General features: G+C 41.4%; 1 protein-coding gene across 3 annotated transcripts; it reads right to left on the bottom strand.

Annotated features, from left to right (window-relative positions):
- Positions 1 to 2924: 2924 nt before the first annotated feature.
- Positions 2925 to 43674, bottom strand: LOC136829876 (uncharacterized). Of its 3 annotated transcripts, XM_067088939.1 has the most exons (11): positions 42954 to 43674; positions 37128 to 37234; positions 29438 to 29612; positions 28775 to 28925; positions 27522 to 27616; positions 26582 to 26783; positions 23506 to 23625; positions 22462 to 22750; positions 19492 to 22293; positions 15762 to 15821; positions 4915 to 6827 (listed from the first exon to the last, which is right to left on the bottom strand). In XM_067088939.1, the coding sequence occupies exons 1-11, from the start codon at positions 43328 to 43330 to the stop codon at positions 6769 to 6771; spliced, it is 4437 nt and encodes a 1478-aa protein (XP_066945040.1). In that variant the 5' UTR covers positions 43331 to 43674; the 3' UTR covers positions 4915 to 6768. The 3 variants fall into 3 exon arrangements, with proteins under 3 accessions (XP_066945041.1, XP_066945040.1, XP_066945042.1); XM_067088940.1 differs by lacking the exon at positions 15762 to 15821 and having other exon boundaries at positions 2925 to 6827; XM_067088941.1 differs by lacking the exon at positions 23506 to 23625 and having other exon boundaries at positions 42954 to 43664.
- Between the last annotated feature and the right edge of the window lie 17274 nt (positions 43675 to 60948).

Raw genomic sequence — 60948 nt, 5'->3', positions numbered from 1 at the left:
GTCTTTTTCCTGCTTGGGTTAGGTTAGGGTATTGGATTGCCCACCTTACAAAAAAAAAAGATATGTTTTGTGTACCAATGATAAATTTTTCATCTTGTACTGTACTGCTGTGCAGCTGGTAGCTTTTGTGCAAGTACCCACAATTAAACAGCATCATTATGTGCCTTCTAATTTACCCAACAATCTCAAACTACTGTACACACTTCCAGCTATCAGTATAAATGAATACACATGGGTAAATACTTTGACGAAGCACTCTAAGAATGATAAATGATAATGCCCTACAACTAACAACAGAGGGGGAGCAAAATAAAGATGATACTACCTCAGACTGAACATAATGAAAAAGCATTTAACTGAACCCTGCAAACAATGAAGCAAAATATGTCATACAGTTGTAAGTCTGAGACAAAAACACTGCAATATGCACCACTCTGTAAGCCCATTAATCATATATGACCTGTTTATGTAAAAATCTTTCTCACCTGAACCAGTTTGGTAGACAAGAGAAAGTGTTTTCTTGCAGCTTTAAAGAAAATTGTGTAACTGCTCTTGCCATTTCAAAGTAATGGTTACCTTTGGCCAGCCATTTTGTTCTCAGCTATACGCTGATACAACCTGAACTCTAAATTTCTAACAGACACCTATGGTGCTTCCACTTGAATCTTAAGAGAAGACCAAATATTAATCATTCTTCACAATTAAACATTCTTATTTTTGCCAAGTTTTCTCTTCATGGGGCTAAGGTCATGATGAGTACCCTTCATTCCTTGTGTTTTGTAACTACGAAGTCTACCTCATTTTCCAGCTGGTCCAACTCCTCTTCTACACACTTCCTCCAAAAACCTCAGGGCCATCTCACCGGTCAAGTGTCAAGCCACTTCCTTGTCTTCCAATTCACTACATGACTGCCCCTCTCCTTTTCTCACCAAATGCACAGACCATATACTAATAGTGATTCTAAAGAAAACCACTGAAGGGAAAGGGGGCAGTAGAGGAAAAAGAAATCTGTCATCTTTGTAAAATAAGAGACAAGAGCAGAAAGAATTGTTTCACCTAATCTCAGGTCTGATGACAATTTGTCTTAATAATTACATTATCTTAACAATCTGTGTTTTTACAGTGAATTTAACCCTGCATTTAACAGAAAAATATTTACAAAATGGATTTGCATTTCTATAAAACTAATTTACCAGAAAATACATGCACCATTAATTACAGCTCTATTTGTCTACAATTGTATGTACATAAATGTTTTGTTTTGGCAAGTTGATATCTAAGCTGAAATGAGGATAAAAGCTTGCTCTATAAGCCCTGATTTAAGTTTTTATCTTAAACAGCATGAACAGTTCTTATGCCCTGATTTAAGTTTTTATTTTAAACATCATGAACAGTTCTTATGCCCTGATTTAAGTTATCTCAACTGCATGAACAGGTAGGTCTGTGCACTGCATGTGTATTATATAGCAAAACATTTACGAATGCCCCAGTTCCAACCTGCAAATAACAAGTCTGGGAGATAAATCTTGAAGAAACTTTGTACAACTTTTGACCACTTTGATTATTCAGTTTCTTAGAGGCTGTAATGCTATTAAATATTTCTTCCTCTTCTCTCTCTCTCTCTTTCAGGAACAAATCCTCTGCACAGGACATATTACACATTGAAAATGTTCAATAATTTCTCAGTTTAGTAAACAATAACAAACTTGTGGCTGTTTGGCTTAGAAATCTGTTTTTGTAGAACTACAATTCTGGTTAAACTTTTGTATTTCATAGGGGGATTACTGCCTACAGTATACATTAATATGCAGTAATGTGACAAAGTATCTGGTTAGTGCAGAAGTACTGGGCATTCTACATTCATTTCTCAACTTTGTGACTGGATAAAAGATGCCTTTAAAAGTAAGATTTGTTTCAAGACAGGACCAAAGTTAAAAGATTTTAATGAGGCCACAATGTATTTCTGATCATGAATAATCAAATGCTTCTTTATTCAGTTATATACACAGCCAAGTACAGGTTTTCAGAAAGAATATTAAGGCAATCACTCTGGCATGGATGACAGGGGCTGCCAAAAGTTTTGGTAGTGCAAGATATGTTGTTTTCAGTACAATCAGAATGACTGTTTATTGACAAGATCACCAAGATGTAGGGTGTGGATTTTACATAGATTTTTAAAAATGTCACCCGTGACTTTCAATGAGCGTTTAAATTTTGGAAGAGATATTAGGGTACCTCTTGGAATGGAGGGACATTCTGTTGTGCAAACTGGTCACCCAAGTTTCAATTGTTCCAACCTTAAGAACCCAAAGCACTAAGGAACATTATTTCTGTTACAGAATTCAATCATTTTCCTTTAAACAGAAAGTCTGACTGAAGGTTGGGTTTACTCTTAACCCATAGTATTTTGTTCGGATCCTGACAACTAATAATTTCTGATGAATAAAAACATGTGCTCAAAGTAGTTTGACACTGGTAGAGCTCTGTATGGTTACAAAGACAGGGTAAGTGATAGCCTGAAGAGAATCTTTGCATACGAGCATACTGTTCTACAGACGCTTTTCAAGTTAATAGCCTTCTTGGCTTGATCATTACAAATATTTGCACTTGCAATAATAATAATAATAATAATAATAATAATAATAATAATAACCTGTTTAAAATTAAAGGCTTGTGGGAACATTAGAACATATACCCATCTTCCTACAATAAACTGACACATTCCATTCAGCGTTGCTGTTAACAGTGTGATTTATACTATAAATAGTAGGCTTTACAATAAAAATATCTAAAATAACTAAGGGAAGATATTATGTACACTCACTACACAGTATGACCCTTCTCTACAACAGGCAACAGTTCAATGTATAAGAGGATCTTCAACAGGAAGAAATCTGACAAAGGGGAAAAAACATTTACTAATCCAAGAGCAATCCTTTTTATTTACAGAAAAGAGTCCCCCAGGACACGCAAATTGAAACACTAGGAAGCTGAAGAATAAAGGTAGGTCACATTGCTCCGCCTTACTTTTCTGTCACATTCAAACACTTTGTCAAACAAAGAGAATCTCCCCCACAAAGACACACCACCACAGAAAGACCCCTCAAAATGGTGAGGTATGAAGAAAGGATGTTTTACTTGCCTTTCTTTTCTGCAGTTTTTCACTTTCGCAAATACCTACGAAAAGGCACACTTACTTTGAGTTTAACAGTGCAAGGCCTGAAACGTAGGTGCAGAGTACACATCTAAGAGATTAAATAGTGAGTTTGTATTAAATTTAATGTTAGAGCAGTACATGTAAAGAGTTCAATTATAATCACCCTATTGAGTACTGTATTAACACCTGTTGCTGTGAGAGAATAAGTATTCAAGCAATTCCTGGGATATTAAATATAGTAACTGTTTCTATGATGTTCTAAAGTATACATAAACCTTAAATCTATAAAAAATATGCCTTCACTGATAATACAAGTTTATTATTCGTATGTAGATGACTAATTCACAGAACGTTAATTCTCTCTCAAAGCAAGAGAAATATAAATAAGTAAAAACTATTATTCCCTTCAGAGAGCGGAAGCATACAGATCCTACGTAAATTATCGTGACGGTTCTTTCAACAGTATCATGGTCAGTTTCATACTAATTAAACAAAAAACTTACAAGAGCAGCAATGAACAAAAATATCATAAATATATGTCCGGAACTTATTGTATCATGGTGACTCGATGAATTATGTAATGCCTGCAAATGTTCATTACATATTGTTCATTATAGCATTGTAGAGACCTCCTACCAAACCAAGTATGGAGTACTTGGAAGAAATATTCTGTCAAATTAAGTGGCCATTAACTTCTGGAAACATGAAAATTATTATAAACCCACTGGCAAACCATTGCAAAATTCTAACATATCTAGGTCTGGACAAAATTTTTTTTTAGCAAAATTAAAAGAGAAACTTTTGACAACACCAAGAGAGGGCTCCAAAAACATGCAGGTTTTTCATTGTATATGAACGTACGTGGGTGGTAATGTATAATGACAAGGCAAGTGGTAAATTTTAAAACTGCAATCTAATCATATATGGACTTAGTACACAGTAGTTTTGAGCATGCTGTGATGCGCTACCAATGTTGGTGGCATAGTTCAAGCTGCTGGGAAAAGCAAGCTGCCCATTTGTCTGTGGACCTGATAAAACTATTGCTTTACAGAACTTATCTATTTCTTATGAGGCACACAAGATTCATTTAATTCTAAGTTACTAAGATGGCAACAGTGATCAGTATTATGAAAGGACACATACTGTATAGGGATGCATAAATGACAGTGGAAAAAATTGGACAACAGCAAACACAGGAAGACTGCTCTACAACAGCAAGTGAGGAGGTAAGATGGGTGTGTTTATCTCGACCACAACACTGAACATCCTTTTAAAACTTGCATGACAGCCATCCCTTGCAATGATACAACTGTTACAGAACTAAGTTCTGGATCTAGACAGCAAAAATGAATATGGCTTAATTCATCAACATCACTGCTTCCAATGCCCTGCAATGCAAAGGCTCCGTGAAATTCTGGTACTCATGTCTGTCCTTAATTTACTTTCATATTCCCTTTTCAAAATCATTCTAGAGAGCAGTCTCATAATACAGTAACACAAAGTAACTTGAAGGGGATGGAAGATCAAAGAATGACAAAAATCAGGTAAGAGCAAACATTTAAGAGATTTAGCTAATGGCAAATTTTCCTCCTTTCCCAGGAAAACAAAAAAGCATACTGTACAGCAAAGCCTTAGTCGACCTGAAGCCTTGGTTGAAGCAAGATTACCATGCATCAGACCGTGGCAGGCCACACCAACTGAGAAGCCCACATTTCATAGCTTACAGAAAATCAAACTGTTAATCATTTCTTTTATAATTTTGGGTTTTGCAACTGAAATTGACATACTGTATACTGTGTTTATAATTTACTAAAACTGATGTATATAGTGTGTCAAACTCCTAGTATAAATTTTAAAGCCATATCTCAATAAATAATGATACACTACTTCTCTAAACTGGCTGGGCCCCTTATCCAGAACGAGTGGTTCAAAATATTTGGGGTTATAACTAGAACCAAGTGTAGTTAGTTGGTAAGAGAGCAACTGAGATGAACAACTTTCAACACTAGTTACAGGCCCACTGCAGGCAGTAGACCCATAAGGGTTAAAATAACTTCAGAAACTTGTTTTGGATGTTATAACTTTCAAAACTGGTAGGGGATGCCACATATATCGGTATCCTACCGGCTAAACTGTACGTAAGACTGTAGTTCTTTACATGACAGCTTTGGTCCCCAGTCACAGGATTCACAAAGTTGTGTTTTTGTGTATAGTACTGCACTTTGGCAAGGATATTACTTCAATAATGCCCAAAATCAAAACCCACAACCTAACTGCTGAGAAGATATCATATTTAGATAATGAAAGCCAGTAATATAATAGTACAGTACCATCAAGTGTACAGTTACACCTTTCTAAAAATGCCAACCTTATGTTTATATTGACATCTAGCACTCAAACTGAAGAACCCAGGGTTTAGAAAAAGCCCACCCCCCTCCATAAAAAAATTATTTTATGCTGACAAGATCAGTCAGCCATACTGCCAGACTTTCACAACTTGCTTGAAGGATTTGTTCTGAAATGATAACTGAAAATGAACCAGTAAATTTTAAGGAATTTCAGAGCTAAGTGACACAAATCCAAAAGGAGAGGGAGATAAGTATAAGGCAGAAACCACTGCAGCTGGGCTGATGGGACACATCAAAGAACCTTTAGTTCCACCTACTGAATGCCACATTGTTACCAAAAGGAAGACATACTATTAGCTGATTTAGCAAAATTCTCAAGACCACCATCTTAGGACAAAATGAACTACACTGAAGACACCTTACAAACAAAACTAAAAAGGTCACTTTATAATCAGACAACATCCATGAGATTTTCCCTTTGAGCCTGGACTACACAGAAGTACAGGGTTGACTTTTGGCCTCTACGCTGATAAATAACAACATGGATATTACTCGTCTCTAAATCATGAATGTGTCACCCATCTAACTTCAAAGAAACGAAAACACACTGAGGTAGAAGTACCGTATTCACAAATGTATACATTTCCTAGTATCAAAGCAAAATTGGCTTATATATCTCAAATTCTTGAAAAGGACTTCAGAGGTCCCAAATCCAAATCTTGAATCCTTTCGTGCAAAGAGAATAACTTGACAAGAAAGTGATCTATAAAGAGAATACTTTCAAACATTTTATGTCTACATGGGGTGGAAAATATGATATGACCCCATTTCATGTTTCCATTCTCTAGTGTAAAAATATAAAAAATTTTTAAAGAATTACTATCCAGTTTTTCAAAGAGAAACACTACAAATATGACTCCTTTACATTACTGAAGAATGTTGATATCACACAACCTACTCTTCCTTTGAACAATCAGTAAATACAGTACCCTTCTCTGACAGGAATCAAAAACTAAAACTTGCTGAACACTTAAAACGATAAAATCCTCTTCAGAGAACCAGCATACTCATCAGTGCAGTGATGACACCAAATCTTGAAAGGTGGTCATTACAACACAAAGATGTCACAGTCCGGACAAGGAGAGGAACTTGAATGGATGATGACCAGAACTTGAATGGATGATGACCACCTCCAGCAAAATGTTGTAAATCCAGCCACCAAGGCTCTTGCCAGTGTGAGGGTGTCTGCTGACACTCACTCTTTTACCGATGACGTCTTGACGGACGGTTTCGAGGTCGCCGCGATCCTGCACCAGGGTTTCCTGAAACATCATGTTCATCATAAGACTGATGGGAAGTTCCTTGATACTAAAGAAAAGTAAAGGCTATAAAATTTATTATTACAATGTGAGGTGTAAAGACATTTATTTCAGTGAACACTGAAAACACAGCAAATAACTACTGTAACTATTCTTTATGGCAAAACTTCAACCTATCTAATGTATTAATTCTTCACACATGAACTCTGTATCAGCATTTCAGACAATAATTCACAAACTAAAGACAATAAAACTTTACAGAAAGCAATAAAAAAGCAACTACATAAATTAGTAAAATGGAGGGCGAGTGTTCTAAGTAAAGTAGAGTGCATTACTAGTCTTGTTCATCATGTATGTACATACTATATTCTTGAGTCGCACACAAATAAAGCAGAATTTTCCATACACAACCAGAGTTTTTAACTTGAAACATCATTGGTATCTCCAACAATATCAACTGCCTGGTAATCAAAATCTGCCTTCTACCTTTGAACAAAAGGCAAATATGATTGATAAAAATGAGAGCCACTTCATACAGGAAAAAAAATGGCAAAGTAGGATGTCAGGTGTTTTATTTCACCTTTTCTCCTGTAAAATAAATCTGAAACTACAGTTCTCTTATTACTCAGGAAATGGTCATACGCAATCACCCTGTCCAAGCTGGATGAAAGTTATCGCAATTCCTGTCTACTCTCGACTTTTTCAGTATTTTCTTTTTATTCTTAATCACCGGTTATACCTACAGCTGTTACTTGGGTCTCACTCATGGTAGGTTAACCCTTTAACGCCGAAGCCCTATTTACAAAAACGTCTCCCGTATGCCGGCGGCGTTCGGTGAGTTAGCGCCGAAGCGGAAAAAAAGTTTTTTTAAAAAAATCACAGCACGCTTAGTTTTTAAGATTAAGAGTTCATTTTTGGCTCATTTTTTTTGTCATTTCCTGAAGTTTAGTATGCAATCATCAGAAATGAAAAAAAAATATCATTATCATATATAAATATTGGAATATATGACAGCGAAAAAAAAAACTCGTATATAATTGTATACAAATCGCGCTGTAAGCAAAACGGTTAAAGCTAATGACTTAATTTTTTTTAGTTGTATTGTACACTAAATTGCAATGATTTTGGTATATAACAAATTTTAAAACGATCAAAGCAACACAGAGAAAATATCACAAAATGATGCATGAATTCGTAATGCGCGGACGTAAAAATCTTTTTTTTTTTTTTCAAAAATTCACCATAAATCGAAATATTGTGCTAGAGACTTCCCGTTTGTTGAAAAATGAAGCTAATTGATTGAATATTACTAGACTGTAAGTGTTTTAGCTTACAATTGCAGTTTTCGACCATTTCGGTCGAGTTAAAGTTGACCGAAAGTCGAATTTTTTCTATTTATCATGATTTATATGAAAATATTTCAAAACTGATAAAAGCTACAACCATGAGTTATTTTTTGTTGTATTGTAAATGAAATTGCGCACATTTTCATATATAAAACTTTATGTAACGACTAATATAAAACGGTGCAAATATTACGACAACGAGACGAAAGAATTTCTGAGATGTTCGGCCGAGTTACCGCGCAGATGTAAGGAAAATGTTTTTTTAAAAATTCACCATAAATCGAAATATTGTGCTAGAGACTTCCAATTTATTGCAAAATGAAGGTAAACGATTGAATATTACTAGAATGTAAGAGTTTTAGCTTACAATTGCGTTTTTTACCATTTCGGTCGAGTCAAAGTTGACCGAAGGTTGAAATTTTGGCAGTTATCGTGATTTATATGAAAATATTTCAAAACTGATAAAAGCTACAACCATGAGTTATTTTCTGTTGCATTGTACATGAAATTGCGCACATTTTCATATATAAAACTTTATGTAACGGCTAATATAGAACAGTGCAAAAATTACGACAAAATGACGAAAGAATTTCTGAAATTTTCGGCCGAGTTACACAAGGCTGGCGTAAGAAAAAGTTTTTTCAAAAATTCACCATAAATTGAAATATTGTGCTAGAGACTTTCAATTTGTTGCAAAATGAAGGTACATGATTGAATATTACTAGAATGTAAGCGTTTTAGCTTACAATTGCGTTTTTCGACCATTTCGGTCGAGTCAAAGTTGACCGAAGGTTGAAATTTTTTGTAGTCGACGTTTGCTACGTCCACTCGGCATTCAACAGACAATTTAAGTCGACGTTTGCTACGTCCAACAGGCGTTTAAGGGTTAAAAAGTACTGCACATGACTGACTTCCTTTTAGCATCTCTGTCTCTCAAACAGAAATGTGCATAAGTGGCTGAATGTGAGACCAGCAGCCCATCCTACTGTCAAAACATAAAGTTTAAGTTGCCATCAACAACGATCTCATCCGAAAAGCCACTGTTATGTCATCCATGACATCCTTACTCTAGTTTTTTCCACCTTTCCTGTAACCATCAAGTCTTGGTTAGGTGATATGTCTGTTTTGACTTTTGACATAATTTTGTTCTCGACTGTCACTCATGATCTCATCTTCAGTCACATGAATACCTGTCATGACTATACAAGCATAACTTGTTTTCCCTGAGAATCCCTGTGCCCAATCTGAAACTACTCTGGTTATGAGCCTTCCTTCTGTAAGTAGTCCCTGATGATCTGCTCATGTCTTCATGGTTGCTCTGATGCTGCCTATGATTTAGGAGTCTCAGTTGAAATTAATGATACCTGACTTTTAGACCACATGAACCTAGGTGGTTATGATCCTTAATCAGTCATTTCATGGTCCATCACTGACAAAACAAACAACACTGGAATCTACAGGCAGTCCCCACTTAACGGCTGCATCTGTTAATGCCGCTTGGCTAGCAACTTCATTAACCGGATTTTCAGCGCCGATCTCTGGTTAATGGCATCATTAAGTGGGGACTTTGGCGCCGATCTCCGGTTGACAGCACCGTTAAGTGGGGATTTTGGTGCTAATATCCAGTTAATGGCGCTGTTAAGCAGGGTTTCTGGCATTATTATTGCCAATTTTCGGTTAGCAGCGCTCAGCCAGGGACAGAACCCCCGCCGTTAACCTGGACTGCCTATATGGTTTTGATGATCTTCAGTTAGTCATTTCTCTTGCTGTCAGACAAGACCAAGTCGTTATCATCTACATTTGTTTACTCTTTAAGACCCTGGAGCATAAAAGGAGCTAAAGAGCATCACACAAAGAAATTGCAGCCGTCCCCTAAGAGAAAAAAAAGAGCAACAGTCTCAGACAAAACACCTGATGCCTTCCAATCAAACCAAACACTTCAAGGCAATGAAACAAACTCTGGATAAGTGTTTTCCATGGAGTAATTCCTCCTTGCAGGTCTGTTACAAGCGAGCCAATAAATATAATGTATGCTCCCCGTTAAATATCTGGAGAAGCATGAACCATACTCCTATGTTACTTTAAGTCATCCATTTCTGCTGAAACCCACAAGAGCTATAAACCAAAGTATATCCAAAAATGTTATGAATCTGGAAGCAAAGCGTCAAAAACCCAGTCAAGTTTACACAGTAATACTGCACTTTTTCACTTCAGCTGGAACGTATCATCAAACAGTGAGGGCAAAACCTCAGGAGTAAAAACATACAGATATAACAGTGACTATATCAAATTCAGGCCATTCCAAAGCCAATATAAGAGAGCAAAGACGAACAATGGGTTAATAGCCCTGGGTTTTAAAACTGTTTGATAAACAAGAATAGATACTTTCAACAAACCTTACAAATCAGAAGTAAGGTACTGAGGAGTATCATAAGAGGGTTTAGGCATACACAGTGAGTGCTTATTTTTTCCCAATATAACAGGTTGGTTCAACTGAGATTTCTTTCACTTAAAAGAGGCACCTTACGATTGATTGGTCTGCACAAAAAAAAAAAGTTTTTCTATACGTAAAATTTTTTTTTGTCGAGTTATCTTTGTTAATCTAGTTTCCATTTCCCAGTTTCCCTGTGCATAATGTTTTTAATTTTGTGGTAGCTTCATAATGGTTAAATAGGTTTCATGCATGCATATGACTGATTACACATTCTGAATAATAATAATGAAGATGATCAACACAGTCTCCAGTGACCTGAGGATCTTGTGTGCACTGTGATTGTGCAAAGGAATGAGGACAAAGTTTAACTTAAATATTCATCTTATCCAAACAAAAGCAATGACAGTACAGTAAATCTTATGGTCAAAACAACAAGCCATAAATAAAATTTACATTGTCGTTAAACTTTTAAATCCCCAAAAATAGTTTAACCTTATTGCAAAAACGAATAAGGATAGCATAGACAATCCAAGCTCAACTCACTACCTCAACAAATAAAACTTACCAGAAAAATATGGTTTTTGCATAACTAAAGAAAAACAGATTTTAGTTGTTGGATAGGTAATGACAAATACATCACTTTAATTGAAAGTCGATACTCCCTAAAACAACATCATTATGACACTATAGGAATTTTTACTAATTTTACAAGCTCCCTGGTTAAGAATTAACCCCCCATGACAGGGAGTACTGGGTAAAAGTTACGATTTAGTAAGCACAGGCATTAGCATTGTAAAAATAAAAAAGAAAGCAAAATCAGCTAAGGTATTCAGTGGTGACCTTAACTGAAGGCTGTTAAGTGGGGTGCCTAGAAGTGTTACTCCCTCAGCACAAGAGAGAAAGAAACATACAATTTACTTCACGTTGCTTGAGGATATTCATCCTCAAATATTATTTTTTTACATAATAATTAAAAAAATTATATAATAAATACAAGTTAACATGCTAAGCTCCATCATGCACAATATTCAGTCAAAATTTTTCAATGGGAAATGAAACTATCAATTATACTCAAATACTACCCAACCCTTAATTTTGCAAACATTTTCAGTCCAGAGATAAATAAAATACTGTATACACTGTCAATGAAATATACACAATTCACCACTTGCCATAAAAATTCTTTAGGAATGGAATGGAATATAAAATTTAGGCCAAAGGCCGAGCGCTGGGACCTATGAGGTTATTTAGCGCTGAAAATAATGTTGAAACAATTATTATGAGAGGGTGGAAAGTACGATGGAAGAAAGTGAATGTGAACAGATGTACAGCAAAAGGAATGAAAGGGGTTATAGCTAGGGGGTGAAGGGACTCTGCAAAGACCCTTAAGTAATGAATACTGTGCACCTCTTGTAAACTGACGGCACTACTCACCTACAGAGTACAAATTCTTAAGTGTTGACAGTGATTTCAAAAATGCATCACTACTGTCCAAATAGATTCTTTATACAAATTTCAAACTAAATGACTATGAATATTCTCAATATACATCTTGAGCAGTTTCTCTAAACTACTGAGCTGCATTTCTCAACCCTTATGAGGGTGGCCCAAACAAGAAACTGTTCTTGAAAGCTGAGCAAAAACTGGTGCAAGACAAATGAGGTTGGACAGCCATGGGGAAGAGGCAAAAGGCACAATTGCAGCTTGGAAACAAAGGAAAACTGTGAAGTACTTAAACATCTCACCATGCACTGTGTACAGCCCACTGACCTAAAATAAAAGGGCTATGAAGTCAAACAAGTACAGGCAGTCCCCAGGTTCCCTGATTTTACGGCACCATACCCAGTTTCACACCACTGTAACCGGGTTTTATGGCACTTAAGGCATCATAAGCCCCATCTATTCCCATTACAGGCAGTCCTCGGTTATCGGCAGGGGTTCCGTTCTGGGAGTGTGATAACCAAAAATTGCCACTAACTGAAAACCGGCGATATCTGGCGCTTTTTCGGCAATTTTCGGGCTTATTGGCGCCAAAAAGTGCCGATTTTCGGTTATCGGCGCCTCTGTTAAGTATGTTGTTGTGGTTCCCCAGACTCTGTTATGCCAGGAAGCCTGCACCGCGCAAGAAGGACACCACGCTTACTGGATCTGACCATAACTGTGTGGTAGTGTGGATGTTGTGTTGTTGTCTAAGGGCTGCCAAGTTAGGGCAATCTACTAAGAGACGTGTAATTGTGTGGGGACTAACTTGGCAGAGTGGACATATGTCTGTTTGGGTGTTGTCTATGCGGTGTCTGTAGGTGTTTAGTGATTGGTGATGACCACAGCGAAGTCTGTTAAGTATATATTGGTGCCAATACCCAATTATTGGTGCCGATAAGCGGAAATCGGCGATTTTCGGCGTTAGACAAGCGCCATAAAACCAGATTGCCATTAACCGGGGACTGCTTGTATTATTATGATGCTTCAGTGTACGGCAATTTTCGGGTTACAGTGTGCTGCTGGGAACGGAATCCTCACTGTAAACCAAGGACTGCCTGTATAAGTACCAGAGATGAATCAGTTTTCATAAAGCACAATGTGAAAGATCATCAGTGAAGTCAGAGTGATGACAAGACCTCACTGGCATAAAAGCTCTATTGGGGGATAGGCAGGAGGCTAGCAACATCCCAAAAATACCTTCCTTGGACCTTAGAAGTGTGGAAAGAAGGAAAATGGGTTACAAATTAAGTCCTAGAAGCTGAATTACTGAAGGAACAGGCAGTCCCTGGTTATCGGCTATCCGGTTTTACAGCGCTTGTCTAGCGATGACGATAACTGGATTTTCAGTCCCGATATGAGCCAATCTCCAGTTATCGGTGCTGATTCCCGGTTATCGGCGGTGCTGATAACTGGGGATCAGCGCCATTGTCACCGATTTTCGGGTATCGTCACGCTGTCGGGAACGGACCCCCACCAGTAACCTGGGACTGCTTGTACGTGGAATGGAATGCAATAGAAATTTAAGCCAAAGGCCCAGTGCTGGGACCTATGAAGTCATTTAATGCGGAAAGGGAAATTGAGAGTAAAAAGCTTTTCAAGATGTAACAGGAGGAAAACCTCGAAACTGCAATATGAAACAATTGTTAGGCGCGGGTAGAAATAAGTGGGAAGAAAAATATGAATGGATGCACAGTAAAAGGAATGAAACGGTTGCTGCTAGAGGCCAAAGTGATGCTTCAAAGAACCTCAAGTAATGCCTGATGGCACTATCCCCCGCAAAAGAAATCTGAAACCATACCTACATTAGCACTTATTCTACAATGCTAGCATATTCCTTCTGTTACAAAATTACTTGTATAAGCATTTTGGTTACAGAGAAAAACCCAATGTCTTTAAATACTACAAAGAGAACAAACATAGAACAGCAGCAAGTCTCAAGATTTGTCAAGATATGTAGTAGGTTGACAACTAGTTGAAAGAGTTCACAAACTACTGCAGTAATAAAATAGCCTAAAAATATGACTAATGTCAGAAGAAGAGTTTATGTACTACTTTATTCTCTCTTCATGGGTATGAGTCACCAGTGTCACATCTTTTTACATCCAATTTTCCTTTAATGGGTTGGGTGTGAAATGAGGTCTTTCTACTCATTTCTGTCCAGTGCAATTTATGACTAAATTCCAACAAGGTCCTCATCAATCGAATGCATGCACTCACAGTACAGAAACCACCCTCCTTACAAACATTCAACTCACAAACATTCACAGATAGTTCCTCTCTGGGTGAGCGGGTTCCGTTCTCAGCTACCACTCTGTTGGTCGCGAGTTCGAATCTCCGACCGGCCAGTGAAGAACAAGAGGAATTTGTTTCTGGTGATAGAAATTCATTTCTCGCTATAATGTGGTTTGGATTCCACAATAAGCTGTAGGTCCCGTTGCTAGGTAACCAATTGGTTCTTAGCCATGTAAAAATAAAAATAAAACCTAATCCTTTGGGCCAGCCCTAGGAGAGCTGTTAATCAGCTCAGCGGTCTGGTTAAACTAAGAATACTTAACATTCACAGATATAAACATGCGGGATTGCAAATTAAAATTGTGTTCAGAGCGCTCCCCTTTGCCCCCTTAGTTCAAATTTTGTTTTGCATGCCTACACTGTACATGTACATTGTAGTGTGTTTTAGGATGAAAAAGCATAGAGTACTGTGTTGATTTTATATCACACTGTACTTAAATAGGCATGAAGAGTACAGTAACCAACTTACAAACAATTAAACATACAAATGGCCACCTGGAATGTAACTCGTTTGCAAGTAGGGTGTTGTCTGTACTAAAATTGTTGGGACCATTCCACTGGTCCAAGCTGCACCTGCAGTGCTCATTTTTAATGAACTTGGTTTATTTTCACCTTTCCAAAATATTCTTCACACACCCTAGCTACTCGAAGGCTTTTAGATACCAGGGGCTTTTATTCTGGGAACTCATTTTAATTCTGGAGCAGTTATCTCTTACTGACAAATGCAACTAACCTCATTTTCTCCAAGCTTGGGACGAGCTGTTGGCTGGTCATGACTTCATTTGGATTTTGTATAACTATGTAAAAATTAATAAATAATCTATATTTCATTGACAAAACAATGCTTCGTATATCACATGACTGGCTGGTCTAGGAGTCAAGATTTGTGTAAAGCAATGGTCTGTGAAGTACTTTATTCAACATTGTATTATCATTCAAGGTAACATATTTCAGTCATAAGAACAAAATCTAATTATAATAAGTATAAAAGTAAATTTAGTTACATCTATAACAGCTATAAGCATATGGTTGCTTGGATTTTATTAAAAAAAAAAAAAAAAAAAAAAAAAAAAAAAAAAACATTTCCTCTCACACAACTAATAGCTTGACTGTGTAAGCTTGTCATTTACACCGTTAAAAGGCATTTCCAGCATTAATCTTAGCAAGGCATTGTAACATACCAAAAAATGCAAGTCAGGGATAGGCTAAATCTAAATAATGTCACTGGTTAAACTCACTTAAGTGCAAGGACTAAAAAAAAAAAGCATTCCAGAACACCAAAACAACAAACTGAAAGGTCGTAAGGGGTTCAAATGGCAATGATTAACCAAGCAGGCTTCACTAAAGGATACAACCCACACCACACCTTCGTTCCGTACTTACCCACATTGAAAACGTTTTGGGCCTCCCCCGGCATAGACGGTACACCAAAATTTAACACCCCTGTGAATACGAACATAGCCTGACTACCACACCCGTAAAATCTACAGTACTCTCCACCTTTTGCTTTGACAAGATCAATATTATTTCCAGAAGTCAGTTACTACTGTACTTAGAGAAAACATACTTATCTAGTGACTGCAAATACAGACTATAGGTACTGCAATTATTTCAAAAGTATACTCAAAACTAAATACTTTGTAGAACATATACAGAATAGGATTACATAATACTGTCAAATGTTTCCCTAAAGTTACTTAGCATGATAGAAAATTCCATGTACTGGAGCAAATGACATATTATGGTTCATTAAGGTACAGCACGAGAGAGAGAGAGAGAGAGAGAGAGAGAGAGAGAGAGAGAGAGAGAGAGAGAGAGAGAGAGAGAGAGAGAGAGAGTATGCTATATGCCTTCTTGTCTTACAAATCTACACCAAATTAATGCTGTGTTTTCACGGCAACATTTTAAGGATTGCCAGAATGATATCCAAGAGGTGCCATTAGCTTACAGTCTCTTGGTGTTTGCTATAAAATCAATGTACTATAGCTTGAAAATTCCAATGGAAATTATCTTACCATTAAAGAGAGACAGTACAACAGTGGACTTCTCCTTGTAAATGAATCAGTACCAACTATGGTACTCCATGGGAGTTTATACTCTCACGTAACCCACATGTATAAAAAAGAAGAAAAATAATAAGCCCAGTGGCCCTTCCTTGTAGCAATGAGAAAAAAACTGAACATCAATGAAACTTGTAACTGACACAAACTTCCAACTTTATAATTACCTGATATACCTTATAACAAAGGCATATAAACTTCATAAAGAGAGAGAGAGAGAGAGAGAGAGAGAGAGAGAGAGAGAGAGAGAGAGAGAGAGAGAGAGAGAGAGAGAGAGAGAGAGAGAGAGAGAGAGAGAGAGAGAGAGAGAGAGAGAGAGAGAGAGAGAGAGAGAGAATACTCATGCAGTCGGCTGATGTCTCCACATATCAAACACTAAACTGCAAGGTTACTGGCAAGAAAAAGAAATATCCAAACTACCCAATGTCTTTTTGCCTTGATATTTCCAAGATGGCAGAAAATATTTAAATATTTTTGTACTGAAAACAGACAGCTAAGCTAAGGCTCCTTTCTGGACTTTTTTCATACAATGTCCTTGCTGTGTGAAGTCTTTTTTCACAGGAAACTTTTATATAGCTTTTGTAAAACAAGAAAGCAGAAACAACTTACAGAGGATATCTATGATGCACTAATTTATGAAAAGATTTCTAGAAAACATGCTATTGGAAAAATAAATTCTTCACTGAACTTCATATCCAATTATTGAATTTGACGTTAAACTAAAACTCACATTCAATCAATATTTGCTTCACACAAATTCTTTTATTCTAGACATCTTAAACCAATCACTTCAGCTCAATGCATTGTTCTGTTTTAAACATCAGCAACAAAATATGTAACAGGTCTACTTGTAAATTTATTTCACCAAAGCAAGCTCGTGGTGTAAAGGAGAAATTCTTAAGTCTCCCATACCCTGATGAACATTAAGCATTCTTCAAGATGCCAAGAAATACCAAGAAAATAATCTCAAATGCAGAAATATAGTAATCTTACACCTCATTTGCTACTGCTAAGCATCAAAGTATCTAAACTAGCACGTACAAGAGCAGAATTCATCTTTGTTAATCTCAATACCAGGAGTTGATGAAAATGAGACTAAAACAAGTCCTACTGAAAAGTGTTCCTCCTATGTCTGATGAATGTGGCTTAACATGTTCAACCAATGATTTAGTCTTGAAAATAAAACCACAAATTGGAGAATAAATATATTAAAATAATCCACAGTTTTTGAGTCTCATGTTCGATCTTCACACTGGAAGGGGAGCACGACGCTCCGAAACTGTATGTGGACTTTTATAACGTACTATTTCTTTTCTAATTTGTGACTTTTTTTTTTCAAGTTTCAAAGCTTGACACTGATCTGTCATCACAACGACTTAGTCTATCGTAACTAAAATGTTTTCATTAAGTGATACAAACAATGCCCATAGCTCCAAATTAAATTTTTCACCCCAAAATAACCTAATTTTCATGACAATGCAGACAATGGAATAGTTACTACTTGAATGGATCATGCTCAAGAAACTACTCAAGAGAAGTGTCCTGCTGCCATTGTTCAAATCAGAGAAATGCAGTAAACCCGCTGTATTTGCAAATTTCTGTGGACTGCATCTACCCATTATTCGCAGAAAATTCGCCCATTCGCTGTATTTTTCACTGAGAAATATTCACTGTATTTTCATATCTTTTCATGACTAAATGCACTTTTTGTGATAAAACTATTAAAATACTCAGGTATAAGCATTTTTAGAGGAATATTTTTTTTGTGTTTAAACTATCAAAATAGGCAGTTCCAAGTGTTTTTAGAGGGGTTTTAAGTATTCATGGATTTTAGCTATTTGCGGGGAGGTGCGGCACGCATCCCCCACGAATACCGGGGGTTTACTGTACGACAAATACAGATGTTAGTTGACAACATAACCCATAATTACTATGCTTGTTAAAACAAAACCTAACCCACCCCTACTGTTGCATAACAACTAGTTATTTCACAACAAAAGGAAAACGAGTTTCTAGTTTATGAATATGGGGTTCACAAACAAAGATGAGAGTATAACTCTCTTACATTCTACTGTAGATGTTTTGCTTCTAACATTAAAATACCACTAAAAGGTATTTTAACATTTGCTGGGGAGGATGACCTCCACTACAGGGAAATACAGTATTTAAGGAGACTTACTATTAACAACACTAATTCAGAGCTAATGGAAGTTGATCAAGCAGACCCTACCCTCACACAAAAAGTTAATAGCACTCCTCACTGAAATTGTTCTGTACTAAAATCGACTAACTGTAAACATATTGATTTATATGCATTTACCGAGCACATCAGTTTCATGTCTGAATATATCTATTTTGTATTAGTTTGATGTCCTAATATATTAACTTCTAAAGATACAATGAACTATGAAGAAACTTAACTATACATTTGCCTAGTTAAACTCCTACAAATGGATCTGTGCATTTGCCAAGTTCAATTCCTACAAAGAATAAAAATTTTCCAAAAATGGCTAAAAACTGTATGAAAGTCTACTATATCTTTAAAGATTTAACCATTAATTCTTCATTCCCGTAAATTGCTAATTTTTATTCTCTATTTACGGAACCCAGGAAAAATAGCGTCTGAAAATGGATTTAAAAATTGCAAAAATAAGTTGTCTCCAAACACACAAAATGTAGCTCCTACCTTTATCAAGCATTAGCTTAAGAGAATTCTGTATTTATAAGCTAAAATATTAGGATAGTTTGTTGCTAAGTGACCTTTTTATAAGTGATGTGTTTTGCAGATCGATATCTTGAGTCAAATTATAAGTATAACGTACTGTTGAGCGTATGCTAGAAATTTGATGTTATTACTAACTGCTGTTGACTGTCTTGAATGGTCAAGTGTGGGCTATAACATATGGTATTTGTTACTTATTTGATTTTAGCCCTTATCAGGCCAGACCCCTAAAATCATCCAATATGCTGATGAGCTACAGTATATATATATTAAAAACCATTCTAACTACCAGGATGATATATTAATCCTAAGGGAAAATCAGATACCTTACCTGCATTAAATGGTGAAGCTGGAGCATTTCCAGTACCAAACTGGAACACTCCGCTTCCTGCGGCAGATCCTCCACCTAAGCCAAAGGTTGGCGCAGGGTTTGCTGTGCTTTGCCCAAACTGGAAAGGGGAAGTAGCATTGTTGTTTCCAGTGCTCGTCGAAGCAGCACCAAATGACGAACCAAAGGAAGGTGTCTGCGTCGCACCAAAGGTACCAGAGGCTGGAGTTGTAGAATTATTACCGAATGTAGGTGTAGCATTAGTTGGTGCACCAAAGGTTGGAGCTGCTGGAGTAGCACTGGGGCCTCCAAATGCTGGGGTAGCAGGAGCAGCAGTACCTGACGCTGCTCCAAAACTAGGCGCACTGCTTGGGGTTCCAAATGTCAAGCTTCCACCTTGTGTTCCAAATGGACTTGTAGTGGTGCCTGGCTGGGTAGTGCTTCCTCCAGTTGCAAATGAGGATCCAAAAGATGGAGTGGTTGAAGTCGACCCAAAGGCATTGTTGGTAGGGAATGGTGCAGTGCCACTACTTGTGCTGCTACCAAAACTTGGCGTTGCTGTTCCAAAGGTTGTAGTGCTGGTTGTTGGACCACCAAATCCCTGAGGATTGGAACCAAATGTAGGTGTTGCTCCTGTGTTGGAAGCAAAGCTGAAAGGTGATGTCGTTGTGGTTGTTGGTGCACCAAAGCTGGTCTTGTTTGCAGCAGTGCTCCCAAATGAGAATGGGCTCACACTTGTAGCTGTGGTTGTTGTTGGTGCCTTCGTAGAACTGCCAAATGAAAAACCAGGGGCGGCTGCTGTTGCCCCAAAGTTAAAGCCTGTGGAAGAAGCAGTGGAAGTGTTGGTTGTGGAACTGAAAGCATTAGAAGTTGATGAGGGGGTGACAGCACTAAAGGTATTAGTTGTGGCTGCAGGAGTAGTGCTAAAAGTAAAGCCAGATTGTGTTGCTGGCTTGAGAGAAGAATCTGCACTATTTCCAAAAGTTGGTGGAGCAGGATTATCAGTTTTTGGAGCACCAAAGGAAAATGGAGAGGCTGGTGAGGTGGCAGTTCCAGATGACCCAAATGTAAATGGTGACGACGACGAAGTCACACTGCCCTGAGAACTTCCAATAGCTGGTGGGAAAAGCTGATTTGAGGGAGCTGGAGCTTTACTATCCTGTGAGGCAGTGGTTGTTCCAAACTGGAAGACTGATGGTGCCCCAGTAGTCTGAAGAGTGGATGAAAAATTAAATCCAGATGAAGAAGTAGTTGATGGGACTGCCTGAGAGGTTGCTGGCTGACCAAAGGTAAATGTACTAGGATGAAGAGTTGAAGCGATGGATGAAGGTGAGACAACATTTTGTGTTAATGCTCCAGTGGAAGTTGAAGTTCCTCCTGATGAAGGACCGAAGGAAAAGCCAGCGGTCGCAGATGATGTAACTAGTGTTGTATCTTTAAATGGCAACACTTGTGGGTTGCTACCGTGCTGAGTTGAGATGGCTGGGGCTGAAGTTTTAGTGGGCCCTTGGGTGCTTGCCCCAAATGTAAACATCATGCCTGGAGTGGAAGTAGGATGGCCTGAATTACCAACAGTGGAGATGCTTGGAGTAGACTCTGGGGCTGCAGCTGTCGTTTTTACCGACCCAAAAGTAAAAATACCACCCTGTGATGATGTAGTGGCACTAGGGATGCTAAAGCTAGGGACAGTTGGCACAGCTGTTGATGGCAAAGCTGGTGGGTTACTTGGTTCACTACTTGCAACAGGTGTGCTGCCAAATATAAAGGTGGAAGCCAATCCACCTGATGTATTTATACTGCTGCTGGTAGCTGATGGCGCTGATGTAGCTGCGGGTGATGTGCTTGGCAACTTCTCTGTACTTCCAGGACCAAAAACAAAAGGTGATACAGATGATTTGGACACAGCTATAACACTCATACTGTCAGACTGTGGGGTACCAGACGAGGACACACCAAAACTAAAGAGAGAGGGTACCTTTGTATTTGGTGATGCTGAGAAAGTGAAGCCAGCTGATGTTGGGCTGCTGGATGTGTCTGGTGTTTTAGCAGGGGCAAATGCTCCTAAACTGACTTGTCCACTGGAGGTGGTGGTAGTGGCAGGTAAAGCTGGAATATTGAATAAAGGACTTGTTTCACTTACAGGGGTTGCAGGTGTAACAGAGAGCTGAGATGGCATAGACAACTGACTCTGGAGAAGTGGATTTGCGGCAACAGTGTCGCTGACTCCTGAAGATGTCTTAGGTGGTGCTGTGCTTTTAAGAAAGTCAACTAATGTTGAGGGTTTCTTAATGGTTTCAGCCAGTGATACAGAAGGCTCAGTAGGTGGTGAAATATTAGGTGGTGAAATATTAGGTGAATCATCAGTAGAGGGCTGTTTTGCCTCACTTATCACAGCTGATGGAAGCTTTATCACTGCATTAACTGATACTTCATTGCTTTCCACTGGTTCTACTGAACCAGATTCCTTTTCTTTCTCCTCAGACTCCCCTGTCGGTTTCTCTACACTTGGTGGTTTCTCTGCACTTGGTGCTGATACTGATGAAGCTGGTTTCAAAGAGAAGGTAAATGTAGTTGTAACTTCGTTTTTGCTTGTTTCAGCTGGTATGACTGTTGTATTACTGGAGGATGACGTACTGTTTTCAACACTTGTTTTGGATGACACTTTATCATCCAATATAGAAACCAGAGATGTCATTGTTGAGGGTGCTGAGGTTGTAATAACTTCAGCGGCAGTAACTTTGGTGCTGGAGACACTTGTAACTGGAGTTGAACTTCCAGACTTTGATGACGCAGTCTCTTCAATTTCTGCAAGACAAAAAACCAAGTGAGACTGGACCACTAAAAATATCATTTCTCACATCTCTACCTCGTCCATTTCATCAGCTAAACTGAAATTTTTTTTTCCTTGTAACACAAAGCAATTAGCCAAAATATAATTTTGTAAATACCAACCACAATAAAATAAAAACTTACCGTTAACATGAAAGAGCATACCAAGCATTTTCTTTAATCTCTGTTGACTCTTAGTTTTCTCTGCTTTATACGCTTCTAAAGTTATTACGTGATTGTGATGGGGAGGCGTCGGATTTCGTGGAGTGGATGTACGTGATGTGTTGGCAGTGCCCCCATTGCCACCCACTACACTGTTCCAACTCTCTCCCCTTGTGCTTTGTGGGGTGTGAGATCCAGAACGATCGGAAAGGTCCCGCTCAGAGGGGCCTGGGCTAACTACACAGCTGTCTCCTCCCGTAGCCTCACTCGTCTGAAAATAAGTCATGCATTAGCAAATGGCAACATAAAATGTATTGTATTATTTTTAGGTTAATGAGACCGTTGAGCCAAATTTCTAGACTTATACCTGCTTAACAAGGAAGACTTGTTCTTGAATTATGTAATCACAAGAACAGACCACTCTATGTCTCTATAACGGACTACAAACTGAGGGCTAATGAAGTTTTAAGGTTTAATAAATGAAACAGCCAAACCTATTGAGAATACATCCCCACATGACAGGGTCTCACCCATCCTAAAAGAGATTCACTAGGTACCAATTACAATTACACAAGAGTACAGTATAGGGTAATTTAATGAGGCTACCAAGACATATCTGCACTATCACAGGCGAGTCTGATGGATTCGTTCTGAAATGAGAGGTGAAAAGTTGTAGGGGCACGGTATGACTAAAGAAGCTTAAGTTAAATAGTGAGAGACTACATGGTATTGGTAGGTAATAGCAGAAAACAATACAGCAAAGGCCAAAGAGATGCTACAAAGAATATTAGGACCACCTACAATGTGGCACCCAAAAACAACAATCACTAAAAATATTGCAGTGGACATACCCGACGTAAAAACATTACTAACAATGGTGATGATTACAAGAACTGAACTTTTATATTTTGGCAAATAACAGCAACATATTCCTAAATTCGAAAGTAAACTGAACTCGTCAGAAGACTGTACTTCTTTCTGCCTTAGAGAAGAGAGAGAGAGAGAGAGAGAGACGCAGTAGCATACCTGCTGGTGTAAGGATTGCTCTGAAGCTTTTGACTGGCCAGAATCGACACTCCTATTGCTCTCTGAGTCCGTATCGTGTCTTGATTCATACATGGAATACGGAGTATCTCGACCACTTCCCTGCACGTAAGAGTTGACCTTCACTATTCATGCTACGCAACATAACTACTATAACATAATTTTTTATGTTTCAAGCAATGATGTTATCTTGCAGAGTCCAATATTTCAAAGTGATAAGGAGATAAGGATGTCAATCTACACCTAAGAAAAAAAGTTTTATCCTGGGTGTGTCACTACAATGACAAATGGAATATGTTAACAAAATAGCGCAGTAATTCTACTCAACTTACATGTGCTTGTAAAGTTATTATTATTATCAAAGAGTAACTTTACCATCCTACTTGGGTATTATGCTAAATGGTTTTTCACCTAGTATACTGGGTTCCTTCTTACACATAAAATTATAACTAATGAATACAACTTCTTTGGATTTAACTAAACTGATTCGGACAAAATTTCTTTGAGGGATTTGTGCAAAAGACTCATCAATCACTTTGCTGACACTATGATGGTCACACAGAATACATTTGACTGCTAATGCTAAGTTAAATCTCAATGAAAAGTTCACAGTACTACCACACACTTATACTCGCTAATACTATTACTGTCTTATTCAGAATATGAACCCTATTCTTATGGAATAAGCCCAAAGGGGCCACTCACTTGAAATTCAAGCCTCCAAAGAATATGGTGGTCATTTGAAAGAAGTAACAGAAGGTAATAGGAAATAAAGAAAGAAGACATCAGTTATTAAAAAAGAAAAAAAAAAAAACAATTAAAAAGTTGATAAATAAATAGATAAAAATGTAAGAAAATTATTACAATACAAGGAGAACTATCTGTTGAAATGGTTTTCAGGCTTCATTGTGACCCAGTGCTGCTTGAATCAGAGTGCAAGCTGGAAATGGAATATAAAATTTAGGCCAAAGGCTAAGCGCTGGGACTTATGAAGTCATTCGGCGCTTTAAGGGTAATTGAGAGCAAAAGGTTTCAAAAGTATAACAGGAGGAAAACCTTACAGCTACAATATTTCACAATTGTTTGGAGAACGCGCAAAGAAAGATGTTTTATGTGCAGGTTAACCCTTGCTCATAAAATAGCTGCACCCATGCAAATGAAGTGCAAATGGCTACTCATATAGTATACTCCTCTCATTCTGTCCTCCCTGTATCATCCCTCCTCTGCCGCCAATTGTCTTATGTTTCCAGGTTGCCGCAAGAGAGCTGCTACAAAGATTTTAAGTCGCCACCTGAAGCGGCGGCCATATTGGGCCCTAAGGCAATCTGGCCTCCCAAGCTCGGCCACGCACACCTGGATTCGTCCTCAATTGTGTCATGGCCTTGATAGCGAGCGGACGTCTATTTTTTATGCTAACCCCAATTCTCAGGACTGCCACCTTGTTCAATGAACCACGTGCCTCAGTGGAAGATAACCCTTTCAGGATCATTCCTTTGGACTCCTACAGTAATCCTAAGATGAACTCAAGTATTTTTCCTCCTACTGAAATATTTCTTGACATTTTAATGAACCCCTCCAAGGAAATCCTGTGCTCCACCACATGTATTTCTCTCTCCAAACATCTCAGTAAACCCTCCATTTGTTCCATAGTCCACCCTTTTCTCAGCCACTGCATCCCATTGTTTGCATGCTAGATTAATTCCAATTTGTGAACAGTACGATATGAATGAGTTCTGACTGGCTGTGCCATTCATGGGCATGTTGATATTTAGTGAATCCTTATCACTGTTTCATGGTATTAGGGCTTCAATTCTTGCCAATCCTACAGTTAATTTAACACCCCTCTCTTTCAGAGGGCTGTTTCTCGTGCGTGACGTAGGCCATCTCAGCTTGGACCTAGTTACTCGTCCGTGTCCCCACATGTGACGGGACGGGATCTATTTTTACCTCCACGGCACCACCAAATCTTTATAATTGTAGCTGCTTTATTTCACTCACACGTGTGCCTGCTGTAGACCCATTTCGGTGTTGTTGTTGTTAGTTATCAGCAAATTTGTTAATTGTTCAATGAGTATGTTTTCACCTTGAGTAACTTAAAGTAGACCTATCTATTAGTCCTGTTATCCCATTGTATGGTATTCTTGTGTGTTCCCTGTTTTGTTTACTGTCGGCCATTTTATAGCGTTCCGTTGCCTGGCCAAGGCTGGCAAGTAACAGATGGAAGAAAGAGAATATGAACAGAGGTACAATAAAATGAATGAAAGGGGTCACACCTAAGGGCCAAGGGGATGCTACAAAAAACCTGATGTAATGCCTACTGAGTGAAGTGCACTTATGGCACTACTCCCCTGCAGGGTCAGAGTGCTAAAGACTAGCAGGTTTTGGTATTTTTTCTAAATGGCCAAGGTTGGGGGGCAGGAACCTCCACTCATCCTGACTCTCCTCTTTTATGTACAATACGGAAAAAGCACGAATGAGAGCTGCACTTCCAAGAATATACTCCCCCGCCAACCCCCTCTGAGTAGCATCCTAATTTAGCACTTGTTCCAAGCACGAATGAGAGCTGCACTTCCAAGAATATACTCCCCCGCCAACCCCCTCTGAGTAGCATCCTAATTTAGCACTGACACTTTTTCCCTTGGCCCTAAGTTAGACTTGAGTTAGCATTTTCTGGAATTGCAGTCCATGGAGTACGCTACATAAAAAACTGGAATATAAAACCTAGGCCAGAGGCCAAGTGCTGGGACCTAAGAGGTCTTCAGCACTGAAAATGATGTTGAAACAACAGTTAGAAGAGGGTGGAAAGTAAGATGGAAGAAAGAGAATAAGAACAGAGATGCAGTAAAAGGAAAAGAAATTGGTTGCAGCTGGGCACCAAAGGATGTTGCAATGAACTGTAAGTAATGCCTACAGTGCAATGAGTGAGGTGCACTGATGGCATCACCCCCTTGGACTTACAATCCACCACAAAAACTTACAAATTTCATTGAGGAAGTGAGATGGCTTAACAATACTAGGAGATACAGTACATAAAACTCAGGAAAATCAAAATCCATACCTGTAACCTTGAAAAATCCAGGTATTTTGATGACGACAGAGACGCGTGCATGGGATCCAACACACATCGCCGTTTGTTCTCGGGGCTAATCTGCTGTGAGCTTCCTTGCGAAGGACTTAAATCTAAAGCACGCTTCTCCCCTCCATTCCCTACGCTCGCATGGCCGTTCCCAGCCTGATTCTGACTATCTTCTAAGTAATCCCTGGAAAGGAAATATGAGTTACTTAGCAGTTACAAATGTGACACTGTTCTCTACAGTAATAGATAGTGACTGATATTTCATATATTTTATGCTTTACAGAAATATATCACATCTTTAGGATAATAACGTGTGTCTTGGTAAATATATGAGTACAAATTTGTGGTTTACTGTTTTTTGTGAAGTAATAACCCTGAAAAAAGTATTTCAAAACATACAATGAATACATTTATGCCTTCATGAAAGATGCACTTGTAATATTAATCTGCAACTACTTGTAAAACATGAAAATAAAAAAAAAACATGCAAGAAACTATTACCACAGACAGTGGTTTACTGATTCTACTTTGGGCACAGTATTTACTTCTACAACAAAATATTTTGTGCCTTTTCCACAATTTCCTTAATAATTCCACTTGGCTCTTTTTAACTGCTGGTTCTATCATCACTGGTGAAGTCATCAATGCACACTACTGTAGAATGACCAGGTCTTTTGGGTAGCAACTATTATTATTATTATTATTCTGAAGAACCCCATTCATATGGAACAAACCTGCAGGGGCCACTTACTCGAAATTCAAGTTTCCAAAGGATATGGTGTTCATTTGAAAGAAGTAACAGAAGGTAATAGAAAATACAGAAAGAAGAGAACAGTTATCTATACCAGTAAACTCCTATTTAAGGTGTTTTCCTATAAAGTAGAAAAATGACAGAGACTTTGCTTACAAAATGAGAACCTACCTTGAGTAATTCACAGGCATGGCAGTTGTCCCAGCACTGCCACTACTGGCTCCAGGTGTACTACACCTCTGTCTCTTACTAAGGTCTTCTGCTTCCTGAAATGTTTAATAAGGTTTGTCATTTTTACTGCGATGCTCACAGTCATGTGTCTCTGTCCTAGCAACCAAAGAGTCAATACCACCAATAATACATCTAACTATTGCAAATTTAGGACAATTTACATTTTTCTTGGATATGGTAACCTAGTCTTGTGTATGGTTATACTTTGGCAAAAGTTGGTCAGGTCACTGACGCTTCATAACAGGAGAGCAGAACACCAGGAGCTTCCTGTTTACAGCATGGCAACCATCCCACACATGCACCTGCCCTGACAAACTGCAAAAGGAGAAGGAGACAGTCTCTCCCTTTGACACTTTCACTAAGATCATGCTTTGCTCATCAGCACTACTAAGACCCCCATCAGCTGACTCTGTACCAGAGGGGTGAGGAATGTAATAGAAAATTTAGGCCAAAGACTATGCACTGGGACCTATGAGGTCATTCAGCGCTGAAAGGAAAACTGAGAGTAAAAAGGTTTTCAAGGTTTAATAGCAAGAAAACTTCGTAGCTGTACTACGAAACAATTTTCAAAAAGGGTGAAAAGTAAGTTGGAAGAAAGAGAATATGAACAGATGTACAGTAAAAGGAATGAAAGGGGTTACAGCTAGGGGTGGAAGGGATGCTGCGGAGAACCTTAGGTAATCCCTACAGTGCACAGTGTGAGGTACACTGACCATGTGTTGCTCTTAAAATACTCTGAAGGGGCCTTCAAATTCTTCCTCTATGACCTGTACTTTTTCCTCTAGGCAGGCAATCAACAAAGACACTACAAAATTTCACAGATGACATTCACTCCTGTCCCCTAACAAAAGAGTACACAGAATGCAGGTTGAAGTTCAAGGGTGACAAAGTGTCCACACAAAATCATACCCTACACACCTTTGCTGATCATACTCCACCACTGAAGAATCAGAATCACCTTACACATTACCAAAATAACAGGAAGTCAAAAGGGAGCAGCCCTAACTGCACCTAGAACAGAGATGTTATGAGTGAGTGGGTGGGTAGGTCCCCCACCTGCTCGCTTGCTGCCAGCTAACCAATTTGTGACCATGCTTCAACAACCGGGCCTGCTTTTGCCAAAGGTATATCCACATAAAAGAAGAAGATTTGTATCCTTATTGGAACAAATGAAAACTCATTACAATGATTACCATATAGCATGATCCTCGCTTCACTCCCTTCCCTGCCTGAGCTTGCTGAAGTGCTGCAACAACAGCCTGAACACTTGTGGGGTCCCTCACACACTCGCTACTTGTGTTAACTGGCTCCAACACAGAGGCAACTGACCGTATGTCAGGCATCCTGCGAGGTGAATTGCAAGCAAAATTAGTTTTATTCTTGATGCCACTGACAGGATTCAGTGCAGAGCTTTCCACATACAAATTTTTAAATTACATCTTTCCAGCATAACAACAATAGTACTAAAATGAAATATAAATATCATTAAAATGTGTCCCCACTGCAGTTGCACATGTCAAAAACTGTCAGAACTTGTTGCACACATATCACAAACAAGTTGAGAACAAGTTAGACTTATTGGTAGTTCTAACCAGTGTTTCATATGATTATCTGCATCTGTCAAAGGTTTGTTCTCTACTTGCAATGGCTGACCTGTTTACAGCCTGTTGTGACATACAGGTAACAAGTTGCTGGCATGTTTATGACATGTTTTGCTGTAGTGTGAATGCATCCTTATACACAACGATACAACAGATTGTAGCAAAAATCATGACAGTGCTTGAAATATTCTGGCTACTTCAATGAAGTTATTATCCTTGGGAGAAGCATCTTCAAGGATACAATTAACCACTCACCTTGGAGTTGCCGAAGAAAGGAAATCCGACGAGAGGGACGAAGAGAAAGCTGAGGGCGACCGACTTAAAGGAATCAGAGGAGACGTCGGAGTTCTCTTAGGTGTTAATACCGCTTTAGTACGGCCACTGAGTCGCACGTTTGGAATTACACCAGCTCTGACGTATCGTTCCTGGGCTGTGAAAGGATTAGAGAAACAATTGCTGTCAATCCATATACAGAACCATATACTGTAGTGCTATGATATATAGTAACAATGCTGGTACAGTAGAGTGATTAAGCCAGACATAATTTGACTTTGCTTAATTTTATCATGTATGCACTAACTTGTGTATTTCACCATCGTTTTGATAAGTAATTTGATCAAAAGAAGAATAAAGAATAAAGAAAGTAGCTATAACATGATGAGAGAGAGAGAGAGAGAGAGAGAGAGAGAGAGAGAGAGAGAGAGAGAGAGAGAGAGAGAGAGAGAGAGAGAGAGAGAGAGCGCAGTAGTGTACTGCTTCACGTATGACTGAGCAGAGTACTAATTGTCTTAATCATCCCATGCTATTCCACTTAAGGAACAGCATTTCACTTTTAAAATAAACAGTATCCAAAGGAACACACAGTACAAATTCTAAAATTGTATATTCATGCTGGGTAACACAGAACCAATTTTCTACATAAACATAAGCAAACAGTTTTCTTGAAATACAAGGTTGTCCAAGTTTGTTTCCAAGTTTGAAAATTTCACTTCTTACAAATAGTTTTCAACAACCCAATGAAGTTACAACTAACATCTAAACTGACTATGACTGTGACATATTTCCATAACTTATTTTAGGAAACCAAAACTCCCAAATTTCAATATTCAACGTAACTCCCAAATTTCAATGTTCAAAGTATTTCTCACGTCAAACATTTTCACTGAAATTACGCATCAAGGAAGCTGTTAACATATCAGTGTTGAGTCCTTGTCTATGCAATACTGAAGGGTATATGTAACATTATCATTAAGAGCAGACATTCTCTAAAAAGGTACAAAAATGTATTTAGAGAGTCATGCAGAAGATGAATTTTACAAATATGTAGAGTCGATTTTTTTAAAGCAAGTTCTAGGAATAGTAAACACATATCACAAAATTACTTCAGCAATAAAGGTCTACAATTATTTTTTCCGACGTACAGAATGACATTTTTATAATAAAATTAAGTTTTATATATACTTACCAAGTAATCACTTAGCTAACGATTATGCTCGCACGGCATCCTAAATTCAAAATTCACGGTAACAGGTGCTGCCCATTGCAATGGGGGCGTAGGAGCTACTAACCGCCAGCGGCATCATTCTATTTTATTGCTGCACAGTCCATGAAAAAAGGGGACAAGGGAGGGCTCTGATTCAGTACTTACTTGATAGGTACAGGCAGTACCTAGTTATCGGCGGGTTTTCCATTCCTGATGGCGTGACGATAACCCAAAATTGCCAATAGCCAAAAATTGGCGATAGTAGCACCAATAAGCAGGGATCGGCGCACATAAGCGCCGAAAATCCAGTTATTGTCAGTGCTAGACAAGCGCTGTAAAACCGGATCGCCAATAACCAAGACTGCCGACAGCTGGGGACTGCCTTATATATAACTCAATTTATTATAAAAATGTCACTTTCATATAAATAACTTACCAAGTAATTACTTAGCTGAATCCCACATTGCAAGGGGGGGGGGAATGAATGGACTGAGCTATTCAAAAAACATTAAAGAAGTAATGACTTGAACAGAAAAGAATGGCTAGCATTGAAACAATGCTTGTCGCTTCCTTACCTGGTAAGAGAGCTACAGCAGGAGAATACTGACTCCGGTTGGTGCTCATCTTAAATTGTAGTGGTGTGGCCAGGAGCTGAGAGTTGCCTCTACATCAGTGGAAGTCTTGCAATGGAGGATGTGCCTGATTGCTGACAAGACGTATGCAGGAAAAAAGTTGCCCTTGCCCTGGACGCAGTGCCACAAATCAACAACCAGAATTCACCGTCACCCGTCCTGATATGACAAACCACTACCCATCCAAATAACTGGTGGGTACTCCAGGTACAAAGTACCCCCAGGCTCCCCAAAAAACTCAATACTATACGTCAAGACGAAGAGACAGAAGACAGACAGGATCTCTCCTATTCTTCTTCCCCCAACACCATGCCAGCCACTGCTAAAGGCCCAAGGGTACTGCCATTTTCAAAAGCTGTCTCCGCTTCTTTCAAATAATGTGATATGAACATTGACTTGCACCTCCAAAATGTCGAATGCAGAATAGACGAGAGGGATAAATTGTGCTTGAAGGCGAGAGCGGTAGCCATTGCTCTAACTTCATGAGCTTTAACTTTAAACAAGGGAAAAGAGTCTTCCTGAATCTGGGAATGTGCTTTGGAGATCAGGTCTCTAATAAAGAAAGAGAGGGCATTCTTTGAAAGGGGAAAAGAAGGATTCTTGACAGAACACCCGAGGTTGCTAGCAGGTCCTCTGATCTTGGTCCTATGCAGATAGTACCTCAGGGCTCTGACTGGGCAAAGAACCCTCTCTTCTTCATCTGGGCCCAGGATAACCATTAAATTCTTAATATGAAAGGAGTGAGGCCAAGACTTATTGGCTAAGAAGCCTATGGTGAAAGAGCACACTGCATCTCCTTGGGAGAAGCCTACCCTCTTGTTGATCGCGTGCAGCCCACTAACACGTTTGGCCATAGCCAGCGCTACTAAAAAGAGGGTCTTCCATGTAAGGTTCTTGAGGGAAGCAGAACCGAGTGGCTCGAAAGGGGGCTCTTAAGCTACTCAAGGACAACATCCAAGTTCCAAGACACTATATCAGACTACTTCTACTTGGAAGTGTCAAAAGGCTTAATGAGGTCATTAAGATCTTGGTTAGAAGAAAGATCCATACCTCTGTGTTTAAACACCAAGGTAAGCATCGCTTGGTACCCTTTGATGGTGGACAAGGAAAGACTTCTAGAGGTCCTCAGGTAAAGGAAAAAGTCTGCAATCTGGGTTTAAGATGTCTCAGAAGATGAAATGTGATGTCTGTTGCAGCATTAACGAAACACCGTCCACTTTGACTGGTAGACGTTGCAAGTAGATTGTTGTCTGCATTTGCAATAGCTTCTGCAGCTGCTCTTGAAAAACCTTTTGCTCTGACAAGTTTCCCGACAGTCTGAAGGCTATCGGAGCGAGAGTGGACAACCCTTGGTGGTATCTCTTGAAGTGAGGTTGTTTGAGTAGGCATGGTGTTTGGGAAAGCAGCCTCGGGAAGTCTACCAGAAGACATAGAAGGTCTGGGAACCACTCCTTCATAGGCAAGAATGGCGCTACGAGAGTCATAGAAGCATTGCGGTGTGACACGAAGTTGTTGAGGACTTCCCTCACCAAGCTGAAGGGTGGGAAGGCATAAAGATCCAGACCCAACCAGTCTATGAGCATGGCGTCTGTCGCCCGTGCCAGGGGATCCGGGGCTGGAGAGCAGAAGAGAGGAAGGCGATTGTTTCTTGAGGTAGCAAACAGGTCTATGAACGGTTTGCCCCACAATCTCCAAAGGTTGCCATAGATCCTGTGACCCAGGGTCCACTTGGCAGGGAGGGACTGTTTCCTACAGCTCAACTTGTCCGCCAAGATGTTTAATTTTCCCTGAATGAAACAAGTGACTACCGTCACTTGATCTGGTGTGCCCACAGTAGAAGGTCCTTTGCAGTCTGACAGAGGGGAAAAAGAACGAGAGCCTCCTTGTTTCTTGATATACAGTATGACAGAGCAGTGGTGTTGTCTGTATGAACAACCACTGCCTTGTTGCAAATTGAAGTTGCAAAATGATGGAGACCTAGATGAATAGCCTTCAGTTCTTTATGTTGATATGAAGATTGATTTCCTCCGGGGACCTTGTCCCAGAAACTTCTTGACTCCCTAGAAGGGCTCCCCAACCTCGATCCGAAGCGTCTGAGTAGAAGTCTAGATCGGGGCTTGGAGGGTGGAGAGATTTTCCCTGAGAAAGCCTTCCTCTGGACAGCCACCACTGGAGGTCCAATTTTATCTCCTAAGCGATGGGAAAGATGACAGAGTCCAGTTGAGTTTTCCCTGTCCCAGTTGGCTTTGAGGTACAATTGGAGAACTCTCGTGTGCAGTCTGCACAACTTGACGAAAATCTCGATAGGCAACAGTCCCTAGAAGGCTCATCCACTGATGGGCTGAACATGATGATAGGGCAAGGAAACTGTGAGTGGTCTTGAGGCAGTTTGCAATTCTCTTGGGAGATGGAAAACCTTTAAAGTCCGAGAGTTGAGAATCATCCCTAAAAAAGAATCTCCTGTGCAGTGGCTAACTGGGATTTCTGGAGATTTAAAAGAATTCCTAGCTCTTGAGAAAAGTTGTAGTTGTCTGAAGGTCCTTCGTGCACTTCTCCTTTGAAGGGGAATGGAGAAGCCAGTCATCCAGGTAAAGGCTGATGTTTATGCTGACTAGATGAAGCCATCTGGCAAGAGGGGAGAGAACTCGGGAGAACTTGAGGGGCTGTGGAGAGGCTGAAGCTGAGGAACTGAAACTGGAAGACTTTTCCCTGGAAGACGAACCTAAGATATTCCCTGGAAATTGGATGGAAGGGGATATGAAAGTATGCAACTTGCATATCTAGGGTGACCATCCAATCACCCAGGTGAATGGAGGCCATGTCTGATGGGTTCAGCTCCATCTTGAATTTCGTCTTCCTGACGAAGAGATTGAGGACGCTTACATCCGGGACCGGCCTCCAACCCCCTGACGCCTTGGGAACTACAAACCGACGATCCATTGTTCTGCTCCCCTGTGCTCCCACTTCTCCCAAAAAAAGAGAAGTCTGGCTCCTACTGGGACACAAAGGACTTCAGGTTCACTACTTGGAAGACAGCTTGGGGGAGTTCTTCTTAAAAGGTGATTGGAGTGAGGTCTAACTTGCGATTTGGCCTTATTCCCATGAAAAGGATGCTGTTGTAGCGGAGAGATCATCCTGGGGATGAACGATGAAGAGGAGGAGCTCTTGGGGCGTTTAGATGATTGTGCAAGATCTTGGGTGGATTTTTCCTGAAGGTCAAAGCTATCTCTTGCATGATCGACTGGGGGAAGAGGTGGGAAGAATCCAACGGGGAGAACGACAAGGTGGACCTCTGCGAGGACATGACTCCTCTGGTGGTGAGGGAGAATCAAAGTTCTCTCTTCTTAAGAACTCCAAAACCATAAAGAGTTGCGAGTTCTGAAAAGCCGTCCCTGATAGCTTTGTCAGCACGCGAAAGAACACTGAAAAGATCTGTAGCGAAGAGTTCGTCCAAGCCCTTCAAGTCCTCTATCTTCTTGGCAAGTGCTCCTATCGTCCAATCCAAAAAACTAAGAACTTTCAAAACCTTGAAGAGGTTCTTAACAAGATGGTCTAATTCTGAAGAAGAGAAGAAAACTTTAGCCAAAGCGAAGGCTGACCGACAGGAAGAGTCGATGAGGCTGGAGATGTCCCCTTGGGAGGAGGCAGCGACTCCCAGAGAGGGAGCTTCCCCAGTAACATAAGGCTGATACTTCCTCTTGATCACATGAGAAGGAAGTTGGGCCAAAGTAGCTTTGCCCTGCTCTCTCTTCACTGAGAGCCAGTCTTCAATATCCTTCATGGCTTTCTTAGAGGAGGAAGAAAGCACCATCTTGGGAAGCCAAGAGTGTTCTTCTGGAAGACTTCTCATAAAGAAGGTGGAAACAGGAGATGATGGAGCAGCTGGGGTGAAGAAGGAATTGCAGAAGACGCATAAGCTGAAGGAGGAGAAACATCTTGTTCGATCTCTTCGTCTTCTGAAGAGACCGGAGAAAGGGACAAATCTTGAGGAGGTTTAGAAGAGGGTGCTTTCCTGATGAAGCTTAAGATCTCTGCGAGTTGTTCCTTGATGGGTGCCAAAGATGGGTCAGCTGGTTCCGAGAAGAGAACTCGGCAGTCACGAGAAAAAGACGGTTGATGAGAAGGAATCGGGTGTCTGGATGGTGGCACCAGGAGCTTGGAGTCAATAGCTGGGCGCACGTGAGCAGGTGCTGGGTGCACGGGAGCCAGAATAGGGCTCTCGGGTGCGGGCACTTCGAGACGAGACGGGACCTCAGGTGACAGACACTTAGACTGATGTTTCAAGCATTTGGGATCTTTTGGATGTTTCAAGCATTTGGCATCTTTTGGAGAGATCGAAATAGGAGAATCCCACGGGTGTGCGGGAAGTTGAACTGAAAAGAAAACCGAAGGATCCACATCGTAGCTGCAAGATGGAAGCAGGTTGTCAAGGGTGTCCGTGTGATGCTTGATTGGCAATGGGGAAGCAAGAGTCGATTGTCTGTGTGCCTTTTCAACGGCCGGGATGAATCCAGGAAGCGCTATGACATCCGACATCGGAATCTGACTCCGAGCTAGAAGACAAGCGGTGCACATCCACTAACATGCCTTCCCAGCAGCAGTCGGTCGAAGCCTGGGATCTAGCAACAGGCTCGACTGAGAGGGCAGCAACCCGTGGGTAAACCCCACCAGTCTCCCTTGGACCTCCGGTAAATCTTCTCCCAAGTACAGGGGAGCGGGACAACGACCTTTGTCTAGGAGCACCGACAGAACGGGTAGCCACTTCCTCCACAGACACTTCACTCAACAATTTATCGCTAACTTTGTCACAGAACATTTTTGCCATAAGCACACATAGGGACGCCCCTATCTCTGACAATGAACTCACTACCAGATTAATCTTCTTGTTGAATTTGGACTCAATTCTGGACTCCAGACTGGCTGTGGCATCGGGGTCAGCAGCACGGGAGCTAGGCATGGGAGTATGTGGAAGAAGGGAGGACTGAGAATAAGAGAGAGAGTATGTCCAGTAGTAGAGGGAAGAGCTAGACTAGAAACAGTCTTAGGTCTAGGGGAAGGATCCCTACTTACAGAGGCCCTACTTTCAGCTCGAGCAGCCGCCTTTCTAATCCTATTTTTCTCTACTCTATTCAGATAGGATTCAAGCACCTTCCATTTAGTCATCCCAGTCCTTGCACTCTGAACGTGCTTTCTCCCTCAAAAACTCCTACCCACTGCACTTAGAGCACATGGAATGTGCATCATAACAAAATCTTAGTAAGTCTAGTTTTACAGCCCTCGCTACAGTAATGACGACTGGAAGCCCTAAATTCTGACATAATTACAGAAGAAAGAATCTAATGCAAAAAGAGAAATAAGGAAATGCAACAATTTGACAAACAAAAGAGGATACGTCCTGAATTCAGCAAGCAAGCATGAACCGGTGAATTAGGCAGGATTGCAGAGCACGACGTGCTGTCGGCAGCACAGCATAAGGAGAATGGCACCACTGGCGGTTAGTTGATCCTATGTCCCCGCAACTGACGCATTACCACAAATTTTGTAAGATGCTGTGCGAGCATAATCATTAGCTAAGTGATTACTTGGTAAGTTACTTATATAAAAGTTTACTGTATTTTATAAATACTCTAACAAAGGCTGTACAGTATTTATAAATCCTCTACAAAAGGACCTTTAATCTACATTAGTAACAGACCTATTACAAGTTTACAATCCTATAACCAAAGTTGAGATTTACCACTCAAATAAAAGCTCCCTTTCTAAAATATACTTTATAGGAAACAATGTGGATTCAAACACTTAAGAAAAAAGTACGCCATAGAAACAATACCTGTTGGATACTGCCGACGACCCTCTCGAACAATCCTTGGACTGGTAACATGCGCAGCCCTGACAACACGTCCCGTAAAACCGGGACTTAACACTTCGGCAGCAAAGCTGAAATGGAAATATTTTATGGTAATTAGAACTGCAGTACTGTCCTAGTGAATTGGCAATTAGGCCTAGTTTAAACAGAGCTAACTTTTATTACCAACAGATTAAATATTTACAAAGCCACACTTCAAGATATTAACATTTGTACCTATTGTCAATGTCTACTGTTATTCTTATTTCTGTATCTTATTATTTTACATTTCCATATCATTTACAGCCTACTCTGTAACACTTCATAAAGCATAAGTTATCAGACTCTACCATCATTTTTCAACTTGCTTTCCTTCTCATAGTGTCCATACCACTAACACTATACATGGTATCAGCCACATTCTTCATACATTCCCCGCTGTAACATAATCATCATTATCAGGAGCGTTCTTTTGAATTCTACGTTTGCATGTTAGAACAACAAGCAAAAGGTTTCTCCAATAACAAGCTAATCTTCTTTACATGCTAAATTAAAAGTAGATTTATTTTTTGTCTATAAATTTATCAACCACATCATTATCCTGACTATAAATACTGCCAGACATTATTGTTGGTTTCTGCTTCTCGATCCATTTCGTTTCAGCACTTTATACTTTATGTACTCTGGCCACTGCACGGATCGTGCTGTTTCCATCCCCCTGTGGCTTTCTCTACAAGGAAGACATGGCTGTAAAAGCCTGCAGATTGGTCCGACACGACTTCCATAGCACCCTTGCTCAGCATGGTTTGCACTTCTTGCTGTAGTGCGAAGTCCTTCAGAGTTCTTTGGACGTATGTGTGGAGACGGACCGGAGAGTAGGTGAGGGGAGGCCAAGACTTGAAGGGTAGTAGATATCCCTCCTGTAGGACATCCACTATCCAGGTCGTAGCTCCGTGTCGCTGCCATGTTGCCCAATGGCTCAACAGGCAACCCCCCAACTTCGGCAGCATTTGGGGGGGGAATGCCGGCCCTAGTGTTTCCCTTTCTTCTTCTTCCCCTTGCCCCCTTTTCCAGATTGGAAAGCGGGCTGAAAGGAGAGGGAAGACCCACCCTTTCTAGAGGAAGAAGGCTGTGTTTCCACGGGATCCCTTCCAAGACTGGGTCTTCTTAGGGGCCAAGGAAGAGCTAGCCTGATCTGAGGGCCTGGCTGCAGTGGAACGCGAAGACTCAGAGGTCTTGGCCACTGCCTGGTGGACAAGCCGGTCGCTGTCATCGGCCCACAGCTTGTCCACCGCAGCGTCCACCAACTCTCTAGGGAAGAGAGAGGTGGAACCCTGCAGCAGTCCGTTCAGCAGGGTCATTGCCGACTCAGACCCCACGGACCTGGAGAAGCGAGAAAGAACGGCGTTCCTTCGCTTCAGGACCAGGTTAGCCCACAGGTTTGCCATCTGGTGGGAGTCCTCCCCGGTTACGATAGTGCCCGAGGAAGCAGCCACCTTGGATACTGTGAAGGACCACAGATCCAGCCAGGAGACTGCATGGAAGGCCGCCATGGCGGTGGCTTCCAGGGTTCTGGCTTCTTGCTGAGAGAAGGAGATACTCTCTGCAGCAAGTTGTTACAACGAGAGACCCAGATCTAGGCGAACCAGGTCCGGGTCAACCTGCTTAAGCGACAATGACCTCTCTGACAGTGCATAGAAACGCTTCTGGCGAGGCAGAGGAGGGGGAAGAAGCTTGTCCAAGCAGTTCGATCAGAGAGAATTGTCCCGCCCAGACACAAGACTATTCACCTGATCGGGTACCCCCTCGGCAAGTGTGGACCATGGCAGCCCCACTGAAGCCTTGGGTTCCTTCTTGGGTCCCCAGTAGGATTCGAGGCGCGATGGACGATCCACAGATGAGGCCGTGGTCCCTTCCCCAAGGTCGTTGTGCTGACGAATCAGCCAATTACCTCAGCAAACGTCCCCTGTATTTCGGGGGTGTCCACATCCTGGGGAAGAGGACTCTCGAGTCCTTCCAGAGTGCGGTCCTCCCGATCTATTCTCCCTGCAGGAGGGAGAACCTCGGCAGACCCCCGTGATCCTTCCTGCACCACGCGGGTGTAAGATCTGGTCAAACTGAGGACCGAGCCAGGCACGTACGCCCCCGAGGTGGAACTCTGGGGAAACAACTTGCCAAGGTTCTTCCTGTCCGACTCGCGCCCACTGGAGGGAGCCCAAGAGGTAGAGGGAACAGGCGAGGAGGATCGGGCACTCCCACTGGACTTCCTGGCAGAACCAACAGGGGCAGTGGGCCAAGAGTGGTCACCAACCCGAGGTGGTGATGGCAGCCCGGGTCGAGGAGAGCTCTTTCACCTGCGCAAAGTGGTCTCCCGAGGAGAGCGGAGTGGCTCGCGCGAGTCGAGCTGCGCACTCACCTCTCCCAAGCCAGGCTGGCTGTGCGGACAAGGCTGGGGACTGGGAGGAGTCGAGTGTGCGGCTGGCTGGCACGAACTTGCGCTGTCCTCTTGATGCGCCCCAGTCTTCTTCAAGGCTGAAACCTCTCTGGAAGACTGAGCAGGGGACCTCTTCTCTGCTTCTCCAGGTGTCCGGACTCGAGGGAACGGTGCACCTTCCCGGGAACCTGACTTGGTATTAGAAGTACCAGCAGGAAGAGTTGAGGCACCTGCATGCCTGGACTCTTTCTCTCGCCCCGCACCCGAGTCTGTAGGGTGAGAGGTTTCTCTCGTACCAGACTGGGTACTTGGAGCAACTCGCGAGCGAGTGTCCTATGTGGACCCGCTGGCCTTAGAAGCAGACTCCTTCGGCGCAGCAGGGGGAGTGCGAACTGTGGGCTGCACGCCCTAGGGTCGCAGTACGACTGACCCGGGGGTCAGCACAGCAGTCCCCTGATCCGTGGATCGGGAGGAGCCAGAGAGAGATCCCACTGCCTTCCCTGTGGAAGGAGGCAGTCCCTTAGAGGTCTCGGTGCAAGACTTCTTGTGGGGGGAGAGGCAGGCTGCTTCTTCCTTGGCTGGGGAGCCTCAGAATGAGAACAGGAAGAAGAGGCAGCAGACGACGACGACAACGAAGATGACACCTTCCTCGATCTCTTCTTCGCCATCTTCCTCAGGATCACAGTCAAGTCCCCAAACCACAAAGGAGCAGCAGAAGGAACAGGAGCAACCAGAGGGGGGCCATGGAAGCAGGCGTAACTGGGGGGCCACAGCAACAGGCGCAACCTGGGTAGCAGAGATGGTGCTTGGGCCAGCAGCTACAGGGGCAAATACTGCAGCGCAGGAGCCATGAGGGTCAAGGGACGAAGCCAGGGTCGGAGGCACAGGTGGCGCATGGGGAGCCAGGCCAGGCCGAGTGTCAGGGAAGTGGGGAGCCAAAACTGTGGTCAACAACAAGCGTGGGTTAGCAACAGGAGCAGACAGTCATACAAGGCACCGACGAAGTCACCAAGTGCGAGGGGCCAGGAACCCAGGAGGCAGCGGCACGGAGTGGAATGTGGCAGATGCGGCCGATACCTGGGTGTCGGGATGCGAGGCCACCGTCACAGGCAGCTTGTCAAAAGAAGATAAGGTGACAGTCGTGGTGGTGGAAGCGGTGGCTGTGTGGGTCGTCACCGGAGCGCCAGACAAGTGTGACACCAGGCCCTCCAGTGACGGCACGCCAGGCAGACCCAGGTGCAGCCAGGCAGATGTCAGATCGGGTAATTGGCCAACAGAAGACGCTTCCACCCCCAAAACCTGAGGATAAAGTTGGGTCAAAAAGGAAAGCCTCTACTCGCCCCAGGTGAAAAAATTCGACCCTGGAGCGAGGAGAGGCCCCAAGAGGATGTCATGGGCAGCCACTCCCCCATGGCCTTCCACACCTGATGAAACGGATAAGGAAGGGGAGGGGGAGTCCTCACCTGAGGGAGAGGCAGCAAGAAGGGGAAGCTTGCTGGGAGGGAGAAACGACCCTGTCAGATCAGCCACCACAAGAGTCGCCGGGGGCGTGTTACCCTCGGATGATTCCTTAGTGGGTTTCCTGCGGAAGCGTCTCCTCCCCTCAAACTTCCTCTGCTGCTCAGAAGACCAGGAACAACACTCGCTACAAGGTGAAGCGCGCGAATACACACGTCCCCTGCAAGTGGGGTAGAGGGTGTGTGGGTCCATGTCAATGCTAGATCTAAAGGTATGACATTTCTTGCCTCCTACCCCAGGACACACGCGCTGGGGGTAGGAGGGCTTACAGGGGTTATCAAAATTCATACTAAGAAAACAAAAGGAATTTCCAACCGGGAAAAAGCTCAACAGTCGGGCAGAGAGCAAGAGAAACAACATCGGCAGTCTACGAAGGCCGAAAGCAAATTGGAATGTTTACATCCGGGCAGGCGGTACTCCTGCCTCCCGAATGGTAGTTAACTGCCTAACCACCTTGTTAGAAAATTCAACGGCTGTTTCCAGCCTACGCTGAAAGTAATTCCTAATGTAAAGGACCGACGGTCTACATATCGTGTCAGAACAACTAATATTTATCACAATAAAAAATAAAATCTATGTAAACAATTGAGGATTTTTTCTAAGTTTCAATTTCATCTTACCCATGACTTCTTGAGCTCCCGCAAGTGCGTTTGTACGTAAGCAGCCGCCAGCTATGCGCATGCCCGTGCATTTCACCCACTTATCTATCATTACGTCACATTGTTTTGATATGATTGGCGAACGTCATTTGAGTGGGCGTTCTATAGACTCGGAATTTCAAATTATTGGCGCAGCTCATCAGATCAACAGAGTTGAAATGTTTATACCTTGTAACTAGGCCTCTTTTTGAACACGACTGAAATCACCCAATAATAAACTGGCTTTCATTTGGATCTTATTTCAGAACCAATGCAAACAAGTCATTTATTTCATTAGTCTACTAATTTCCATTGATTATTTCAAATTTCACCCACAACTGATATGCAGAAAAATGTTTGTAATTCTTATCATGCGCACAATGGACGCCGCGAGTAATGGGTGTGAATTTACACAGTATTGGTGCATCAGGAAACTTGTCGAACAATATGACATTTCTCTCCCAAAATCGAAAAAACTGAAAGGTTTGTGGCTACACTGTTAAGTGACTTTAAGGGAAATTTTCTTGAAAGAATTCATTTTCGCCCATGGAAGTTAGTTTAATTTATATGAGTGGCTCTCAAAAACATAATGTACACGATATGAAACTGTATTACATTTTTGAAAAGAGCTCGTCTAATTACGATTTTAAAGGTACGACAATATCCCCCCCCCCCACCATAGCTAACACAGCGAAATTGTAACCAGTCAACGCCCCTAGGTTACGTGGTGTTATTTTTTATTGGCAACTTCTAAAATTTCACGGGCTATTGGATGTTCTGCAAGTGACAGAAGCCTATGTGGTAGCCTACTTTGATCTGTGCATGGCAAACATTTTTTTTCAACGTTTTCTTGGCATTTTTGATTATTCCACTCCAGATTTCATCCAGAATTAATTCGTTTCCTGCACTTTTCTTACACCGTCAAGTACTCTGTACTTGCGATGCGAGAGGCTTGGAAACTTGACAATTTCTGGTTGAAATCTTGAATGGGACGATTGAAAACGCCAGGAAAACTGTCAAAAAAATATGTCTGTCATGTGGAATTGGAGTTCGGACCGGAAATGAACTTTTACCAATCACTGCGATCATCTTGACTTTTCATAATGGAGTGAATTTGGACGCCTGAACCGCAGGATTACCAAGAACCTAACGCAAATATAATACTACAAGTCTAATCATGAGGCTTTAGGAAAACCATGCCCAGGCTAAGGTGAGCCTCACCTGAGGTCATTCCAGGGAACGCTCTGCTTCCCGGGCGAGACGGACATGCTGGGGCTGGAGGCCATGACCGGCCTGTTGGTCAGGTCGAGGGACACACCCGACATGACCCTGTTGTGCCCAGCCGACCCTCCCTTGGGGGTTAGAGTGTGACCCCAGGGGGACCTGCCTCCACCAGCACCGGGTGACCCCCCAAGCGTCTTGGACGCCGTCGGGAGGGGTGTCCGCGGATGATTCCCGTCGACTACCGAATTCTCCTTGGAGGAGTCGCCTTCCTCGCCGCCGCCGCCGAAGTCGACCTCGTCCTCTTCGTCTCCTCCTTGGGCGTCGAGGTGATGAGCCTTGCGGGTGGGCCCCGATTCGCAGGTGGACCGGTACATAACGCTATTCTAGGGTACATAAAGGCCTCCCGTACCTGTCATGACACGGAAATACTGGCGGAGGATGACATTTAATGGTGCAAGTTGCCCGAGAGCGTACCCCACCACCACACGCATGTAAGAAAAAACCTCACTGCACTTCTCCACTGGATGGGGTTTTCCCTCTATTCCCCGGTTCCCTCTGTATTCCTCTATGTTCCCAGACTCGCTAGCACTTTAAAGAGCACATTTGGTTGAGGAGTTGTGGCGGGAGGGTGACCTGACGGCGAGATTCTTAGCAAAATCATTAAGTTGTTTCAAATTGTTTATCACGCTAGTGACTCCGACCACCACTAGATGGCTCTGGCGGCAGACGATTGGGTTGAGTGAGGGTCGGGAAGCGCAAAATCTCTTAATCATCATAATTATCACATTTACCATGATCTTAATAGAAGAGTTATGCTTATTTTGCGTAATTATCATCTTAATAGTCTATAAATGACTTTTTTTCAAGTCTCAGATGCCTGCTGATCATATTCTTCATTCTCGGGATTACGACCAAAGCTTTATTCAAAAGAATGACTCTCGGTCAACATAAGCCGTTTGCCTTAAGTGATGGTGGCTCCAAGATATATATAAAAAACAGTATTCACTACCTCATTCATACATTAACCGATGATCGGATATGCATCCTTAGCTCACGTGTATGCTCGTTTCATTTTTTCCTTTTTCTATTCTCTCTGTTCCGGAAATCATCAACACCTGACTTGTTAACTGTTTCCTGTTACCTTTACATTTGCATAAATGAACAATGACTCATTTTAAATATCATTAGTTCACAGTTTCTTTTCATTCTTCATCTTAAATGACCCTCCTTTCATCTTCAACATGTTACTTCTACAAGTATTCTCAAACTTAGATAGTCATTATGACTCGTACATCATTCGGATCTGCTTCTTCCTGCCACCCAAATTCAGCAAATATGTTCAAAATTTTCACTTCTTTGACGTAGTTTCCCATACCACTTTCATCCAAAATCTTCAGTTATACTTTGAATTCTTATTCTTCTTCATCTTCCTCTCAGCCCGTTCCCTTGTTGGGTTGCTATCCATACTGAGCCTCCCAAAGTTGTTTCTTTCTTGGATGGCTCATTTCATGATTGGTTTTGGCACATGTTTCGTGGATGTATGCCCTTTCTGGCTCCAAACCTCTCTATTTATCCAGGCTTGGGATCTGCTCAGGGTTGAGTTAGCTTGCCTCTTCTGGTAGTCAGATTATAGTTGTACTTTTAACAATCTTTTGTTTCACTAAATCTCCCATTTACTTATCTCTCTACTTACTGTATAAATTCCATCTACTTACCATATTGTGTTCACAGGTACTCACTGCTGAGCCTGTGATCCAACCTTTATATAGCCCCTTTTTAAGCCATTTTTTTCTTAGAAGTTAAAAAAAAGATGTAGAGTTAGTGCTTGTAGTTGCAAATAAGACACTGTGGATGAACTAAAGAGTGTGAATAGGTTATTTTGAGGAGTGCATGGCTAAATTGGGCATGACATCAAAAAAATTTTATTAGTAAGTGCATTTAGAGTATGTTTTTATAAGGAATCTGAAAATGTACCTGGCTGGGTTCATATGATGAGAGGGTGGCTGTGCTAGGTGATGTAAATGTAAAAGCAAGTGGGAGAAAAAAAGACGCCATTGTTTGTAGACAGAGTTCCAGGAGTAAATAAGAAAAGGAACTGTACTAAGAAACTGTGTGTGAAGGGGCTTTGTTGCTGGGAATGCGTGACTTTCACATAAGAATAAGCATTACACCACTACCATCTACAGCTCCCATTGCACAGCACAAGCCAGTGTCTCAAACTCATTTCCCATATCTTCACAAATGGCTGAAACTCTGTCATAAGAAAAACACTTGTGACTGTCCAGGGATTGTGATATAGCAAGATAAACAGTGTCTTCTGGATTACCTTGCTAGTGACTGGAAGCCGTGTGTGGTCCTTTTGCTAGTTGTTTAAAAGATACAGTTGCTCTTCCTTTACCACTAAACATTGGGCTTTGCCATTATGGCAGGCAGAAAATTCATTTTCGGTGCAGATAATCGTCTCCTGTCTCATATTAAATTGGTATTCCTTCAAAGGCAGTGCACCAGTCCAGTCATATCCCAAGACCCCTAAGAACTGTAACTGAAGGGTCAGCCCCCTGGACTTTTCAAGTTGACTACAAAGATCTTACAAGTTACTTCTTCGACAAATTGTAAGTCCTACTACTGGTTTCTATCATGCAATAATTGCTGTGCTGTATAATTTTAAAACTGCCTAGGGCTGGTAGCCTACATATATTGCAATACTTGGAGAGAAATTATTAACTTTGGTATTGTGTAGGCCTACAAAGTATGTGTGTTGTCTATAAAGTAAGAATTTGCTGAGTTGGCTGTTTATACTTAAGTTGATTTGTCAAGGACTGCTGCTCGGGAGAGAGAGAGAGAGAGAGAGAGAGAGAGAGAGAGAGAGAGAGAGAGAGAGAGAGAGAGAGAGAGAGAGAAGGTAGTTCATTTTAAACATCTTACACCTCGCCCTCGAGCTTGTACCCTTTTCTATTTATGTTTAACGAAAATATCAGAAAAATAAGGCTAACATCTTAAGGTCTTCAAGAAACGACTAAATATTGTTCTTTGTTAGAATAAGAATCATGACCTAAAAAGAAAGGATATTCCCGAAAACTGTTGACCAACTCGCCAATAACAAGTGACCCGTATCTTGGACGTAGAGAGGACCCTCACAATAAACGTCAAGGACATTCAAGATCAGCAAACCACTCGTAACTGTTTTTTGAACTACTGAAACCAGCCATTTCGGTAGCTACTGGTTTATTTATTCTTTTACAAATTGCGAATATTTACAGTATGTACAGTATATATTTTTTGTATAAAGCAGGACGAAAGCTACATAGATTGAGCAATTGGGTTGTAGGGGCTGTTGCAGTTTGTTCCTCCTGCATTTTGTACACTTGTAATTGCTGTCTATATCGCTTACTATATTGTTTAATTCATAAAATAATCCATAACCTACAAAAAGAGGAATATGCATCTCATTTAAATGTATCAACGGCCGACCCCGTCAGTGCACCCGCATTTAAAGGGCGCGACAAAGAAACGACTGTCTTCAAGTAGTTTTGAATTGCTTGAGTACAGTTGATATTCATCGGTTATTTCTTCGTTATTCTGTTCTCCTTATCTTTACATTTGCTACGATATGATACGATATATCTTATGGAAGTTTATTTGACCAAGTTCATAAGTTTTTAGGATTGTTTCCGATGTATAATTGCAAATTTGAATGAAAATGAGCCGATACACCTGCCGTTCTCGAGTGACTCACTGAAGAAGGCGTGATGACGGCCAGTGCCATCTTGCGGCGGCGGGAGGAAGCTCGATTCAAAAACAAACCATGGCGCCGAGGAGAAAGAGCTCGACGGACAGTCCCAGGACTCCGAATAATTTCGAGTACCTCAAAAGCCTCGGGGAATTCAAGAAGACCATCAGGAGGAGAGATACGCTCAAGTCCTTGAAGAGTGGGAAGGTAAAAAGGATTTGTTTATCTTGGTTTGTCATAATTTAGGCTTGGGGGGGAAGGAGGTGGGTCGGCATTTTGACATTTGCCCTCGTGTGTTTCGAACCCTAAAAAGTTTATGGGGAATTGTTCGTCTGCCTTCATATATTTGAAGGATTTCGTATGATAGATCTCGTAGGATGATCCTTTTATTCGTATTGGGAATTAAATGAGTTATATGCTTAGAAAAGGTTAAAAAAGAAGCAATTATTTGTCCGGGTTTTGGGGAGAGGACGTGTGTCATTTTGACATTTGGCCTCGTGTGTTTACAAGAGTTTGTAGGATATATCTTTGTTTACCTTTAATATATTTGAAAGATCTCGGAGGATAAATCCTATATTCGAACTGGGAAATAAATGAGTTTGCTCAGAAAAAGTATAAGGGGATTTGCAAGGCTTAATTTTGGGGAAAGGGAGTACTGTACATAGGTCGTCATTTTGACATTTACCCTCGTGTTTACAAAAGTTTGTAGGATATTTTTCGTTTGCCCTAATTACATTTTTATGATTTCGTTAGGGTAATCCTATTATTCGAATTGGAAAATAAATGAGTTATTTGCTCAGGAAAGGTAAAAAGGGATTTGTTTATCCTGATTTTGGGGAAACGGAGTGGGTGCTTAAAAAAAAGTTGTAGGATATTTATTTTCCATTAACATATTTTGAAGGATTTCGTAGGATAATCCTTATAGCTTATTCAAACTTTAAAATAAATGGGTTAATTACCAAATTTAGTTCTTAACTGTTGTCAATCTAACTTTTTAAATTTTGATCTAGATTTCTGGACTATGTTCCTAATTGGAAAATCTGATCTAGCCTAGTGATATCAGTTACAGTTATTATATTACTTTACATTCAAGCCCTATCTTATGGGTTAGAGTACTTTTGTAACTTTCCATAGGTACTTGATTGAAAGCCAGGCTTAGTCTACGGGAAGCCTAGGTATCCTGAAGCCAGCCTTAGTATACCAGCTAGCTTAAGCTAAGCTTTCTTTTAACCAAGGTGAAACGTAACATTTAAATAGCTTGTTCACCTAAAGCTGTAGTCTACCTTAGGCTAAGCTAGCCAAACAGTGGTTGGATTCAAGCAGTTTAAGATAGTCTAGCCTGGTCCTGGTCATTTAGGCTGTAACATCCAAAACGACCTAAGATGTTATGTTTATGGTATTTACCGTTAAGTTTATGGTATGTACCGTCATTATTTTATGTTTTACGTACATCCCCTAGGGGCTGGTACTAAACACGGCGTCCATTTTCATGCAAATGTGCTTACAGCCTAAATGACTTATGGCCAAAACGACTGAACTCGTCTAGCCTATGCTAAGGTAAGTTATAGGTTATCCTAGGTGGAGAGCTGTTAATCAGCTCAGTGGTCTGGTAAAACTAAGCTATACTTACTTTTTTATTTTGATTTTAGCCAAGTCAGTGATGTTCACTTTTTTTTTCTTGGAGGGTACGTATAGTTTTGGCCCTGTAGTGTGGTAGTGCTGTCAGTTTACCCCACATGATGCACTGTAGGCAGTGTTAAAGTTCTTTACAGTATCTGTTTGGCACCTAGCTGCAATCCCTTTCATTCCTTTTACTCTATCTCCATTCATATTTTTTCATCTTTCCACCCTCTCCTAGCAATTATTTCAACATTATCTTCAGTACAGAATGACCTCTAAGGTCCCTGCGCTTGGTCTTGGGCCCAAATTTTATATTTCAGTGCCAAAATAACCTAGCTTTGGCTGATGGCCCAGTCTGTCATAAAGTCTAATCCAACAGACTAGCTTAGAATCCACGAAGTCCTGAATATACCCATCAGGTAGTCACACCAATAAATGCTTTTATTTATGGCCTTTGTGCAGTGGTTTTCTGCAGAAGCATTGGTAAACCAGGGCTTTGGTTAAGAGAAAAAATAATCAACAGAATTACACCAACAACCTATGGTGAAATAGGTTTGAGTAACTAGAGAAGTAGTGGGAACTAGGGTATGTTTGATACATTTACTGATATTATTATTATTATTTTATTTTTTTATTTATTATTATTTTTTTTATTTATTATTATTATTATTATTATTATTATTATTATTATTATTATTATTATTATTCTTCAGAAGATGAACCCTGTTCACATGGAACAAGCCACAGGAGTCATTCACTTGAAATTCAAGCTTTCAAAGAATATGGTGTTCATTTGAAAGAAGTAACAGAAGGTAATAGGAAATACAGGAAGAAGGGATCAGTTATTAAAAAGAAATTAAACCAAATGAAAAATTAAAAAAGAATATAATTTAAGTAAATTATTAAAATACAAGTAGAATTGTTGTTTATGCAAACCACTCATTTTTGTGTTTTCCCAGAAAAATAAATGGGACTTGTGTGTACGTAGTACCCCCCTTTATAACATATTTGTGAGTGCTATACATAAGAGAAATAAAGAAATTTATGCCAACCTGACATTGCGCACAAGGCCCCTAACTGGCAAAGGGCAACTCCTGGCTCTGAAGGTGCAATTAAAAGGTACACATTTGCTCCTCTTGTTTCTATTCTGGTAATTCAAGTCAGGAGGGATGTTTATGAGAGGAAAGGGTTATGGCACTTGCAGATGGGTCAAATATTTTGCAATTGAATTTGCATATAAAATTTAGTGCCTTTGCCAGTGACAATTATTATTTAGGAAAGCCACTGGTAACCTGGTTATCTGGTGTTGGAAGCTGGAATGAGTTAGAAAAAATCTTGGAACTTTACCATGACAAGTCGTGAAGTTAGTGGTGGGTTGGAAGTAACAGAAGAATAAAAAGATCGCACAAGTGGTCCTTTGTAGCTCATGCATTACAAGGCTCTAATAGCAAACTGTGTCCATAGAGTTATGGAATACTTCAAAACTAACAATGGTCCTATAATTTTTTTTTAGAAAAAATGCTAAAATAACCATTATTTGTCTGGTATGTTTATCATGTCAAGGAATGAATGAGTTAATGTCAGCACCTGTTCTAATACAGTAATAAAAAAATTACTTGAATGCTCATTGTTTTTGTGAAAAGCTGGGTGTTGCTTGGGTGGGATGACCCATGACACCCTATCATGGATGGTATATATTTTATCTACTGTCGTGAGTTTTTGTAGTTGGGATGTTCGTGCTCTGGTTTGTTTTTACCCATTAACCATGTGTAAAACAGTTGAGGTTAATAACATATGGTGTTGTACAGGACATAGGAATGTTGACCCTTGCAGCTGTTAAGTCACTGCAAGTCCTGCCTGCCCCAGGGCTAGAGTTGTGGGTTATCAATAATTCACTTTGTACCTTGTGAAGGCTCTTGTGTATTCTATGAAACCTGTATTCATTCTGGTTTTTTAAAGCAGAGTACTTGGACTCTAATACTGTAGTATGATAAACAAAAGCTAAAATAAAACTAGGATTCAAAATGATAACTATGGAAATTGCAGATAATGATGCATCTGTCTTATAAGTGGCTAGTTGTGTTGTTTGGATGAAGCAGCTAGTGGTCCAAAGTGTTAATGTGACAAGTTATGGCCTGGTGGGAACTGTAACCAAAAATATTATCTTTTAACAAAGAACTGAAGCTTCATGTATTCAGGAGAAAGAGGATATAGTAAAGAGTATGGGGGACATAATAGATTAAACAGATTGCTTGTAATTTAGTCCTGTTGAGTAGGGAAACAAGGAAAGAATTACTGCAAGTATGTGAACACTGTTCCTTACAGGAGTGGGTAAGGCTTAAGCACCTGGGATGATGAAAAAGGCCGTATGACACCAAGCTCAAACACTAACCCCATTTCATAGGAGATTTGATCATTATCCTTAACTGCTGTAGGCTATGTGATATCTCCAGGAATAGTTTGAAATAATTTGGACATACTCAATTTTGATTTGAGTGATAGGTTGAATTACATACTCATCAGACTTAATAGGACTGGATGGATGAGTAGACTGAGAAATAAGTAGAATTCAAGATAAAGTTCATGTAACAAGAGACTGACTAGGAGGAGAAAGGTAAAAGTGTATGTCTGTAGAGTATAGTGATAATTGACCATAATCAGCCAAATGATCTTGCTGTTTGACATTTTGCTTGCTGATTTAAGTATTTATTGGTATATTTCAAGTAAAAAACAAATTCACTGGACTGTCTTTATACTACTGTGACCCAGTTTGCTTACTTTTGTGGATTTCATTAATTTCATTGACATTTTGAGTTTGTGTTCCTAGGACAGGCTATATAAATTGCAAATGTGGGCAAACGTGTAGGTTTACTGTACTGCCAGATGCTAGGGGTGCACATATTGGAGTTCAAATTTGCTATATTTTTTTTCAAGTTTTTTCCACCATTATGGCTGCTTTTGGGCGTATGTGGTGTTAACTCTAGTGAGTAAGTAGCCCTTTTTAGGATTGCCCTAGGAATATGTTATTGAATTAATGAATACCAGAGGAAGGCAGAAGTTGTACAGGTATGTGGGTGGATAGTAGATGATTGATATTACTGATGACTTCCAACTGCAGTGGCCCTTGGCTAGATTCTCACTCAGGCTTGGGAGATTTTCACTGTGCGCAAGACCCAGCCGTCTCTGTGAGCCAGGGACGGGGCACTTGGGGGATTCCAGTAGTTTTTCTTTAACTCTTTGGCTGAAAACCTTTACAGACAGAGTCAACAGACTAAACCCAAGAGAGGGCTCACACGGTGCACTGTAGGCATTACTTAAAGTTCTTTGCAGAGTCCCTTCAGCTTCTGGATGCAATCCCCCTCATTCCCTCTACTGTACCTCCTTTCATATTCTTTCTTCCATCTTACTTTCCACCCTCTCCCAACAATTATTTTATAGTGGTGCCATGAGGTTTTCCTCCTGCTACACCTTTAAAACCTCTTTATTCTCAGTTTCCCTTTCAGTGCTGAATAACCTTACAGGCCACAGCACTTGGCATTTGGCTTAAATTTTATTTTTTCTTACACAATATGCAAACCATAGGTCCTTTACATAAGGAATTACTTTCAGCAGTGCTGGAACGGCTGTTTAACTTTCGAACAAGGTGGTTAGGCAGTTAACTACCGTCTGGTTGGCGGGAGTCCTGCTCGCCTGAATGTAAACATTCCAGTTTGCTTTCGGACATTGTACGATGAGGACGTACGTCTCTTCTCTGTGGCCAGCTTGCTGTTTCACTTTGTCCCTGATGGGATCTTTCTTGTTTGCTTTTGTGATTATTTGCTGGATTGATTGTGTTTGATTTTGTTAAATCCAAACCCACAAACCATCTAAACTTGTGTGGAAGGGCAGTGCCCAGCATGTATGTCCTGGAGTTAATGGTAGGCCATGCACGCACTTCTGCTCCGCTATTGATGTTGACTCTTGTCCTCTGCACTAGTTGCTGGGGCGTGACTATAAGCCGTACTCTACCTGTGAGGAGTGTTGTTCCTTTGTTCTTGGTCTCCAGTGCAGTGGGTGAAGTTTACCCACAGGAGGCATCCAAAGCGTTGTCTGGTGGTTATATGCCACCGACTTCGCCTGTGGTTGCCAATCCTTCTTCATTTCTGCCTCCTGCTAAACTTCCCCTCATGGCCGTCTCTCCTTCAGGAGCAATCTGTCCCTCATCATCTTCACTTGATTTGTCAGGTGAAGATCATTGCGGGGGTGGGGGCGGGGAGCTGGCTGGCGATCAGGACAACCTCGGTTTGGTGGTCTCCGCTCACTCCAAGGGGGAAACTTCTTCCTTGGGGTGAGAGGAATCTACCTCCACTAACCCAACTGTTTCTTCTTCAGGTCAGGTGGATAAGGGAGGCAATGACAAAACTTGATGGCGAACGGGCGCACTCCGAGAGACTTGGGTCTCCTTGGTTCTCTCAGGTACAGTATTCCTTCAGCACAGGGCCTGCTAGCGCACCTGAAGTCATCTTGCATGCCTGAGATTCCTGTTGTTACGCCTCTGTCACTGTTACCAACATTACCATGACGATGACGGTGTTTGCCAAAATGACTACGTTGGTTACCACTCATGCTCTTACCCTGAGGACCCCGGGTGCTTTGGACCATACTGCACCCCATGCTCCTTGGGACAGCACCTCGCCTCTTGAGCGTAGGCACTCTCCTAGACCCGTACAGCTGTCGCCATCATGGGTTGGCGATCGCCCATGGCCTTTCTCTTATGCCAGTACTTCCGGCAGGACAGGAAGGAGTGCTCAGTCCTTCTCACCTGCCCTCTCAACCTCCTAGGGTGACACTGGGAGGCCTGAGTCGGAACGGAAGGGCTCCGATGGAAATGCTTCTTCCCAATGCAGTTGTACCATGAAGGCCTACACTCGGTTTGGTTCCTGGACCGGCTTGGATTTATGCCCAAGTGGTTGAGGGAAGATCAAATGGGTCTGCTGAGGTTCTCCCTCCTGTGGGGAGAGTGGATCAGGATGACTGCACCCTGGAGGGACCTGAGGGTCCTCTTCCCCAGTACTTGGAAACCCCAGAGATACAGAGGACGTTTGTGGAGATCATTGCGCTGATTTGTCAGCACAACAATCTCGGGGAAGGGGCCATGGCCAATTCTGTGGATCGTCTGTTGCCCCGTGAATCTTTCTGGGGTCCTAAAAAGGAACCCAAAGTTTCGTTGGGGCTGCCATGGTTCACGTTTTCCGAAGGAGTACTCGAGCAAGTGAATTCTTTGGTCTCTGCATGAGAATTCGCATAGTTCAAATCGTTTGGAGAAGCTACTTCCCCCTCCTCTGCCTTGACAGAAGCGTTTTTAAACGCCCTCAGAGAGGTCTTTGCCGACTATGCAGGTTGACCTGGACCTGGTTTGTCTAGGCCCAGGGCTTTCGCTGCAGCAGCTTACTGCGGAAGGGGTCGATCCCTTGCAGCAAGACGCAGCGAACCTGGAGGCTACCACCATGGCAGCACTCTAGGCAGTCTCCTGGTTGGATCTGTGGTCCTTCACAGTTTCCAAGGTAGCTGCCTCCTTGGGTTTGATCACCCCTGGAGAGGACTCCGTCTTCGGGAGATTGTGCCAGTCTGGAGGTATGGCTATCTCCTACCTGGCCCACCAGACGGCAGCCTATGGGATAACCTGGTGTTGAAGAGGAGGGACGCCATCCTGAATTGAATTTCCAGGTTTGTAGGAATGGAGTGGGCTCTGACCCTAAGGAATGGCCCATTGCTGGGTTCTGCCTCTCTCCTCCCAGAGATCAGGTAGATGCTGCGGTGGATAAGAGATGCATTGAGGATAATGACCGCCTTGTCCACGAGGCAGTGGCAAAGACATCCGGGTCTTTGTGTGCCACAGCAGCTTGACCCTTGGGTCAAGCTAGCACGTCCTCGGCCCTTAAGAAGACAAGCTTCGAAGGGCACCCAAGGAAACGCCTGGCCTTCTTCCTCCTCTGCCAAGAAGGGAGTGCAGCCATGCCCCTTTCAATCTTCTTTTCAACCTGGAAAAGGGGGCAAAGGAAAAAAGAAGGGAGGATGCTAGGGGTGGCATTCCCCTCCAGCTGCTGCCATTGGTGGGGGAGGGATGCCTGTCGAGCCACTGGGCAACATGGCAGCGGTACGGAGCCGAGACCTGGGTAGTGGATGTCCTTCAGGAGGGCTATCTGCTTCCCTTCGAATCTCGACCACCCCCCTCCAACACCCTGGTCCATCTCCTGACTTAAGTTCCTGGCTCACCGAAGGATCTCGCCTTCCAAGGGGAGGTGCAGGTGATACTGAAGAAAGGCGCTGTGGAAGTCGTGACAGATCGGTCCCCAGGCTTTTACAGCCTTATCTTTCTCGTAGAGAAAGCTTTGGGGGGATGGAGGCCGGTCATAGATTTCTCTCCCTTGAACCAATTCGTTCCCTAGACTCGGTTCATGATGGAAACGACACGCTCCATGCTTGCTTCCATCAGGGAGAACGACTTCATGCTTAAGGTGGACTTGAAGAACGAGTATTTTCAAATACTCATCCATCTGTCCCCCCGCAAGTACCTATGCTTTATCCTCAGTTGGACGGTACTCCAGTTCAGGGTACTCTGCTTCAGGCTCCCGACCACCCCCCAGGTATTCATGTGAGTGTTCACCCTTGTTTCAGCTTGGGTCCATTTGCATGGGATATGCCTGTTGAGGTATCTCAACAATTGGCATGTCCTTGCAAGCTCCCGCTTGCAGTTGCCTCAGAACAGAGGTCGACTCCTTGGGTTTTGCCACAGCCTAGGAGTCGTGGTGAGTTCGAGAAGTCCGATCTCATACCCAAGCAGAGGATAAAGTACCTGGGCATACTGATAGATATGGCAGCAGCAAGAGTCTTCTCCTCAGATTCGGTATCAGCAGGTTCAGGGAGGCAGCGAAGTTGTTCCTGTCTTGATGGGAGCAACCAGCTCGGCAGTGGCAAGTCGTTTTCGGTCACCTGTCGTCCTTGGAGAAGCTGGTCCCTCATGGGACAGCTTCACCTTTGTTCTCTGCAGTGGAAAATGAAGGAGTACTGGTTTCAGGCTTGGGATCCCCAGTCTTTTCCCATACCTCTCTCTGAGGATGCAAGACAGGATCTAGGCTGGTGGATGGACAACAGGAGCCTCGTAATAGGAGTATCCCTACATACTTCCCCTCCTGACGTGCTTCTGTTCTCAGATGCATCGAGCAAGGGATGGGGTGCATACTTGGAACAGTTGCTGGTTTCAGGTGTGTGGGACTAAGATGACAAGCACCTTCACATCAATATCCTGGAACTCAAGGTGGCAAGGAAGGCCACCTTGAGTCATACTCGAGAACGAGTGATGGGACACTCAGTGGTGTTGGTGAGTGACAGCACCACAGTAGTGGCATATGTCAGCAAGCAAGGAGGTCTAGTATATAGTATCCTTCCACTTCATCAATTGACAATGCAGGTGCACGAGTTGGCGGTAGCTCACTTGGTAGAGCTGTCAACCAGGTACATTCCGGACAAGAGGAATGTAGTGGCAGACAAGCTCAGTCACCTGAATCAGGTGATAGGGACAGAGTGGTCCCTTCACACAGACATTACAGAAAGGCTGTTTCAGTTGTGGGGTCTTCCTTCCATCGATCTGTTTGCCACCCAGCACAACAGAAAGCTCCAGGTGTTCTGCTCCATTGTACCAGACCCATGGGCTGTTGCAGAGGACATTTTCCAACACCCATGGGACAACCTCGACATTCCTCCATTTTATCTGATTCACAGGATGATCAACAGGGTGTTGATCACACTGAATCTTAGAATGACCCAGGTGGCTCCCAAGTGGCCACATGCCATTTGGTATCTGAACCTGCTTGCTCTGCTATCCAAGGCACCTAAAAAATTTGTCATATTCCAATTCCAATCTTATTTGCTGAGATTTTGTTTTGCATCTTTTTCATTTCTTCCCACAGGTTCAGGTTGAGACAGTTAAATCAAGTCAGCACCATTGCTGCTGACAACAAAAAAATGTATAGTGTAGTATCTGGAAACTTTGTATTAGGGATATGAATTTTTCTTTTAAATCACAATGTTAAAAGTCAGGGATCATAAAAATTCTGGCCTCTTGAGAGTACAGTATGCTTCACCACATCAAGTTGAGATTCAAACCTATGATAAAGAACTTACTCCAGAGTAGCACTTGTTACTCCTTCATTTTTATTTAATTGGAATCTTTCTTCACACTTTAGTTATAATGATTAGTAAAAGATATCAGTTCAGTCTACTTCAAAGAAAAAAAAAGTGGAAAAGGAAGTTGAAGAATGTAATGAAGTCTTCCTGACAGTTTCAATCACAAGTTAAATAGTGATTTATTCTGAGTAAATATATTTGCTAGATACTGTGTACACTTTTCTGCAATAGGACCTTAAATGCCAAGAATCCTTCGAACATAAAAAAAAGTAATATCAGTTTAGGTGGTTGATGAAAATTAAGGGAATCAGGTACTGCAAAGTCAACTTTGTGTGGTGCACTGCATGAGACTGTACAAGATGGGACAGAACTCGGGTTGACTGTTCCTCTTATAATTTCCTTTTGTGTATATATAATATTAAGTGGGCTGCATTTATATTGTATTTTCTATGATAACAAAAAGACATTTCTGTTAAATACTGGGTATGAGATATTCACTGGTGTGCAAGTGAACTCTGGTTTTGTAATTATATTTGTCAGTCTGTGAGTACCCAAGGATTACGATATTCTTGAATTGTGGCTTAAGAGTAATGTCTTATAAATTCAGGTTACTAATTGGGTCATTTATATTTCAGGTATGTTTGCATGAGGGTTCATTTAACACACTTCTGTTTGTCATTGGTTTGAGGTGAGTTTTATATTCTGTGTTTTAATATTTATGTACAGAGACAACTCTGACCTTTAACTGCTGACTGTTTGTGTAGTACTGTACTGTATTTAGCATATTACATTGTCAGTCATGAAATTGTACATACTGTATTTACCAAAGTCTCAGCATATACTGTAGGTATGCGTATTAGGTGCGCATGTACAAAATTATTTTTAAGTTATTTTTTGTATTCAAGATTGTTCCGTGAATTTTGGTTGCCATAAGTGTGGGTGAACAATTCACATAGATCATAAGCCAACAAAGTCTGAATTATCCCCATGTCATATGTCATCAGTCCTTGTCCCAGTACATTTCTTTCAAATATTTCCAAAACCCTTTATTGTTTGTATGACCAGTATCCCTGCCCTGAGAATTTGAGATACACGGGTTTCCTCTAGGCAGTCCGTTGTCTCCAGTGGCCATGGAATGGACGGTGAACTCTCATTCTGTATGAGATGCAACATGTCTGTAGAGGGGTCTCTGTGCCTACAGGGTAGAGATTTTGATATAGATTTTGATGACTTCTGTCAGTTGGGTCGGAATTGTGATATAGATTTTAGAGTTTTATGGTTTGTGTCACTTAGGGTGCAATATTTTTCTCAAAGTAGCCAAGTACCAGGATTTGTAGCAACAGGTACATTGACATAAAGCTGCTTGGTGATTATGGAAAGGGTAATAGCTCCTTTGTCCTTGACAATTTTGCCCTTCCACATGACCAGTTCAGGTTGGTCTAAATAACTAAGATTGCGTGGAATCATTGGTTTCTCTTTGTCAAGGTTAGTGAGATAACCGGATATTATTGTGGACTTGTTTTAGAGAACCTTGCTCCTTGTCCAGTGGATCTGATGATAAAACATAGTAAAGTCCTCATTTTTTTTAATGAAGAGAAGAGCTACCTTACTGCATGGCAGGTCCATGAGTAAGGTACTTGTCCATGATTTTAATGTTAAGGTGACCTGAAATTGATTTAAAAGAAAAGTGATTTTATGTAGTTTTGATATTACTACTTGCCTTAAAGAGCTGAATAGCTGAAAGTGCCTCAGTGCTTGGCTGATTAACCTAAATTTCACAATTCATTCATTCAGTATTACTGAATAATTTTTCACTTGGTTGTTAGTTATTTTGTGAACTGGTTCTTTGGTTGAAACCAGTGGTCATGTTCATTTGGGGAATAATTGATGATGAGAGTAGTGATATAGGCAAGAAGCTGAGAGGGAATGAATGATAGAGCCGGAAACTTTAAAGATAAAGATAAGTGAAATGTTGAGTTTGACATTCCCCTTAGATAGAGAAAGGGCCAGTGCAGGTTGGTGAAAGGGGTTCATGATTTTGAAACTGAGAGGTGGTGGTGATGGAGTTAAAGAGACACATAATTGTGAGTTAATAGTGTGGCAAGTGTCAGAACAAAAGGAGCTAGGTATTCAGGAGGCATGTGGTACAAAGATGACACATTATGCAGGGATGTCAATTGTTGCCAACACACAGTGAGGTTATCAATGCACAACATGCACTACAAGTACAAATGGGCGAAGGGAAGAGAGTTCAGTACCTTGTTGTGATGGGTAGGTGAGGTCTAACAAGAGGTGGAGCATTACTGCTATCTTGGGAACAAACTAAAATGGGAAGCACTTGAGGAAGTAGAGAAAGTAATTGCACCATGGATGAATTAGAGAGATATTGCTAGACTCCTGGTAAATGAAGATGTCATTAGTAAGAAAGCAAATACTTACAATGGGTACATAGGACCAGCACTGCTGTATGCAATGGAAACTTAAGCGCTGATGTGGGAAATAAAGGAGATTTTGAAAAGGTGTCACTAGAATGTTATGTGGCTGTAGTACAGTCCGAGGGTTTTACCACAAATTAAAAATAGGTGGTGACATCTTATCATGAGGCTGGAAAAAAGATGAATCTCAAAGATTTAGGAGGTTGGGCATGCTATGAGGGAAACTGAGAAACTGTGTCAGAAAAGCAGCTGGTCTGGAATTAGCTTGACAGAGACCAGTGGGAAGACTCGGGAAGTCTTGATGAGAGGATGGATTAAGACCTAGACCTTATGGAAATTCAGGCAGAAAGAGCACAGGACCAGAAAACTGGAGCAGGCTTGTATGCAAATGTCGTAAAGGGTAAAGCAGACAAAAATGTTTATGATGATGGACATGAAGTGAATGAAGCTTGAAAGAAAAGAGAAAGATATGTATTGGTTGAAAGTCCATTTACTTTATGTAATGTCTGCATGGAAGGAAGGTTGAATGCTATGGGCTGCATGTGTATAAAATTTATTTTGACACTATTATAATATTACCAAATAAATCTTCACTTCTTGTTAGGCCTGTATATTCTGTTTCTTAGGCATTTTACAGTTGATGGAATATCTCTCATTTCGACTTAAAAGACCTGAATGATTGTTTCTGAGAACTTAAAATTGGAGCAGTGAGAAGTTAGTGTTGACAGTTCAAGGAAGTTGGAATCCATTGGAAGCTCAGAATCATGTCAGTCTGTTAAGGGACATGTTTCAGAAAGCTGTGAATTTACAAACTAAATGAGGATTTGGTGGTTGGCTAAACAGAGGTTCCTGACTGGAATTGTGAAAAAGGACAGTGGTCCATTATATTGAGTCTTTGTTTTAACTCAAAATAATGATGGCAAATGACTACAGGTCAGTTATGTAGGAACATAATGGTGTTTGGTTATTTAGTCTATTATTTTAACGAAGAGTAAGTACCTCGTTTCAATATTGAATTTCCCCCCTTAGGGAAATAGTGCTGTCAGTACACCTCATGTGGTGCACTGTAAGCTTTGCTTGAAGTTCTTTGTAGCGTTCCTACGGCCCCTTACTTCAAATTTGGTTGTGCTGCTGCTGCACTCATTGGAAATTCTAAATGTAAGACATTCAGTTGATGACAGTGACTGACTAAGTGTTGCCCAGAAATTTTTCATGGATCATACTCCATGCAGTAAAAATTGCAAACAGTATAAATATGAAGAGGCAGCTGTATGTAAAGCTAATGCTGAACATAAAAGCATTAGTTATGCTAAAGAATTAATTGGTCAGACAAAGACCTATGCTATGGCTCTGAAGTCTGTAGCCCTTATAAAAACTCAAGCCAACAATGCAGTACCTTTACCTGCTGTAAAAGTGAGAGCTCCTAAGACTAAGACCCAGTCATATGGTCTAGGTGCTCAGCCTGCTAGGGTTGAAGCACCCCTTTTTAAGGAAGATGTGCCTACTCATACAGTGGAAAAATCTCCAATTGATGAGACCTTCCATCTCTCTCGTGCAACAAGAAACCCTTCCCAAAGAAATGGAACAAGAACAAACTAAAGGTCCAAAGAGAGTTTGAACTTCACCCTTTCTTCCATCTGCTCGAAGTATGGAGATTTCCAAACCCCATAAAAAGTTAAGCAAGTGTGAGGCCAACAATAAGGGTGCTTCTGCCTCAGTAATAGCCAAGGAATCAAGTTCCTTGGATAATAAGAAAATAGTAGTTGAAGTCCACTCTGCTCCGTATCAAAAAGCTAATAAAAAACATAATGGAGCTAATCATAAGCCACATATCTCAAGACAATCTAAAGAAACTCTTAAGTCCCATAACGAAAATAAATCAAAGAAATAGTATTCAATTTGGACATTTTACAATGGAACTGTAAGGGACTAAGAACTGGTTCAGAAATGTATTACTGCATGAGCTTAATCCAAAAGTTTTATGTCTCCATGAAACTAAATTAGGGGATGCCATAAACAATTCGGGTCTAAACTATGAGAT

Source organism: Macrobrachium rosenbergii, chromosome 45 (genome assembly GCF_040412425.1).
Source record: "Macrobrachium rosenbergii isolate ZJJX-2024 chromosome 45, ASM4041242v1, whole genome shotgun sequence".
NCBI lineage: Eukaryota > Metazoa > Arthropoda > Malacostraca > Decapoda > Palaemonidae > Macrobrachium > Macrobrachium rosenbergii.
The sequence above is the reverse complement of the archived record's forward strand: the minus strand, read 5'-3'. Positions and strand labels throughout refer to the sequence as shown.

Coding starts and splice junctions, on each gene's coding strand:
- LOC136829876 (XM_067088939.1), bottom strand. CDS start 43,330: ATGTACCGGTCCACCTGCGAATCGGGGCCCACCCGCAAGGCTCATCAC. Junction 23,626..26,581: donor TGGATTTTTCAAGGTTACAG/GTATGGATTTTG, acceptor TCTTACGTGCAG/GGAAGTGGTCGAGATACTCC. Junction 6,828..15,761: donor CCAAAACGTTTTCAATGTGG/GTAAGTACGGAA, acceptor ATGATGTTTCAG/GAAACCCTGGTGCAGGATCG.